Genomic DNA, 70,875 nt, shown 5'->3' with positions numbered 1-70,875 from the left:
TTGACATGGAAAGTGACATTGCCTTTGTTGCAATCTATAACAGCCGCTGCAGTGTTTAAAAAGGGTCTTCCGAGGATGATAGCCATGGCATCGTCCTCGGGAATATCCAAGATAACAAAGTCTGTTAAGATAGTGGTATTAGCAACCACAACAGGCACATCCTCGCAAATGCCGACAGGGAAAGCAGTTGATTTGTCGGCCATTTGCACAGAAATTGCAGTGGGTGTAAACTTATCCAACTCAAGTCTACGATAAAGGGAAAGCGGCATAACACTAACACCGGCTCCAAGGTCACATAAGGCAGTTCTTACGTGGTTTCCTTTAATGGAGCAAGGTATAGTGGGCACTCCGGGATCACCAAGTTTCTTAGGAGTTCCACCTTTGAAAGTGTAATTGGCAAGCATGGTGGAGATCCCAAGATCTGGTATCTTCCGATTATTAGTCACGATATCTTTCATGTACTTGGCATACGGATACATCTTGAGCATATCAGTTAACCGCATCTGCAGAAAGACGGGTCTTATCATCTCAACGTAGCGCTCAAAATCCTCATCATCCTTTTTCTTGGATGGCTTAGGAGGAAAGGGCATAGGTCTCTGAACCCATGGCTCTCTTTCTTTACCATGCTTCCTAGCAGTGAAGTCGTTCTTGTCGTATCTCTTAGGTTGTGGATTATCAAGATTAACCGTAGGTTCAATCTCCACATCCTCGTCATGGCTCGGTTGAGCAATATTATGAACATCACTGTCCATATTGTCACCAGGTTCATGTTCATCACCTGATTGTGTTTCTGCATCAGACGCAGAGATATCATTAGGTTCTTCAGGTGTGACAGTATTTGGTGAACTGGCGTGCAGGTTTCTATCATCCTTCTTCTTCTCCTTAGGATGACTAGGTGTATCAGCATTGATTCCTTGACAATCTTGATCAATTCTCTTAGGATGACCTTCAGGATACAAAGGTTCCTGAGTCATTTTGCCTCCTCTAGTAATGACTCTGACAGAGTTGTCATTTAATTCATTGAGCAGGTCATTCTGAGCTTTAAGTACTTGTTCTACCTGAGTAGTAATCATAGAGGCATGTTTACTCATAAGCTTCAGAGCATTGACATTTCTGTCTACACAAGCACTTAAATGGCTAAGCATACGAGCACTTTGTTCCAAATGTCTGCTAACATAATCATGGAAACTCTGTTGTTTGGCAACAAAGTTGTCAAATTCATCAAAGCATAGGCTAGCAGGTTTATCAAAAGGAATATCACTCTCATCAAACCTACGCAGAGAATTCACTTCTACTACCTGTATCGGGTTATCGAGACCGTGGATCTGTTCGATAGGTGGTAGATTTTTGACATCTTCAGATCTAATGCCTTTCTCTTGCATAGATTTCTTGGCTTCTTGCATATCTTTGGGACCGAGGAATAGAATACCTCTTTTCTTAGGAGTTGGCTTAGGAGGTGGTTCGGGAATAGTCCAAGCATTATCGTTGATCAAGAGGTTATTCAGTAGAGTCTCAGCTTGTTTTACAGTTCGTTCCCTAAAAACACAACCGGCACAACTATCTAGGTAGTCTCTAAAGGCATCGATAAGTCCGTTATAGAGGATATCAAGTATCTCGTTCTTCTTAAGAGGGTGATCAGGCAAAGCATTCTGTAGCTGGACGATCCTCCGCCAAGCTTGTGGAAGACTCTCCTCTTGGAGTTGAGCAAAGTTGTATATTTCCTGCAAGGCAGCTTGCTTCTTATGGGCAGGGAAATATTTCTCATAGAAGTAATAGACCATCTCCCAGGGACTACGCACACATCTAGGAGCAAGAGAGGTGAACTAGGCTTTAGCATCATCCTTTAGAGAGAAAGGAAACAACTTAAGGATATAGTAGTGGCGGATCTTCTCCTCATTAGTGAAGAGGTTGGCTATTTCGGATAGTTTGGCAAGATGGGCTATGACCGTCTCAGACTCATAACCGTGAAAAGGATGAGATTCGACTAGACAGATTATCTCAGGGTCGACAGAGAATTCATAATCCTTATCGGTGACAAAGATAGGTGAAGGGGCAAACTTCGGGTCATTTTTCATCCTAGCTTCACGAGATTTTTCCTTCCACTTGAGAATTAATTTCTCAGCGGTATAGGCATCCTTACACATAAGAAAATCCTCAGCTATCTCTCCCTCCATAACGTAACACTCAGGTATATTAGGCAATTCATATCTAGGAGAGCTAGATCTAGCAGGAGAAAAAGCAGGTTCTATCTCAATAGTATCGATAGTTTCAGAAGCATCACGAGCATTGACAGTAACTCTAGCAATATGAGCATCAAGGAACACTCCTGGTGGAACATCAGGCAAAGGAGTATCTCTAGCAGTATCAAGCATAGCATCATCAGGCATAGTAAGCATAGCATCATCATGCATAGTATCAAGCATAGCATCTCTAGCAGAAGTATCAGGCATAACATCTCTAGCAGTATCAGGCATAGTATCAAGCATAGTATCAACCATAACATCTCTAGCAGTATCAGGCATAGTATCAAGCATAGCATCTCTAGTAGTAGTATCACAAGCATCATCAAGCACACGCGACATATCAAGATTTCTAGCAGGAGGTGAAGTCGCAAACTTACTCATAACTGAAGGTGAATCAAGTGCACAGCTAGATGGCAATTCCTTACCTCCCCTCGTAGTTGAGGGCAAGACTTTGGTATTTGGATCTTTCAGATTCTTCATAGTGATCAGCAGATATAAATCCCAAGTGACTCACAGAATATAGCAATACCTCCCCGGCAACAGCGCCAGAAAAATGCTGACGTCAGTTGTGCTTCCCCAGCAATAGTGCCAGAAAAGTGCTGATCGTGCAATCTCTAGTGTTAGCTAGAGGAATGCTTATAACAACAAACCTTCTCCTGCGACGGCACCAGAAGAATGCTGATAGCACTCCCCGGTAATGAAACTAGAAGAATGTTGTTGAATGCCCACCAGCGCGTGGGTTCGCGGCAGTTTTCGAGGGTAGAGTATTCGACCCAAATTTGTAGATCGCCTGAAGGAGGTGAGAGGATACTCTCGAGTATTAGCAGCTAATTTGTCGGATTCAACCACACTTGAAAGATTAGTATCTGCAAGCACAATAGTAACAACAAAGTAATATGATAACAACGGTGTCAGAAATGATCTGTTGACAACAGACTATTCCTAACAATTGTATCAATGGCGCCTCTGTTGCCGCGTTGACGGAAGTTGTCAATTCCCATCAACGGTAGGTGAACCAACAGTGTAGCAGGTAGTAGCAGTGTAACGAGCAATAGCAGTGCCAAGGAACAGCAGTAGTGACAGCAGTAGCAAGTAGCAATAGTAGCAAGCGACAGTAGTAGCAACAGTAGTAGCAGCAGCAGCAGAGCAAAACAAGTGACAGCAGTAGCAACAGTAGTAGCAGCAGCAGAGCAAGACAAGTAACAGCAGTAGCAACAGTAGTAGCAGCAGCAGAGCAAGACAAGTAACAACAGTAGCAACCATAGTAGCAGCAGTAGAGCAAGACAAGTAACATCAGTAGTAGGACAAACTCGTAGGCAATGGGTCGGTGATTTGTTTGGATGATATTCATCATGCAACAGCTATAACACGGACAGATATGTGGCTAGCTCCCGTTCGTCAATGTGATGTAGGCATGCATTTCGTGTGTCGTCATACGTGCTTAGGGAAAAGAACTTGCATGACATCTATTGTCCATCTCTCCCGTGGCAGCGGGATCCAAAAGGAAACTACGGGATATTAAGGTTCTCCTTTTAATAAAGAACCGGACCAACGCATTAGCACTTGGTGAACACATGAACTCCTCAAACTATGGTCATCACCGGGAGTGGTTCCAGTTATTGTCACTCCGGGGTTGCCGGATCATAACACATAGTAGGTAACTACAACTTGCAAGATCGGATCTAAAACACACATATATTGGTGACAACATAATAATTTCAGATCTGAAATCATGGTACTCGGGACCTAGTGACAAGCATTAAGCATGGCAAAGTAGTTGCAACATCAATCTCAGAACATAGTGGATACTAGGGATCAATCCCCATCAAAACTAACTCGGTTACATGATAGAAACTAACTCGATTACATGATAGATCTCATCGAAAACGCGACGAAAACTTCTCTTTTTATTTTTTCTGGGACGAAAGACAACTTATAGAGCTGGAGTTGGGGGCGGCAGGTGCCTGTGGGCCCCACAAGCCTGCCCACCGCCACCAGGGGGTGGTGGCGGAGCAGGGGCTTGTGGCCCACTGGCCCACTCCCTGAGGTGGAACTTGGCGCATATATTTTTTATATTTTCCAAAACTGCTCCCCGTAAATTTTCAAGACGTTTGGAGAACTTTGATTTCTGCACAAAAATAACACCAAGGCAATTTTGCTGAAAACAGCGTTAGTCCACGTTAGTTTCATTCAAATCATGCAAATTATAGGCCAAAACAAGGGCAAAAGAGTTTGGAAAAGTAGATACGTTGGAGACGTATCATGCTTCACTTATATCTTTTGAGCTAGACACTTTTGCTCATAGTGCTTCACTTATATCTTTTGAGCTAGACACTTTTGCTCTATGTGCTTCACTTATATCTTTTAGAGCACGGCGGTGCGTGATTTGGTAGTTGGCTTATGCTATGAAAGTAGTCCCAAATGTGATAGGTACCCAAAGAGGATGCAAAAACCTCCATCTTCATGTGCATTGAATAGAAAGAGAAGTTTTGATTCCTCTCAAATAGTTTTGAGATGTGGATTTGGTAATATTAAGAGCTATGTTAGTAGGGTGTTGTGAATCTAGAAATACTTGTGTCGAAGTTAGTGATTCCCGTAGCATGCACGTATGGTGAACCGCTGTGTTAGGAAGTCGGAGCATAATTGATCTATTGATTGTCATCCTTTGTGTTGAGGTCGGGATCGCACGATGGTTAACACCTACCAACCCTTCCCCTAGGAGTATGCGTTTAGCACTTTGTTTCGATTACTAACAAAAACTTTCGCAACAAGTATGTGAGTTCTTCACGACTAATGTGAGTCCATGGTATAGATGCACTTTCACCTTCCACCATTGCTAGCTTCTCTAGTGCCGCGCAATTCTCGCCGGTGCACAAACCCACCAAATTCCTTCCTCACAACAGCCACCATACCTACCTACTATGGCATTTTCATAGTCATTCCGAGATATATTGCCATGCAACTCCCACTGTTCCGTCTCATGACTTGTGCCATCACTCTCATACTGCCATTGCATGATCGTAAGATAGCTAGCGAGATGTTTCAACGTCATACGCCATGCTAGATCGTTGCACATCCCGGTACACTGCCGGAGGCATTTCCTATGGAGTCATCATCATTGTGATCTTTGAGCTGTGAGTAAATAAAAGTGTGATGATCATCATTATTAGAGCTTTGTCCCATGTGAGGGAAAAAAGAGGCCAAAGAGCCCAAAAACAAAAAAAGGAGAAAAGAAAGAAAAAAAGAGGCCTAAGAGCCCAAATGAAAAAAAGAGAAAAGAGAGAAAAAGAGAGAAGGGACAATGTCACTATCTTTTTCCACACTTGTGCTTCATAATAGCACCATGTTCTTCATGATTGAGAGCTTCTTGCTTTGTCACTACCATATGCTAGTGGGAATCTTCATTATTTTACTTGGCTTATATATTCCAATGATGGGCTTCCTCAAAATTGCCCTAGGTCTTCGTGAGCAAGCAAGTTGGATGCACACCCACTAGTTTTCCTTTTGAGCTTTCACATACTTATAGCTCTAGTGGATCTCTTGTATGGCAACCCCTACTAATTCACATTGATATGTATTAATGGGCATCTCCATAGCCTATTGATACGCCGAGTCAATGTGACCATCTCCTCCCTTTTTGTCTCACAACCACCACCACACTCTATTCCACCTACAGTGTTATATCCATGGCTCACGCTCATGTATTGCGTGATAGTTATAAAAAGTTTGAGAAAGTAAGAGTGCGAAAACAATTACTTGGCCAATACCGGGGTTGTGCATGATTCAAATTAGTCGTGTGAGGATGATGGAGCATAGCCAGACTATATGATTTTGTAGGGATAACTTTCCTTGGCCTTGTTATTTTGAAAGTTCATGATTACCTTGCTAGTTTGCTTGAAGTATTATTGTTTTCATGTCAATAGAAAACTATTGTTTTGAATCTTACGGATCTGAACATTCATGTCACATGAAAGAAGTTACAAAGGACATCTATGCTAGGTAGCATTCCACATCAAAAATTCAGTCTTTATCACTTCCCTACTCGAGGACGAGCAGGAGTTAAGCTTGGGGATGCTTGATACGTCTCCAACGTATCTATAATTTTTGATGGCTTCATGCTATTATCTTGTCAAACTTTGGATGTTTTCTATGCCTTTTATATCTTTTTTGGGACTAACTTATTAACTCAGTGCCAAGTGCCAGTTCCTGTTTTTTCCGTGTTTTTGACCCTTTTCAGAGGAGATTTTGAAACGGAGTCCAAACGGAAGAAAATCCCCGAAAATATTTTTTCTGTAACGGAAGAAGATCGGGAAGCTTGAGACCCAAGGCAGGGGAGCCTGAGGGACCCCACAAGCCCCCACTCCGTGGCTAGGGGGAGGTCATGGCCCACAGGCTTGTGGCCCCCCTGGGCACCCTCTGCCCTAGGGGCTGCGCCTATATATTCCCTAAAAATCCCAAAAAATCAGGAGATCATCGAAAGTACTTTTCCGCCGCCGCAAGCTTCTGTCTCCGCAAGATCCCATCTGGGGAACGTTCTAGTGCCCTGCCGGAGGGGGATTCAGATACGGAGGGCTTCTTCATCAACACCATGACCTCTCCGATGATGCGTGAGTAGTTCACCATAGACCTACGGGTCCATAGCTAGTAGCTAGATGGCTTCTTCTCTCTCTTGGATCTTCAATACAAAGTTCTCCATGATCTTCAAGGAGATCTATCCGATGTAATCTTCTTTTGCGGTGTGTTTGTCGAGATCCGTTGAATTGTGGATTTATGATCAGATTTTCTATGAATCTTATTTGAGTTTCTTCTGATCTCTCTTATGCATGATTTCATATCCTTGTAATTCTCTTCGAGTTGTGGGTTTTGTTTGGCCAACTAGATCTATGATTCTTGCAATGGGAGAAGTGCTTGGTTTTGGGTTCATACCGTGCGGTGACCTCACCCAGTGACAGAAGGGGTAGCGAGGCACGCATCGTGTTGTTGCCATCAAGGGTAAAAAGATGGGGTTTTCATCATTGGTTTGAGTTTATCCCTCTACATCATGTCATCTTGCTTAAGGCGTTACTCTATTCGTCATGAAGTCAATATACTAGATGCATGCTGGATAGCGGTCGATGTGTGGAGTAATAGTAGTAGATGCAGAAAGTATCGGTCTACTTGTCTCGGACGTGATGCCTATATGTATGATCATTGCCATAGATATCGTCATGACTTTGTGCGGTTATATCAATTGCTCGACAGTAATTTGTTCACCCACCGTAATATTTGCTATTTTGAGAGAAGCCTCTAGTGAACACTATGGCCCCCGGGTCTACTCCACACCATATTTTCAGCCTTATACTTTTTCTTCGTTGCACTTTCCGCCTTCAGATCTCACTTTACAATCAATCTTGAAGGGATGACAACCCCTTTATAGCGTTGGGTGCAAGCTCTTTGTGTTTGTGCACATACTCTGGACTTGACGAGATTCTCCTACTGGATTGATACCTTGGTTCTCAAACTGAGGGAAATACTTACTGCTCCTGTGCTGCATCACCCTTTCCTCTTCAAGGGAAAACCAACGCAAGCTCAAGAGACGACAGAAGGTTTCTGTAGACGTAGCAGAATGATTTCTTGCGTCGTTGCCGGGGAGGATCAAGTCAAGAACTCATCCAAGTAAGTGTCGCAAACTCATCTCTTGCATTTACTTTTTTTGCCTCTCGTTTTCCTCTTCCCCACTTCTGAAAAACAAAAATTTACAAAAATATTTGCCCTTTTCTTCGTTTGTCTTTTTCGTTCGCCCTTTCTTTCTCTTGCTTTATGTTTGCTTGTGTTGCCATGTGCCTTCAATATGCTTGCATCTTTGCTTGCTGAAAATCTAGTGATATGGATCCTCACCCACTTGGTAATCTTTTTAAGAGATCCAATTGCTAGTGAGTTGATTGCACTTGACTATCTTTATGGAGTTTTGCTTGAGATGCGTGAATCTGAAAATCGTGATGAAGAAATTTATGAAGTGATTCACGAGGGCTCCTTGAATGAAAAGCATGATTGCAATGGTTTCACTATAAATCCTATTAGTGTCAATCATGCTAAAAATATGCAAAACCCTAAGCTTGGGGACGCTAGTTTTGCTATGTCCACTACTTGTTGGAATGATCATGATTGGGGTAATGATTTTTCTTATGATCTTGAAAATTTGTTTAAGCCTCATGATGAATATGATATTTGCAATAATATTGAAAGTGGGTTTGGAAAAGTCATGACTTTAGTTGATGATAATCTCACTATTTTTGAAGAGCGTCAACTTTGCATGCATGTGGATCATGAAAAGAATATCCTTTGTGATAGCTATATTGTTGAATTTGATTATGATTCCACATGTAATTGCTATGAGAGAGGAAAATATTGTGGTAGAAACTTTCATGTTACCAAATTACCTCTCGTTATGTTGAGATTGCTATTGTCTCTTTCTTCTTCCTTGCATTTGGTAACTTTTGGTTGTCTTGCCAATTTGTTCTCCTATAAAATGCCTATCCATAGGAAGTATGTTAGACTTAGATGTGATTTTCACATGCTTTATGATGCTCTCGTTGTACTTCAATTCTTGTTTTTTATGTGAGCATCATTGAATTATCAATGCCTAGCTAAGGGCGTTAAATGATAGCGCTTGTTGGGAGGCAACCCAATGAATTTATCTTTGCTTTTTTGCTTTCTGTTTTGTTGCGTCCACACTATCATAATTCTGTTATGATTGTGTTTTTTGTGTTTGAGCCAAGCAAAACCTTTATGACTAGTTTTGGTCATGGCTGTTTGATCCTGGTGGAAAAAGACAGAAACTTTTTGATCACGAGATTATTTTTCATTTTTATTCAGAAAGAGATTTTGAGTTGATTCGTTTTGCTTCTGGTTGACATGCCTTTTGCCCACGCAGTCGTAATTTTTCAGAATTTTTGAAGTACCACAAGTATACGAAGTATACAGATTGCTACAGAGTGGTCTGTTTTTGACAGGTTCTGTTTTTGTTGAGTTGGTTGCTTGTTTTGATGAAACTATGGATAGTATCGGGGGGTAATAGCCATGGAAAAGTGAGAATACAGTAATCTAACACCAATATAAATAGAAATCAAGATTGCTACAGTACCTAAAGAGGTGGTAGTTTGTTTTCTTGTGCTAATGTTATCACAAGTTTCTGTTTAAGTTTTGTGTTGTGAAGTTTTCTAGTTTTGGGTGATGTTCTCATGGACAAAGAAATAAGGAGTGGAAAGAGCTCAAGCTTGGGTCCATAGTTCACCATAGACGTTCGGGTGCCCTGCTGGAGGGGAGATTCGGATACGGAGGGCTTCTTCATCAACACCATGACCTCTCCGATGATGCGTAAGTAGTTCACCATAGACCTACGGGTCCATAGTTAGTATCTAGATGGCTTCTTCTCTTGCTTGGATCTTCAATACAAAGTTCTCCATGATCTTCATGGAGATCTATCCGATGTAATCTTGTTTTGCGGTGTGTTTGTCGAGATCCGATGAATTGTGGATTTATGATCAGATTATCTATGAATCTTATTTGAGTTTCTTCTGATCTCTCTTATGCATGATTTCATATCCTTGTAATTCTCTTCGAGTTGTGGGTTTTGTCTGGCCAACTAGATCTATGATTCTTGCAATGGGAGAAGTGCTTGGTTTTGGGTTCATACCGTGCGGTGACCTCACCCAGTGATAGAAGGGGTAGCGAGGCACGCATCGTGTTGTTGCCATCAAGGGTAAAAAGATGCGGTTTTCATCATTGGTTTGAGATTATCCCTCTACATCATGTCATTTTGCTTAAGGCGTTACTCTGTTCGTCATGAACTCAATACACTATATGCATGCTCGATAGCGGTCGATGTGTGGAGTAATAGTAGTAGATGCAGAAAGTATCGGTCTACTTGTCTCGGACGTGATGCCTATATGTATGATCATTGCCTTAGATATCGTCATGACTTTGCACGGTTCTATCAATTGCTCGACAGTAATTTGTTCACCCACCGTGATATTTGCTATTTTGAGAGAAGCCTCTAGTGAACACTATGGCCCCCGGGTCTACTCCACACCATATTTGCAGCCTTACACTTCTTACTTCGTTGCACTTTCCGCCTTCAGATCTCACTTTGCAAACAATCTTGAAGGGATTGACAACCCCTTTGAAGCGTTGGGTGCAAGCTTGTTTGTGTTTGCGCAGGTACTCTGGACTTGACGAGACCCTCCTTCTGGATCGATACCTTGGTTCTCAAACTGAGGGAAATACTTACTGCCCCTGTGCTGCATCACCCTTTCCTCTTCAAGGGAAAAACCAACGCAATCCCAGTCTCCGTCAACGTGTCAATTTCTGGCGCTGTAATTTGAGAAGTAGCAGTATTCCTCCGGTGTTAGTGAGTTACATGCTCTCATGGTCATAGGAATGAACACTTGACACACAGAAAAGGATAGCAACAAAATGACACGATCACATGCTACGTTCTTAGTTCGGGTCTAGTCCATCACATGATTCTCCTAATGATGTGATCCAGTTATCAAGTGACAACACTTGCATATGGTCATAAAACCTTAACCATCCTTGATCAACTGGCTAGCCAACTAGAGGCTTGCTAGGGACATTGTTTTGTCTATATATCCACACATGTATCTATGCTTTCTTTCAATACAATTATAGCATGGATAATAAACGATTATCTTGAAACAGGAAATATAATAATAACTATTTTATCATTGCCTCAAGGGCATATTTCCAACATCATGAACATATGATGCTACCTAAATTAGATATTTTTGTTTTGCTTATGTATGAAGGACCTAGCATGGATAAGGAGGATGGCCATTGGAGCGGGATCAAGCATGGAGGGGAATGTGCACACGTGGGAAAGAACAAAAAAGCTTGCAGTGGTGATTTTCGGACTTTGAAGCCACCATAAGAAAAGCATGAAGGCTTGGACGAAATATACAAGATGTCACTTCATAAATTTCGTCCATAGGCTATTATAGGTGTTGTGTCACCTTATTTTTGGGCCATTCCCATGTAATTTCGAAATACTATCACATAGGTTGTTTTTAGAGTTCGTATGTGTGGGGAAACCGAGTTTAGGGTCGTTTTCGGACCCCCTCCTCCAAGGGTCACGAAAATCCCTCTCTATTCACTCATATATACAGCCCTTAGGGCACCATTTAGACTTGGGTTTTGTTTAGATTACAAGTTCGCTATTGCTGCAACTTCGCGTTCTTTGTTTGTGTTCTACGACCAGACAAGACGTCACAAAACCCCACTTTCATCAATAAAGCTTTCCTCTTATATTCGCAATATCCAGATTGCAATTTCAGTTTATTGCTTGTTCTTCATTTGTGTGCAGGAAACAGACCCTCGTGGTCAGGTTGATCGTGCTCCAGCGTGGTCAATAACCTCATGGAGTTGGTTTAGCGATTGCTAAGGTGCGAAAGCTTCGCATCTTTGTAGTTGGATCGTCAAAGTCTACTCCACCAAAAATGATAGCCACCATCTCATCGAAAGATACGGACAACTTCGCCTTCTATCAAATATGATCCTCGAACCCATTTGCATGCCTAAACTCATTGAGTTCATCAATAGATAGAACACACATGACACATGTAGAAGTAGTAAAAGCTTGCGACATGGTCAATCGCACATCAATGGTCTGACCGTTAGGTAGGGGGCATTTGTAACGATGCTCCCCCTGCATGGGTCCAAGGAAATGATAGTTAGTTATAACCCTAAAATTAAGTTTCTTTGACCCGGGAATGCGCTGAACATCCTCCATGTTGAGGCCAAAGTGCTTGGCAAGCCGAGTCACTAGACCTCCCATAAAGTTACTCCTCCTTGGATGCTTATGTTGCCTAACAAAGTGGAATGTCAAAAAAGCTTCCATGTTAGGCTTGGGTGCTAAGTTGGGGTGGATTGCTGCATGGAGCACACACATATCATAGCTTGATATTCCCTAAGGTTCTCCCTACCAAAGAGAGTGTTCCCGGTAAAAATCATGAAAATTTGAATGAAGGGGTTTTGTATGCTTGATACCTTCCCGCGGGAGAGGTCATTATCATCCTTGACTGAGATGAGGTTCTGACAGCCCGAGACCGACGTTTCAGAAGATTCCCCCTTTATTCCGTTTTCGTCGTGTGTCTATTTTCTGTTGTCACATCATCATCGCATCATGTGCATCATCTGCATTGCATCGGCATCTTCGTTGCTGCCAGTTTTCAAAACTTGCATCCGTTGTTAGTTGCCGGTTCACGTCGTTGTCTGTTCTAAGCCCGACCACACACGCACGCGCCGCGACAACGTTTAAATCTTGTTTTCAAAAGTGTAAGTAGAACTTTCTCTGATTGGGTTGAGATTTAACGTGCGGGGTTATTTTAATATAGCTAGGCTCCCTGTCGAATTTCGTCGCAATTGGAGTCCGTCTAGTACCCGAACGGTCGACCGTAACGGCACCGTATTCGGTCTATCGTCGGACGTGTTTCGGTGTTTTAAATCTTGTTGCCGCGCCATGCTATTTCCCTCTCACCCCTACATAGCCCATATACACAGGTTAGTAGTGCCACCTAGCCACTTCCTCCATTCGTGGTCGTCGGATCACGATCGGACGGACGAGGTCCACCCCACCATAGACCAACCCTATATAAGCTCCACCCCATGGAGAGACCTCTCTCACTCCACTAGGGTTCCCCCTAGTCATTTTTGCAGCCACCCCCCTAGAAAGACCCCATCTGCTAGCTCCACCTCCTCTCTCCCCGAAATCCAATCTCAGGTCAGATCTGGACCATTGGATATCCATCCAAAGGCCCATATTTGCCCAAAAACCCCACCTACCGGACATGTCCGTGGCCAACTCGGACATGTCCGGGTGACCGCAGTGCAACGAGCCATCCCCGCCGGCTCCCTCCTCCTCCTGAGCTCCTCCCATGGCAGCCCCGTGCTCCACCTCCTCGTCTTCCCAGGGGCAGTCGGGCGAAGCTCTCGTCGGCGCCAGCCAGAGCTCGCCGGATCGAACAGCTCGGCCGTCGGAGCCTCGGACCCCCTCGCAGCCGCGGCTCCCGCCGGTGCCCGCCGCGTGCGTCGCGAGGTCTCGTCGCCAGCGTCTCGAGTGCCTGTCGCCGACCGCCGCCGCCAGGAACGGTTGTCGCAGCCCCGGATCAATCCACCGCCGCAGCTCCTCGACCTCCTCGCCAGCGCCTCGTCCTGCCTCCGAGCTCGCCGTCCGCTGCAAGCACCGAGCCGCCGCCAGGTCCCGTGCCTCGGGCACGGGAGAAGCACGACGAGCCATCCCCGCTCGAGGCCGCGTGCCCCAGCTGGGCCTCACCCGAGGCCCACCTCGCTCCCCGCAGCCCAGGTGGACGACCCCCCAGCGACATGCCTCTCCAGCGCCGAGCTGGGCCGGCCTCCCTTCGAGGCCCAGCACCGCTCCCCTCCCAACCGGCCCGAAGGCCTCTTGTGAGACCCCTCCCCCTAGCCTATTTTTCGCATGCGTGCCTTTTAATTATGTAGCGCCCATGCCACTGTAGGCCCAATTAGGTAGATTCGGCCCGTTGGATAATATAGATGATTTTCGGAATTATTTAAATTCCAGAGAATAGGCGTATAATAAAACCCCCGTAACTTTTAAACCGTAAGTCGGTTTGAGGCGTATTGTATATGGTTTTGGTGTAGTTTTGCGCGTAGAATCCGATTATAAAACTTGCATATTTGTTTGAAGTGGTTTGCCGTGTCAAATGCATAGATTAACGTGTTGTTCCAATAGGATAGACACCCGTATTTATTTTTCGCGCAAGACCGGATTGCTCGTATGCCGTAGTAGAAATGCCCATGTTTTAGGAACCCCTTTGCCATGTATTTTAGAGTAGTCACTGTTATTTTTGTGCGTAGGGATTTGCCGCTAGTTTATTTTCCGTATTTAGGACATTATCTCGCATTTACGTGTGGCATTATTTTTGTTGTGCAAGCCGACATATTTTATCTATGCAATTAGTTTTAGCTTTTGAGCAAGTTAGTTCGCGCGATATTTTGCTATGTTGCCCTCTTGTCTTTATCGTAGGATTTATCCCGTGCTTCGTTTGAAGGAGGTGTCAACTAGAGTTTTGCCCTTTGATGTTTAGTTTAGCCCCTGGTATTTTTGTTTGCAACAGAAATGCATGTTTAGGCGTGGTTTGCTTGCTCTCAAGTTGCTAGAAATAGTGCTGTTTTAGAGATGCTAAAATATTTCTCTAAGTCTAGAATCTGTTATATTATGTTGTTGTCTTGTCTTGCTTGTATCTTGTGATCTGTAGCTCTTTTGAGGTTGGTGCAATGGAGTAAGTTGTAGACCTTGTGATTCTCTAGCACGTTGTGAATTTTCATGTCATTTGGAGTCCTGTAGCTTATGGTTTTGCTGTTGTCAATATGGCTTTCATGAAGTGTTATTTTCACTAAGTCTGGAATAGTGTGTGAGATGCCATTTTGTGACTTCTTTCCCTAGTGATCCATGATGCCATGCTAGCTGTTGTTAGTTGTTTGTTGTAGTGCTTCTTGCCCTCTTTTGTGTCATGCCTGGGTTGATTATATTTGAGTTTTGTAGCTCGTAGTTGTGGGGTGTAGAAAATGCTATGTGGCTGATTTTGGCAGATTGTAGTGATTTCTTGTTTTGCTCGTAGTTGTTGAACCGTAGCTCCGATTTGATCGTATCCTATATGAAACTTGCTTAGAATCTCGTGTAGTTTAGTTTTCTCTTGCTGGTTGTATGTTTTGAAGTGCTCGTGATTGTCGCTGCACACATATTGCATTCATGCGATCAAATCTTGCGGTGTCCGTATCTTTTGATCCGTAGCTCCGTTGGAGATGTTTTCTATGTATAAATTGCTTGTAATGACGCGTAGTATCACGTGAACCTATTTGTTTTGCTATTTAACAACTAATTAAATGTGTTAGTTCAGATCTGGACAGAATTGTAAATTAACATGTGAGGTCGTTTCGGAGGTGCTATATGACATTTCCGACCTAATTTAAAATGCCTAGATAGATAGTTTAATTACGCTTCACCTCTTGCCATGTTTAACCATATTTAATATTGCCGTGTATTTAATCGGGATAGAACTAAATAAATAAACATGCAGTTTCGTCAATATGCAACTCGTTGCATATTGAACTTCACTTAATTTGTAGTGTTTGATTGTGTGAATTGTCATGCCGTGACTTGCATGTATTCAACTGCTCATGCATCATATGTGTTGTGCATCGTGTGGTGAATTCCGTGTGTTGATTTGTGTTTCCGGTTTGCTTCGTCTCGATAGAGTTCCGCAGCGTGCAGGATTGTGAGGACCCGTTCGATTACGTCGGTTCGTCTGCTTCACGGAGGCATTCTTCTTCCAAGCGGGATCTCAGACAAGATGACCATTTCCCCATATACCAGTACTATCATTGCCATGCTAGTTTTATCGCTTCTATCGATTATGTCTCGTTGCCTACCACATGTTAAATATCAGCCTCTCAACAATGCCATGAAAACCTTCAACCTGTTCAATCTAGCAAACCACTGATTGGCTATGTTACCGCTTGCTTAACCATGTGTTAGCGTTGCTAGTTGCAGGTGCAGTTGCTTCCATGTGATAACATGGGTTCCTTGTTATATCATCATATTAATGTTATTTAATTTAATGCACCTATATACTTGGTAAAAGGTGGAAGGCTCGGCCTTTCTAGCCTCGTGTTGTGTTCCACCTTTGCCCCCTTAGTTTCGGCTACCGGTGTTATGTTCCATATTTGAGCAAATCTAACACGATCGATGTGACGCCCTCGGCTTAATCGTACGCTAATCATACACGCAAATGCGTACGATCAAACCCAAGGACTCACGGGAAGATATCACAACACAACTCTAGACACAAATAAAATAACATCAGCTTCATATTACAAGCCAGGGGCCTCGAGGGCTAGAATACGAAAGCTCGATAATCACACGAGTCAGCGGAAGCAACAAATATCTGAGTACAGACATAAAACAACATGGGTGCCTTAGAGAAGGCTAGCACAAAAGATACAACGATCGAACGAGGCGAGGCCTCCTGCCTGGGAACCTCCTAACTACTCCTGATCATCAGCGGCCTCCACGTAGTAGTAGGCACCGTCGGGGTAGCAGACGTCGGCGGCGGGGACCTCCATCTCCTGGGCTCCATCATCTGGTCGCAGCAAACGGATCAAGGGGACAAGGGGGAGCAAAGCAGCGGTGAGTACTCATCCAAAATACTCGCAAGTCTTACATCAGAACTATTCTAATTATGCTTCAGTATCAAAGAAGGGGGGGTTATATGTGGACTGACTGCAGCAATGCGAGAATAGAGAGAGAAGGCCTAGTCCTATCGAAGACTAGCATCTTCAGGGTCTTGCAGCAATAGACGAGAGTAGAACAGGGGTAACACATTAATAGTCATATTGTTGCAGCAATATTAAAGTGAGGTCACGCCTAAAGATCCTCCCTCGACTCCCTGCGAGGAAGCAATCCCGAGGCAAACTAATTCCAGTTAAGTAAAAATTGTAGTTGTAAAAGATCGGGGCACAACTCCAAGTCGTCCTGTAACCGTGGACACGGCTATCCGAATAGTTAATTTTCATCCCTGCAGGGGTGCACCACATGTCCCGTCACGCTCGATAACACTCTGGCCGGACATACTTTTCTGGGTCCTGCCCGGCCTCGGAATATCGACACGCCGCAGCCCCACCTAAGACTAATCAGAGAGGCCAGCCCGCCGGTCTAAATCCTAAGCACAAAGGGTTCGTGGGCCCAGTTCCCCTTCACGCTCCTGCACGTGGCGTGGGCGGCCGACGTCAGTCCTAGCATCCCTTAATCACAAGCGCGATGCATCTCGGGACCACTCGGGCGCGCGCCGCTACATTGCTGGCATCTGAAAAAGCTTCGGCTGATACCGCGACGCCGAGTACCCATAATTCTTCCCGCGTAGCCGGTTAGTGCGAAAAGGTCTCCGACCAACCCAAATCAAATACCCAAATCCATTAGCATTTTAATTAGGCCATCAACATAGTCTCACGGGAATCCACCCGGCTTACAACTAATCACCAATGATCCCAGTAACATGGTCGAGTAACTGTGTGGTTGTAACATCGGGGGGGGGGGTCCGAGGTATCACCCTCGTTGGACACCGAACGATGTACCCGTCAAGGTGGGCTTATAGGAATCACCCTCGGGGGTCCCACACTTGAGGGGTTGCACGACAGGGGCGTCATCGGGAATGGTGAAAGAGGAATCACCCTCGATAACCACGACCGACTAGCTATACTACAGAGATATCATCAGGAGTACTTAGCGAGGTGTCACCCTCGGTACCCGATAGTATCTCTGTAGCATCGTACAACGAAGGGGGTGAATGTGCTGTGTCGGGTCTGGCTCGTCGATCAGAGATTGAGATTGAAAAACAAGCGGGGCAACTGAACTACGGGGTCAGAGGGGATGACTGCTCCACCTATACTAAGCATATTTAAAGTACAGGACTGAAAGTAGCAGTTCATCAAAAATAGGCTATGCATCAGATATAGGAGCTAACTACAACAGTAGCAAAATACTAATGCAAGCAGTAGGAAGTAAGATATAGGCGATATAGGAATGATCAAGGGGAGTTTGCTTGCCTTGCTGCTCTGCGGCAAAGGACTGATCGGCAGGGTCGTAGATGTACCCGGCAGCAGCGTCAGTCTCGGGGTCTACCGGTAAGAAGAGGGGGAAGAAACAATAAATAATAGCACCCATGCAACACAAAGCATGACATGGCAAGATGCAGGCTAGACATGAGCTAACGCAGCAACATCCGTCATAGATGGGTCGGAAGAATATCTGACGATATTTTCCGGGTCTCGGGCTACTACCGGTTATACTGGAAACGAAGGAAAAGTTCCAAGTTTGCTATGCTAGAGACGCGTGACAAACGAACGGGGCGTGTATCCGGGTTCGTCTCGATCTGCTGATCAACTTTCATGTTGAATTTTTTTTGATCTGACTTACGGATTATTTAATATTAATCTTCAAAGTTTTATTAATTATTTAGGAATTAAAAACAGATTTAGCTATTTTAATAAAATCCCATTATGACATCATCGCGATGTCATGCTGACATCAACATTTGACTGGTCAACTGACCAGCGGGTCCCGAACGTCATAGGCACAAGTTTTTATTAAGATTAATTATTAATTAATCAGATTAATTTAATGAGGGACCCACGTGTCATACTCTAATTATTCTAATTAATTAATTTAACTAATATATCTATTTATTTATTTATTTAATAAAAACATTATTTTTATTTTTATTTTAACTATCGCGTGGGGCCTCCCTGTCATAGACAGCAGGTGCGTTGGCCCCACCGGTAAGTGGCCTAAGGCCATTTACTCATTTCATTAATCACAAATACATAACCATACACATGTCGTATTCCTCTAAATATCCTTATACGCAAATACATACATCGCATCTCATACATACATACATACATACGCATCTAATACATCATTTATTTTTTTATTTTCTCTCAAAACTCTCATCTCCCTCTCTGTCAACACACAACAGAGAACTCTCTGTGCTCCAACTCAACATAGAAGAACATAAACTTCAATCCCTCCTACCGGTGTCTACCGTCGACGGATCGAGGCCTCGTTTGCCGGAACGGAACCGGGACGGCGGGGAGAACGACATGGTGGGAGGAGCCCGAGGAGGGGCTCACCGACGGTGACGAGACGGCCCGATGAAGCCGGAGTTCGCACGAAGGTGAAGGTGACAACGGTGACGCGGTTCCGGTGAAGACGGGCGTGCCGGCGAGGAGGAGCCGGCCGGAGGTTCGCCGAGAGGGGCCCCGGTGAGGAGGGGCCCCCGGAGATGGAGCCGGCCGGAGTGGATGAGGCCGGTAAGAGGGACCTCGAGGAGGCCGGGGCCCCTGCCGGCGGGGTGGAGGCCGAGGGGGGGGGGCTCGCCGGCGGGAAGGAGGAGGGGCTCGCCGGCCGGGAGGATGAGGCCGTGGGGGGGCGACGGGGGAGCTCGCCGGCGGGAGGAGAGGAGCCGACGGGGGGAGAGGCCGCCGGCGGGAGGACCGAGGAGGGAGGAGGAGGAGGGATCGGGCGGTGGAGTGGGCTCGCCAGTTGGGCCTATTGGCCCAGCTCGGCCACGGGGGTGGGGGTTGCTTTTTTTTTCCTTTTTTGTTGTTGTTTTATTTTGTTTTGTTTTATTTTGCCCTTTTTTTATTATTTATTTCTTTCTAATTTCTTTTCACTAACTGATTTTTCTTTTTAAATACTTTCTTTTATTATACTTTCTTTTTCAATTTATTATACATACTTCTAAATCTCTCTTTCATATACATATTCTTTTAATATTTGTAATGAACTTATAAAGTACTTTTTCTTTTGTTTTCAAATTATTGGATCCGGACAGACTCGAATCAACGCGGGTGTGAGATGGGAATTCGATGACGTGGCATCATTAGCGGTTGATCACTGTAGCTTAATTACAATAATTACTGTTGCAAAAGTCGAGGATGTCACAATTCTCCCCTACTAACAAGAATTCTCGTCCCGAGAATTAGGAGGTAGAGGGAAAGAGCCCGGGGTATTCATCACGAAGAAGATCCTCGCGTTCCCAAGTGGCTTCACCTTCAGAGTGATTTGACCACTGTACCTTAAGGAACTTGGTGACCTTGCGACGAGTCTTACGTTCAATTTGGTCGAGAATGCAGACTGGATGCTCTTTATAAGAGAGGTCTTGTTGCAACTCAAGCATACCATGATCCGCTGCTCGGATAGGATCCTTGAAGCAGCGACGGAGTTGAGAAGCATGGAAGACATCGTGAACCTGAGAAAGGTTCGCCGGCAGTTCCAAATTGATAAGCCACTTTTTCTCGCCTTTCGAAAACAATGAAAGGACCAATATAGCGAGAAGCTAACTTGCTCTTGATCTTAAAACAATGTGCACCTCTCATTGGTGTGACGTGAAGATCAGCCTTTACGCCAGGTTGATATACCATATCTTGATGATGACGGTCATACCGACTCATCTGACGAGACTGAGCAACCTTCAGATTGTCATGAATACTGTGGACTTGATCTTTAGTATGTTGGATAATATCCGGACCGAAGAGTGATCGGTACATTGAACGGTGGCTCGAGAATTTCATACTAAACCAAGTGTAAAGGATGACTAGAAGTCAAAGATGTACAGGAGAGCCAGGTTTCAATCCTGTGGAACTTTGGGTTATGGGTCCACCATGTGGGCCGAGAGTAGACAGAGGGGTGACATATTACATGGTCTTGGTAACAAGACATGTCAGAGGATAATCTGTCAGTTATGTTGACAACATCGTCGATACCAAGGGCGGGGAACGCATAGAACCATTTTCCTGCTCGTTGAAACGAGGCGGGCCAATAGGCAAGGTTCTGTCCACCGGCGGCTACCGGAATGTTATCCACAATAGTAACACGGTCTTACTGACAGAGTTGTACACCAAGAATTTTACCTAAGCAGGGAATTAACACTGCTTAGATAAGTTATGCCACAATAAAAATCAAACAGACCAATGGGAGGGAAAATGTGTTCACACACACACAAGTATTAGAGTATACCATTCCCGAGGAAATCATAGAGTATGGTATACATGATAGGTCATCCAGCACATAACCATATTGGTAAAGAGACAAGAAGAATCAACATGTTTATCCATACCATGCGGTTTGGATAATTGATCAGGAACAATTTAGCATCGCGCTTCCAATGTTCCTGTTGAAATTTGAAGTACCACATCCGTGTTTCGGGGTAGTATCGACATGGTCATCAGATAATGGTTGGACTTTGGGTACACAAAGAATTCATCAAAAACAACTTAGAAAATAAGCCATATAGTTTCCGCATGGAAGATGGCGAATCTAACATATGGGAGGATTTATAACAATAGATCATGCGGCCTGGTGCGCCAAACAAGACATCATCGTACCGGGTTACATAAGACCAAAGTTATAATTATTGGGAAAATGTTCCAACCATCATATCTGTCCAAAATTCAGATCTGATTGGTGACGGGAAGCCTCGGACTCAAGATGTGTGAGAAGAAAAGATGATGATGCAGGAATCTCAGGATATGAACTACACAAGTAATCCTTGGATCACGAGTTGGCTTGTAAGACATATGAACACAAGGTCAAGGCATTCGTGCCCACATAGAAATCTTACGTCAAAATGCAACTGAGTTCACATTTGGAAACCATCATCGAGGATAATAAGGCTGCACGTGTAAGTCTGGTTTAGCTCTTATGAAGGAACTTCTTTTCCCTTGATCAAAGCAGTCAGTGGCTTGGCATGCTAAGAGAAGTTATATGAAGTGAAGATAACAAATCTTCAAAACATATAAAACTTCGCACATGCGTGAATGATCTGGTATTTCACGATAGGAAGCGAAACAAAACTTTCACATATTCACGGTGGAAAGAGTGCACGTGAACTTTGGGAAATACACTTCTACTATCCACATATTCTCCATGAACTAGGCACAAGGATAATGATTCCAAGAGCTTCATCGTGAACCATGAATGTTGAGGGTGTGGTCGATGTGCTCAGCATCAATCCCTCAAGATTTTTTTTACAGAGATGAATTTCCAAAGTTATAATATCAAGGAGATAGCATTTGTCAAATCAAATGGTATAATGTCGTATGCTCGAGGGAACATCAATAATTAAACATTGGCCGAAGGGTGCACTCAAAAATACAGAATGAGTAGCACGACGAATGCTGGAATGGCGAGTCAACAACCAATACTCCAAGAATGAATTAATTAGTCGTTAACCTCAAGGCAATAGGGTTGCCAGAAGTATGGGGATCACACATCAGAGTTCACCTATTGGTATTCCGGTTTGAAACAACACAGGACCAATAGATGAACGATGATGGTGAGAAGTATTATTATATCAAGAATTCTAAAGACGTGTGCGATCCTCACGACATTCTTGACATACCAGATAGTAATACTCCAAGGTAGAAGATAACATAAGCTGGATAGTGAGTAACACAAAGGACAACAAAAAACATGAACACGTTTGTGTTGAAGGGAAAGCAACACGGGTGTCGATGATAATACAAATCATCGAGGGAAAGGGATGGTATTTCTCAACATGCATTCAATTGATACCCTCCAAGAGCTCCGAATGCTGATGGTGATCACGACACATTTGTCGAGAAATTTCATGAAGATGTAATCGTTTAGCGACGACATCAAGCAAGGGAATGATGAAGCAAGAGGTTGTCGGAAACACAGATAAGACTGCTCGCTTAGAATTGAGATTGCCTTTCAAGACAACCAACATGAGGTGGAAAGCCCGATGCAAGCTTAACGCACGGTCGGTATTGTGTTCCAGGGATGAAGGGTATAGATAGTAAGGTCGAGCTACAACATGACGATGATGATGTAGCTTAACAGCTTGGAATGACATGATCAAGTACAAACTCGTAAACAAGGAAGATTACTAAAAATTGTTGAATCGTAATGCGTACTCGATTCAGTTATCGATGTACTCACGTGTCCAACAACTCAAACACGAGGCAACTGGAATTAAGAAAGATATCATAGTTGATGAGGAGCTCACAAGAAGTTCCATAGCTCCGCGATATCCTCGAGCTACACAGAATAATACTCGGAGGTAGATCAACTTTACGGTTTGGACCGGCGTGTCGATCTGAAGAAGACAAGTACTTTAACTCGTCCGAGAATGAAATCAAGGTACGACAACATGGTCGGAACCACGACTGCGAAGGATAAGATCACAGATCCCATATTTAAACCACAGAATGAATTGATTATTTATACGAGAAGTTTCTATGATAGGATCAGCGTCGTTTCCATGGGTATGAACACAAGTTCAAGGTCGACTCCCACTTCATCAATGCATCACCTGCCATTTATTCCCCGCCTTTGATCGGTTGTAGCTTGAAAGAACATTTGGCAAAACACCAGAAGAGCAAGACTTGTGAAAACTCTTCAGGTCATATTGATTAAGGAAGGCACATGTTCAACCCATCGGGGCATCTTAGGAACATATACCACAAACTTCAAGAGTAATTAACACATGCTTGAAGGGCATGGCTGACAAATCGTATGGTACAACTTATCAAAGGGAGAAGACACAATTTACTAATGGCATCATGTGTCAGGGGAAGCAATCACAAGAATTTTCTAAAGCAAAGGATGCCGTCGGATAATAACTCGGAATGAGTCTGACAATCCCCAAATGATCTGATGTGAGTAACGATACTCAATCACAGGGATATAGGATGCAATGCATCGTGTTAATAGACATCTGAAAAATATCGATACTTAATTACCAAAGGAATTATGATTTCCAGGTTGGCGTATCATAATCAGATGCTCCAATCAAATACAAGTAGGTTGAATGGACTTAGATGGACAACCCACCAAAATTTGATTTGTCGAGAACCAACTCGGTCTGGGAGGACGTCTGAGCCAGTAGATAATATATGAGCCACAACAGATGATCGTGTGCATTCACAAAAAGGTAGAATCAATAAAATCACAGGAAAATCACAAAGGATTTTAATGAATGCTGCTAGACATATGGATTTAACCATAATGCAAGCAGGTGAGAAAGGTCATGAACATGTGGCTACGGAGGATTTCGGAAGACCGAATAGCAATTCAGAGAGCTATCGGAACCCATGACAACTGATGACGGACAAATCCCCGATAAGGTAATTCGTTGCATCTCGTAATAACAAGAACAACTGGGGAAGAAAGTATGAACGACATATGTATGTAGTCATCCATAGTGGTAGTCGGAGGAAAGGAAATCGCAAGAGCGATAGGCACTAGTTCTCGAGATAACATCAGAGAGTAACTTCGGAGTCTTCTGATAGATCAAGCCATCGTCTGAAATACGAGACTCCCTGGGAGGAAATATTTACGCGAACCTAATGTTAGAGTTAGTAAAATCTTTGACCCGAAAGAGAAGAGAAAGTAGAGCCCGGAGTATAGGAAAGGAGTAAAAGATACTAATACCACCCAATTGAGATGTGGGCCCGTAAGCCACAACATCAGTGTTAGTAAAGTTTTTCAAACACTAGACTCAACTTCGGCCAAGGAGTTGGAAAGGGGGCTACCTACAGGCAGTTGGCTCTGATACCAACTTGTGACGCCCTCGGCTTAATCGTACGCTAATCATACACGCAAATGCGTACGATCAAACCCAAGGACTCACAGGAAGATATCACAACACAACTCTAGACACAAATAAAATAACATCAGCTTCATATTACAAGCCAGGGGCCTCGAGGGCTAGAATACGAAAGCTCGATAATCACACGAGTCAGCGGAAGCAACAAATATCTGAGTACAGACATAAAACAACATGGGGTGCCTTAGAGAAGGCTAGCACAAAAGATACAACGATCGAACGAGGCGAGGCCTCCTGCCTGGGAACCTCCTAACTACTCCTGATCATCAGCGGCCTCCACGTAGTAGTAGGCACCGTCGGGGTAGCAGACGTCGGCGGCGGGGACCTCCATCTCCTGGGCTCCATCATCTGGTCGCAGCAAACGGATCAAGGGGACAAGGGGGAGCAAAGCAGCGGTGAGTACTCATCCAAAGTACTCGCAAGTCTTACATCAGAACTATTCTAATTATGCTTCAGTATCAAAGAAGGGGGGGTTATATGTGGACTGACTGCAGCAATGCGAGAATAGAGAGAGAAGGCCTAGTCCTATCGAAGACTAGCATCTTCAGGGTCTTGCAGCAATAGACGAGAGTAGAACAGGGGTAACACATTAATAGTCATATTGTTGCAGCAATATTAAAGTGAGGTCACGCCTAAAGATCCTCCCTCGACTCCCTGCGAGGAAGCAATCCCGAGGCAAACTAATTCCAGTTAAGTAAAAATTGTAGTTGTAAAAGATCGGGGCACAACTCCAAGTCGTCCTGTAACCGTGGACACGGCTATCCGAATAGTTAATTTTCATCCCTGCAGGGGTGCACCACATGTCCCGTCACGCTCGATAACACTCTGGCCGGACATACTTTTCTGGGTCCTGCCCGGCCTCGGAATATCGACACGCCGCAGCCCCACCTAAGACTAATCAGAGAGGCCAGCCCGCCGGTCTAAATCCTAAGCACAAAGGGTTCGTGGGCCCAGTTCCCCTTCACGCTCCTGCACGTGGCGTGGGTGGCCGACGTCAGTCCTAGCATCCCTTAATCACAAGCGCGATGCATCTCGGGACCACTCGGGCGCGCGCCGCTACATTGCTGGCATCTGAAAAAGCTTCGGCTGATACCGCGACGCCGAGTACCCATAATTCTTCCCGCGTAGCCGGTTAGTGCGAAAAGGTCTCCGACCAACCCAAATCAAATACCCAAATCCATTAGCATTTTAATTAGGCCATCAACATAGTCTCACGGGAATCCACCCGGCTTACAACTAATCACCAATGATCCCAGTAACATGGTCGAGTAACTGTGTGGTTGTAACATCGGGGGGGGGGGGGTCCGAGGTATCACCCTCGTTGGACACCGAACGATGTACCCGTCAAGGTGGGCTTATAGGAATCACCCTCGGGGGTCCCACACTTGAGGGGTTGCACGACAGGGGCGTCATCGGGAATGGTGAAAGAGGAATCACCCTCGATAACCACGACCGACTAGCTATACTACAGAGATATCATCAGGAGTACTTAGCGAGGTGTCACCCTCGGTACCCGATAGTATCTCTGTAGCGTCGTACAACGAAGGGGGTGAATGTGCTGTGTCGGGTCTGGCTCGTCGATCAGAGATCGAGATTGAAAAACAAGCGGGCAACTGAACTACGGGGTCAGAGGGGATGACTGCTCCACCTATACTAAGCATATTTAAAGTACAGGACTGAAAGTAGCAGTTCATCAAAAATAGGCTATGCATCAGATATAGGAGCTAACTACAACAGTAGCAAAATACTAATGCAAGCAGTAGGAAGTAAGATATAGGCGATATAGGAATGATCAAGGAGAGTTTGCTTGCCTTGCTGCTCTGCGGCAAAGGACTGATCGGCAGGGTCGTAGATGTACCCGGCAGCAGCGTCAGTCTCGGGGTCTACCGGTAAGAAGAGGGGGAAGAAACAATAAATAATAGCACCCATGCAACACAAAGCATGACATGGCAAGATGCAGGCTAGACATGAGCTAACGCAGCAACATCCGTCATAGACGGGTCGGAAGAATATCTGACGATATTTTCCGGGTCTCGGGCTACTACCGGTTATACTAGAAACGAAGGAAAAGTTCCAAGTTTGCTATGCTAGGGACGCGTGACAGACGAACGGGGCGTGTATCCGGGTTCGTCTCGATCTGCTGATCAACTTTCATGTTGAATTTTTTTTATCTGACTTACGGATTATTTAATATTAATCTTCAAAGTTTTATTAATTATTTAGGAATTAAAAACAGATTTAGCTATTTTAATAAAATCCCATTATGACATCATCGCGATGTCATGCTGACATCAACATTTGACTGGTCAACTGACCAGCGGGTCCCGAACGTCATAGGCACAAGTTTTTATTAAGATTAATTATTAATTAATCAGATTAATTTAATGAGGGACCCACGTGTCATACTCTAATTATTCTAATTAATTAATTTAACTAATATATCTATTTATTTATTTATTTAATAAAAACATTATTTTTATTTTTATTTTAACTATCGCGTGGGGCCTCCCTGTCATAGACAGCAGGTGCGTTGGCCCCACCGGTAAGTGGCCTAAGGCCATTTACTCATTTCATTAATCTCAAATACATAACCATACACATGTCGTATTCCTCTAAATATCCTTATACGCAAATACATACATCGCATCTCATACATACATACATACATACGCATCTAATACATCATTTATTTTTTTATTTTCTCTCAAAACTCTCATCTCCCTCTCTGTCAACACACAACAGAGAACTCTCTGTGCTCCAACTCAACATAGAAGAACATAAACTTCAATCCCTCCTACCGGTGTCTACCGTCGACGGATCGAGGCCTCGTTTGCCGGAACGGAACCGGGACGGCGGGGAGAACGACATGGTGGGAGGAGCCCGAGGAGGGGCTCACCGACGGTGACGAGACGGCCCGATGAAGCCGGAGTTCGCACGAAGGTGAAGGTGACAACGGTGACGCGGTTCCGGTGAAGACGGGCGTGCCGGCGAGGAGGAGCCGGCCGGAGGTTCGCCGAGAGGGGCCCCGGTGAGGAGGGGCCCCCGGAGATGGAGCCGGCCGGAGTGGATGAGGCCGGTAAGAGGGACCTCGAGGAGGCCGGGGCCCCTGCCGGCGGGGTGGAGGCCGAGGGGGGGGGGGCTCGCCGGCGGGAAGGAGGAGGGGCTCGCCGGCCGGGAGGATGAGGCCGTGGGGGGGCGACGGGGGAGCTCGCCGGCGGGAGGAGAGGAGCCGACGGGGGGAGAGGCCGCCGGCGGGAGGACCGAGGAGGGAGGAGGAGGAGGGATCGGGCGGTGGAGTGGGCTCGCCAGTTGGGCCTATTGGCCCAGCTCGGCCAGGGGGGTGGGGGTTGCTTTTTTTTTCCTTTTTTGTTGTTGTTTTATTTTGTTTTGTTTTATTTTGCCCTTTTTTTATTATTTATTTCTTTCTAATTTCTTTTCACTAACTGATTTTTCTTTTTAAATACTTTCTTTTATTATACTTTCTTTTTCAATTTATTATACATACTTCTAAATCTCTCTTTCATATACATATTCTTTTAATATTTGTAATGAACTTATAAAGTACTTTTTCTTTTGTTTTCAAATTATTGGATCCGGACAGACTCGAATCAACGTGGGTGTGAGATGGGAATTCGATGACGTGGCATCATTAGCGGTTGATCACTGTAGCTTAATTACAATAATTACTGTTGCAAAAGTCGAGGATGTCACAATTCTCCCCTACTAACAAGAATTCTCGTCCCGAGAATTAGGAGGTAGAGGGAAAGAGCCCGGGGTATTCATCACGAAGAAGATCCTCGCGTTCCCAAGTGGCTTCACCTTCAGAGTGATTTGACCACTGTACCTTAAGGAACTTGGTGACCTTGCGACGAGTCTTACGTTCAATTTGGTCGAGAATGCAGACTGGATGCTCTTTATAAGAGAGGTCTTGTTGCAACTCAAGCATACCATGATCCGCTGCTCGGATAGGATCCTTGAAGCAGCGACGGAGTTGAGAAGCATGGAAGACATCGTGAACCTGAGAAAGGTTCGCCGGCAGTTCCAAATTGATAAGCCACTTTTTCTCGCCTTTCGAAAACAATGAAAGGACCAATATAGCGAGAAGCTAACTTGCTCTTGATCTTAAAACAATGTGCACCTCTCATTGGTGTGACGTGAAGATCAGCCTTTACGCCAGGTTGATATACCATATCTTGATGATGACGGTCATACCGACTCATCTGACGAGACTGAGCAACCTTCAGATTGTCATGAATACTGTGGACTTGATCTTTAGTATGTTGGATAATATCCGGACCGAAGAGTGATCGGTACATTGAACGGTGGCTCGAGAATTTCATACTAAACCAAGTGTAAAGGATGACTAGAAGTCAAAGATGTACAGGAGAGCCAGGTTTCAATCCTGTGGAACTTTGGGTTATGGGTCCACCATGTGGGCCGAGAGTAGACAGAGGGGTGACATATTACATGGTCTTGGTAACAAGACATGTCAGAGGATAATCTGTCAGTTATGTTGACAACATCGTCGATACCAAGGGCGGGGAACGCATAGAACCATTTTCCTGCTCCTTGAAACGAGGCGGGCCAATAGGCAAGGTTCTGTCCACCGGCGGCTACCGGAATGTTATCCACAATAGTAACACGGTCTTACTGACAGAGTTGTACACCAAGAATTTTACCTAAGCAGGGAATTAACACTGCTTAGATAAGTTATGCCACAATAAAAATCAAACAGACCAATGGGAGGGAAAATGTGTTCACACACACACAAGTATTAGAGTATACCATTCCCGAGGAAATCATAGAGTATGGTATACATGATAGGTCATCCAGCACATAACCATATTGGTAAAGAGACAAGAAGAATCAACATGTTTATCCATACCATGCGGTTTGGATAATTGATCAGGAACAATTTAGCATCGCGCTTCCAATGTTCCTGTTGAAATTTGAAGTACCACATCCGTGTTTCGGGGTAGTATTGACATGGTCATCAGATAATGGTTGGACTTTGGGTACACAAAGAATTCATTAAAAAAAACTTAGAAAATAAGCCATATAGTTTCCGCATAGAAGATGGCGAATCTAACATATGGGAGGATTTATAACAATAGATCATGCGGCCTGGTGTGCCAAACAAGACATCATCATACCAGGTTACATAAGACCAAAGTTATAATTATTGGGAAAATGTTCCAACCATCATATCTGTCCAAAATTCAGATCTGATTGGTGACGGGAAGCCTCGGACTCAAGATGCGTGAGAAGAAAAGATGATGATGCAGGAATCTCAGGATATGAACTACACAAGTAATCCTTGGATCACGAGTTGGCTTGTAAGACATATGCGCGAGTTCCTTCTCCGATCGAGGACACGGTGGGGTTATGTCTGACGCAGGTAGGTGTTTAGGATCATTCATTTGATCATCAGTAGCTCATGTCAGTTATGCGTAGATCATCCCCCTCTTATTTCTTGTACTCGTAAGATTAGCCACCAAATATATGCTTAGTCGATGCTGCAACCTCACCACTTAACCATACCTCACCTATTAAGCTTTGCTAGTCTTGATACCTTTGGAAATGAGATTGCTGATTCCCTGTGGCTCACAGATTACTACAACGCTAGTTGCAGGTACAGGTAAAGGTTACTTGACGCGAGCGCGTTGATTGTTCATTTGGAGCGGCTTCTTCTTCTTCTTCTTCTTCTTCATCGATCTAGGATGGGTTCCACGCCGGCAGCCTGGGATAGCAAGGATGGACGTCGTTCTTCTTTTCTCGTTTGTTTTCGTCCGTAGACGGACCCTGCTCTTATTCTTGATGATTATGTATTGTACTGCTCTGACTCTGATGTAGCTTGTGGCGAGAGTAAGCCAATTATATATATATATATATCATCTTTTCAGTACATGTACTTGTAACGATATCCATTCTAGCGACACGATGAGATGCGCTTCTATCCCTGACGAGGCCTTCGTGCCAAATTGAGGATAGGGTCACATCTTGGGCGTGACAGAGGTCCTAAGTCCCCAATGCTTCAGCAATGGGTATGCCCCTAGGGTCGAGAAACCCATGGTTCTCGAACTCGAAAACGCTGCACCACTACTCGAGTGTCATCGAATGTGGCACTCCTTCGAGTGTGAAGGAGCAACTCGCCGGCATCCTCGAATCATCGAGAATGTGCTCGAAGGTGGAGAGGAACTCAATGATGATGCGGCGATAGTTGAAGTAATGGAAGTTGTTGAAAACTCCCATCCCGGTGTTGTCCCCCAGCCATGCAAAGTCATTGTGGAGTCCTTGGGACTCTAATAACGTATGACACTTCCACCTCATGGTCGTGATCCCACAAATGTTGATTCGTGCAAAGTCCTTGTTTACGAAAGCACGAAGGTCACCCCCTTGTTCCGGGCACGCTTTGAATGTGAGGCCAATGCCTTCTTCTCGGTGGCAATTGTCGACCTCATCATTTCCTACAAAAACCCCTCTCTTTACAAATAGCTGGCTTCGAACAATACCTCTTCCTATCGCCAGAAAAAACAATGTCCAAGATGTCACCATTTGAGTAGTATTTTGCTTTAGGAGACACACATGTATTTAGTTGGGGCATGTTTGGTAGGTCGCATAGAGCCCAACCAGGCCCGCGCGGAAGAATTTGGCATGTTTACTCGCCCACATACACCGTGTGGCCCGCATAGCACCAAGTTTAAAGCACCTCCGAGCCAGATCCGCTAGGAACGTCCCAATTTGTAGTTTCTAGCGAGCTAGGCTCGGCCGAAGCAGTGGAGGGGAACATGGAGTTGAGCTCGTGCGACCACGAAGATGGCACAAGCTCGCACGTGTCTTCGAAAATTTGACGGGACGATTTCGGCTTGCCTCCTACCGATTCGGTCGCCCTATATACCCCCTTCACCTCACCTCCAAAACTCTCGCCACCCTTCTTCCCCCCTTTCAAGCTTTCCCTCTGACGTGTATCAGCACCGACGAGTAGGTAAGCGGTACTCCTTCTCCGGCCGGCAGTCCACGGCAACGGTGACTCGCATGTTCATCTTCTCTGACTTTTTGTGTCTAGATTTGAGAGCATGTGGTAGGGTTTGATGTTCGATCATGTGATAGAGTTTGATCTGTGAGCATCTTGTAGCATGCTACGGTGGTATCATGTGTCGATATGTGAGATTGTGATGCTATGATAGCTATTCGTGGTGGATTTCTAGCATGCTAGGGTGGTATGATAATGTCGAACACAATGGATTGATAGCTAGTTGTGATGTATGTTGCTCATATCGTGCTTTGTTGAGGTGGATTGTCCGGTAATGCGTGTTACACTTATTATCAATGTGTGCTACGATTGTAGGACATGACCACACAAATGCAAGATCTTAATCAGGTCATTGTCCCGTCCGCGAGCTAGTTCCCTCCGTCCTATGTCGAGGAATCCCAGCCTCCCTCGAGGACCGAATGTGTGCTGATTCAGATGTGTTCGAGGTTTCGGGCATGGGTCCTCCTTTTGTGCCATTGGTGCTCGTTAAGCCAATTGTTGTTGTTGCCGCCGCTTCACAATCGGTAGTCATGAAGGCAAAGATGGATGGTAGCGGGAACACCATGATGTGCCAACCGTTCATGTCCACGTTCGTTCTTTAAAAGATGTGTGAGCTCATATCTATTGGGGTTAGGACTCATAAGGGCTTCAAGGAGGTGCACTTGAACACCGCTGCGAAGCTGGTGTTCGAGTTCCGTGGCTAAGAGATGACCTCCACACGGGGTCTACAACCACCTCATGAAGTGGAGAGCTAGGTGGATCCAAGTGTCCAGGCTCAGAGACCTTAGCGACGCCTCATCGGATCAAACCATTTGCTCGATCATTCTGGAGGCGCTACACTATACCGGTCACGTCGTGGTTAGCTCATATACGCCTTGTTTTAAGCCTGTCAATCATTGCCTTCTCTCAACTAACAATGTTGTGTCTCTTTCTTAGTACCATCCCAAAGACTCGAAGTTTCTCAACACACCCATCCAGATGCAGAAGATCTTCTCCTTTGGGCCTGCAACCGACAAGCATGCCATGGGCTCCGATGAGCCTCTCGGTTCGCCCATGCCGGAGTTCCTACACACCTAGGACCCAGAAACAGTCCTTGATGGCCCTGACAAGCCCTTTGAGCACGTCCCCGTGCTTGATAGGAAGAGGAAGAGGACGGCTTGATGGAGGAAGGGATCAATGTCTTCACCCACATGATTGAGGCCATGAAGGAGGTGACAACCACCACAAGGGAGCAAGTCCATCGATGTCCACCCAGACCTATACACCGTCGTCATGGACCCGGGTGGCTTTAATGATGAGGATCTCATGGTTGATGTGAGCCACCCGCTGGACAACAAGGCTCATAGGGTGCTCTGGCTCATTTGCTAGTTGGACAAGCACTACTAGTAGTGTTGTATCTGTTGATGGTGACCGTGTGCATGATCCTCGACGGCGATGACAACGACGATGATGACAACATATATATTGTGTAGCTAGGCTTGAAAACTATTTGATTGTCTGTATATTTTGATGAGGTGGTATATACTAACCCCTCACGTTGATGACGGACTTGCGGTGGTAGGATTACATCCTTTTTTGGATGATGGGAGGATGACAACATAGTAATGCTAGGTTAAACTTGTTATGCCGTATGATCATGCATGGTCACTATTGCTCTTCTCCTCCATTGCTTCATCTTTCTGTGCTCCATTGCGTGCTGCTTCAAATGTTGCTTTCCCGCCATGCCACGAGAAGGGGTATGGGGTGTTTCACAGGAGAGTACCACGGGTTTATAGTTCATGAAACATGCAATGTAGGAGGAGACAATGCAAGACATTGAACAACGTGTCAAAACCGATCCCTAACGAAGACTATCTCGATGCGGGCAACCGAATGAGATATAAATATTTGTTTTTACCCTATTATTCCTCGTTCCGACCCAACTCAGCAATACGCATGCAATGCAGACAACTTCATAGATGACAACTAAACCGTCCTTACTATATGCTCCTTCCATCCGGAATTATTTGTCATAGAAATAAATAAAAGTAAATGTATCTAAAACTGAAATACTTTTAAATGAGTCCATTTCTTTGATAAATATTTTCGGACGAAAGGAAGTATACTTGATATAAAATCAGATTGTTTGCTAGCAAAGCTTATGCTTGGGCCCGGTGGGCGGGGGAGCCGAGACCCGAGAGGCTGCGTGTGCGTGGATCAATCACGGCAACGAAGACGTGACCCTTGTTGGGAGCCGAGAGGTCCATCCCACGGGATCTTGCCGACAGATTTCCCATTTAAAAAATGTGCCAAACAGCAGTATTATACCATCAGTACAGTACAACTTTGTGGAAACACGCGAAAATCGGACGAATCAGCAGAAAACTCAGCATTTCCTTTCCTTTCTGCTGCTATACATGCAAACGTAGGCCGTACTCCACTCAGACGCTTTCCCATTTCCTTTCCTTTCCTTTCCTTTCTGCGAGAGGATTTCCGTCAAATTCGCCGCAGCAGATTCGTAAAACAAAACGAACTTTGTAAATAAATACCGTAACCTCCCCAGATCAAATAAATTTATTTAAAACCACCGCAAAATCAAAAAACAAAGCGATTAGCACTATTAGTAAGTAACTAATCGTGTTTCCCCCATTACCATTTACCACCAGACCAGTTCCCTCTGCATCCATCCATCCATCCATCCGTCGTCTTCCTCCCCCCTCCGCTCCGCTCCCCTCCCCTCCCCTCCCCTCCCGTCTCCGCTCCGCCTTGTCCCTTTCCCCCCTCCGCTTTCCTCACCTCCCATCGCAGGCGCAGGCGCAGGCGACCCGATCCTCTCCCCCCACACCCTCCTCGTCTTATCCCCAACAGTGCACGCCACGTTCTTGATTGTCGGTCCCGCCCCGGGCCGGGATGTCTTCTCCGAGCAAGCGCCGGGAGATGGACCTCATGAAGCTGTGAGCACGCGCAATGGAGCCCCGCAGATAGACAGACAGATTCCTTGTGGGGGCAGGGGGATTTCCTGATCTGGATTTTACTGTCCTCGCAGGATGATGAGCGACTACAAGGTCGAGACGGTGAACGACGGGATGCAGGAGTTCCTCGTCGAATTCCGCGGGCCGGAAGAAAGTTCGTTCCTGCTCTTCTTCTTCTTCAACGCACGCACAGAGCCGATTTGATTCGCTTTTTTTTCTCGCCTATCCTTCAGTAGCTTCTGCTTTCCGAATCTAGATATAGATATGCTAGCACAAGTTCCAAGATTTCCTTTTTTCTGTTCATGCCATTGCCGCGCCGCCCGCTGCCTCTGCCGATTTAGCTGAAGAGCAACGGCGGGTAGATCTCAAAGTTTGATGCCACAGTTATGTTTTCCTTACTTATAGATGATGCCTGTAGTTGCTGTTGAGCTTCGGTTATGCTTTCTTACCATCAGAATAAGATGAGCTTTGCTGCTGCACCGGTTGATTGGTGCACTCATTGATGAATTTTAACAGGTCTCTACCAAGGAGGTGTATGGAAGGTTCGAGTAGAACTGCCCGACGCGTATCCTTACAGGTCCCCATCGATTGGTTTCGTTAATAAGATATATCACCCAAATGTCGATGAACTGTGAGTATTCTCGAATTCAGTATTTGTGCTCATTTGCTCAGACCCACGATAACAATTTTCTATCTCCTAAATGCCTGTGGATGAATGCAAATTGTAGGTCTGGCTCCGTCTGCTTGGACGTCATTAACCAGACGTGGAGCCCAATGTTTGGTAACAATAATCTCTCTATTTCATTGTTTCTTTAGATGGCCTGGCTGATTAGCTTCCTTACATTCTCTGTATAATCAGACAGCCCTGCGGTTGTTGTTATGACAATCTTCTAACCTTACAACTATATAATATGTTTTTACAGATCTTGTCAATGTGTTTGAAGTCTTCCTCCCGCAACTTTTATTATATCCAAATCCTTCTGATCCATTGAACGGAGAAGCTGCTGCACTCTTGATGCGTGATCGTCCTGCTTATGAGCAAAAAGTGAAAGGTGATTATATTTATTTAACACACATCTATAGTCAAATTTTTATCCATTGGAGTATCTTTACGCTCCTTTGCAAACTAGTATAAAGAGGGCATTCATCTATTTCGTAGACATGGTGGCCTTGCACCCTCACTTGTCTTTTTATTAATATACAATGCCAAGTTCATCTAGACAATAACCAATCTTAATTCATAACTAATAAATGTGTGTGTTGCACTCGGAATTGTTGTATGGACATGGCGGTTTGCTTTATATATAAAGCGGCGCGAAAGCCTGCATTTATAACTAATAAATGCATGCTAGAGGCCACTTTTGGATAGGTTTTAGGTAAGAAGCCTCCAAAGAATGTTGGTTTGTTACACGTGTTCTTTTGGGCGTTCAGTTATATGTTCTATATAGGAAGAATCTAAATTACCTGATAGGTTGTAATACATAGTTATGTGTGTAGTCTTAGTAGGCTTCAGACCCATTAGGCTAACTCTAGCCAACCACCTATAAAATAGAGTTGGATCCGACCGAGTAAAGTTTAGTGGAATATATTTACTCCACTAAGTTTTGCCCGGACCTAGCCGATCCCCTAAATATAACATAGTATAATGTTGTTTTTTCTAACTTACGCAATTCTAGTTTACATTGCAAGTACATATATTAGCACACATATAGAAACTAAAAAAAAAATGAAGGTTCAAGCAAATCATGAATATAGTTTACAAACCGAATTATTCAAATTTAAACACACCGAATGGTTCAAATGTAGCAAATAACATGAGAAAGCACAGCTAGGAAGTGATATGAAGTTGCCAGTGATGCTCAATAAGATCTTCTTGGAGCTGAGTATGAACTTTTCGGTTCTCTATCCTGCGATGCCCTTCAAGGAATCTCTGGATCCTATTTGGATCATACTCTGGCTCAACAGGAGTCCTATTGGTGATGTATTGAAAGTTCTTAGGCATATCCCTCTCATCTTCAATGATCATGTTATGCAATATGATGCAACAAGTCATGATTTTCCATAGAATTTTGGAGCTCCAGTACGCGCCAAGGCCACAAACAATTCCAAAGTGCTTCTGAAACACACCGAAGGCTCGCTCCACATCTTTCGTAGCCACTTCTTGACATTGGGCAAAGTGAATATTTTTGTTACCTTTTGGACGTGGAATTGTTTTGACTAGTGTGGCCCATAGGAGATAGATGCCATCCGCAAGGTAGTAACCCATCGAGTAGTTGTGCCCATTGACCGTATAGTTGCAAGCAGGGGCATCTCCTGTAATAAGCCTAGCAAACAGTGGTGATCTTTACATCACATTCACATCATTGTGTAATAAGCCTAGCAAATAGTGTTGATCTTGACATCACATTCACGTCATTGTGAGAGCCAGGCAAACCAAAGAATGAATGTCATATCCAAAGATGCTTCGTTGCAACTGCCTCAAGAATGATCGTTGGATTGTTGCAGTGGCCTTTGTACTCACCCTTTCCACATTGCAGGACTGTTCTTCCAGGTCCAGTGCATACACTCAAGTGATCCAAGCATCCATCGCCATCCTCTTGCTTCACTCTCTGCCATCAGGCTCTGGGTGTCTTCCTTGTTGGGTGCCCTCAAGTACTCTGGTCCAAAAACATCTATCACTGCTTTGGTGAACCTTCAAACGGCCTCCAAGATTGTGTCTTCACCAATGCGGACGTAGTTGTCAATTGCATTGGTCCAACACCCATATGCCAAGACTTGAACAACCGCAACACACTTCATCAGAGGGCTTGGACTTATCTCTCCACATGCACATTTCTTCAAAGCTTGAACTAGTCATCATACTTCTCAACGGCTTGTGCAATGGCCAGAAAAAGATTTGTGTGCACCTGAAAGCGCCGACGAAAGTACTTCTCCGAATAGGTTGGATTTGGATGAAAGTAGTCTCTCATGATCTTGGCATGGCCCTCCGCTCTACCATGGTTGAGTTCTATGCGGCCAAACTGCGATCCTCTCCTAGGCCGCCGAATATCATCATTGAAAATCATGCCAAGAACGGTTTCAAAGTCTTCGTCGTCTTCTTCCTCTTCGGATGATGAAGAGTCCTCAAAGACCATCTCTCTCAACCTCTTCATCTTCAATTCAAACGGCTTGGTTCAAAACGGAATGGAAGATTTTAAAAAAACTCACCTTGGCAAACCATCGAACACTTGCAAGGCAGCTGTGGTGCACCGGTTGGCCGGCGTTCGGCGACGTGTGGGAATGACCTGCAACGGTGCGCACGCAAGGTCAGATGCGGCGGCCGCCAAAGAGGAAGAAGATTCAAAGCAATCCGACGAATCGGCTATGGCGACTGTGGCGGCCGTTTCACCTTGATTCCGGGACGGTGAACGGGCTCAGAGTTGGGCAGAAGGGCGGCATGGGCCATGGGCAGCAACGAGGTAGCGCGGGGCAGTTCGGACGGTGGTCGGGAGATGCGCTGGCAAAGAGGCAGGGGGGGCGAGAGGCCAAAAAAAATTCTCCAAGCGGTACCGGCCGAGTATATGTATGCATTGGATAGGAGGCGGAGTAAAAATCATCCTCCTCTATTTGGTTTAGGGGATCGGCTAGGTGCCGGTTAGAGGAGTAAAACCAAAACTTTACTCCACTAACACTGGATAGGGGATCGGCTAGAGTTGCCTTAGCGCACAGCGTAAGTTTTGACCTGTTGCTTGCTGCCTGGTTACCATATATATTGGATGCAGTAATGTAAGTAAAATTTATGTGGTACAAGGAAATGTTTGCATCTTTACCTAATAATAAAGAGGCTATCGCTTCCGTCGGAAAACCCACCGAGGTGATTTTACAAAAAAGCCCTTACTGTTTATGACATTAAACTCGTAGTATATATTAAATGTTTTTTAAAATACTCATATCTTTTAAACCGTAACTCCAAATTTAACATATTATATATGGAATTTGATTAGAAAAATATGTAGAATTTAAATATGATATTATTTTATCTGTTAAACGTTTAATAAAAATACTATCTAGGGTGCAATCTTAATAAATAAGTCATTATTCGTCTTTCTTTCATACCGGTACTCATCCGGGTTGGGGATGAACACGTCAACAAAATCAGGATTAGAGATGAAATTGAAGGTCACTTGACTGATTCTTTGTACGTATTAAATCTACATGCAAGCCGTGTTAAAATAGAAGACCTGTGAAATTTTGAACTGTATTTTTGTAGGATAAGACCATCTTTGTTTCTGTCGTAACTACAAATTCTCAGATTATAGACCATTTTTTATAAATTAAGAGCGTGTGGTATTTCTTTCTCCCGTTGCAACGCATGGGCCCTTTTGCTAGTAGTTATAATTTGTGTATGGTTTTAGCCCGTCTTGAAATCGGAATTTAAACTTGTTTATGGGAAATTGCTATTCATACATAAAATTGGACCTGGCTGCTTATTTATCTGGGCCCAAGTCTAATATCCTAACTTCTACTCATACTTTTTGTGCGTGTAAGGTGATGCATATCAGCATATAACTCGCGCAACATCAACTAATTAGACTATTATTTCGGGGAGGGGGTGTTTGGTCAGCATGGGATGGGAAGGTACATTTTCTTTCCTGAGCAACTGGCAGGAGCTCTGCCTATTAGTCAAGTTGAAAAAGTGATGGTCTGTACAGGGACTTGTGGCATGTTTGGTAGTAGAAAACATGCGGAAACCTGAATAAACAATAAAGAATACAGGTTTTAACCTCGATGTGGGATCATGAGATAATGCGATAAGTACTTGTAATTGTAATCATGGAAGGCCTCCAGAGAAAATGAGAAACATTCTGTAGTTGTATTGTGTTAGAGACCTGCCAGTTTGTCCAAATCTTCCAATGCACTTGTGTTTGCTGATACTGCTTGTGCTTCTAGGATGAGTTAGAGACGCTTGCTTTATTTGAATACGGGGTTCTTAGCCATATAGCTAAATGCCTAAATCAAATTTAACAAAGACTTTGTCTGATATACTGAGTGTAGAATTTCTCAGGCGATACTGTTTTCACAACCATATGCATGTTTGTTGGATCGTGCTCTCTTTCCTGGTACTTGAAAGCTGACTTCTATTGCTACTGGTTCTGCAGAATTCTGTGAGAAATATGCCAAGCCGGAGGATGCGGGTATAACTCCAGAGGATAATTCAAGCGACGAAGAGCTGAGCGAAGACGACGATGACTCCGGTGACGATGAGCCCATACTGGGCCATGCAGACCCCTAGTCGATTCAGGACCTGTTTCTCCGGCTCAATTCGCACACAATGTTTTCTTGCAGCAAACTGCAATTAAACAGCATGTAGTCCGTCCACGCCCAAGTCTGAATGCCATGTAAATAAGTGCACTGTCAATGTTTTCTAATGTTACCTCCAGCCTCAGTTTAATATGCAGCAGCACTTAAATTTACCTCTGAGATGGATCTGTGTCGATCGAAAACAAATTGTTTGTTAAAGGTCCCTGTTGAAAAGCAAGAATTCTCATCGATTTCCGAGCTACTTTCGGGTGAAATTCTTGCGCTCCAAACCGTGCCTAGCTGGATGAACACTATAAGTTTGTGCAAATGAATATGTGGTTCCCTCTTCAGTTTGGGGGTTTAAGTAGTTAGTCTGTACTCCATCCGTTTCAAAATATTTGAAATTCTAGATTTGTCCTAGTTCTATAGAAAAATGTACCAACGTGTACAACATCAATCAAGTCTTATTAGATTCACTATAAAATACATGCTCATACTGTACACGGTTGATTGATGTCGTAGATGCTGATATAACTTTCTATAAACTGTGTTAAACTCAAAATGTTCAAACATTTTGAAATGCATGGAGTACATGTATGTAAATGTTGAAGAGAAAATGCTGTATTTGGGGGGGTGGTTTCGGTAGGAAAAAGTCGTTCCTATAGCGGTTGGTTGGTTGGTTGGTTGGTTAGCCACACGCGAGTCGTTTGGAGACTGGCCGAAACCGCATCATCACGGGCGTCTTCCACGCGCGCGCCGGCGAGAATGGCGCGGCAGGGCAGGCTGGTCCTCCTCGCCGGCGTCCTGCTCCTCCTGTGCGGCGGGACGGCGCTGGGGGCGAAGCGGGCGGCGATCCCGGACGACCTCCGCGACGTGGTGGACGACGAGGAGGACGAGGAGTGGCGGCATTGGGGCGCCGGCTCCGGGGCGCGGGACGTCCCCGAGCGGCCGCCGCCGGACCTGTCGCGGATGGACCCCGCGGCGCTCCGGGCCGAGATCCTCCGCGGGCACGGCGGGCCCTCGCTCGGCTTCGTGAAGCTCCGGCCCGGCGTGCGGCGGTCCCGGGAGGAGGTGGCGGGGGTCGCGACGCGGTGGAGCAACGTGCTGCGGACCGGGTCGGTGGCGGCCAAGTTCGTCGCCGTCGACTTCGGCACGCTCATGTTCACCATGGAGAGAGGGCGGGACATGCGCGAGGTAGGAGGATCCACACACCTCCATCACCCATTTTTTTGCTCTGCATTTTCTGTCAGGGTTAACTTCCTCCTGCCACCAGAGACTTATCATGAATCAGAAATCGATCTCGTAACCGGAAAAAGAATAACCAGTGTATCAGCACAACCATTCCCTGAGGATTCTTGCATTTTTTGTCCAGAGCAGGGCATCTGATGTTCGCACCCTGAATCAATTACTGTCAAACAAACATCTTTTTATTTTTTTGATAAAGAGGGCTCCCTCTCCAACTCTATTCTTGGAAACAAATTGTCTTGCAATGAAGGCCCAAGAGAGCTTCAGCTTGTGATGGAGGATTGCCTCTGCCACCCATCTTCATCGCCCTGCGGTGATTCCCGTGAATTTACTGTCGAACGAACATGGGCACGGATGCATTCTCTTGTTGCTTCTGAGGGACGTCCTCTAAGTTGGTGTTTGTGTGTGTTTGTGTAGTTGAAGGAGTTCATCTTGGGGCAGGCAGAGGCATACGAGTTCAAGGTCGGGGACCAGATCTTCCGGAGGCCCGGAGACCCACCCCTGGACCAGGTTATCGACATGCTACGGAAACAGAAGAAGAAGGAAGATGAACTGTAACTAGCTAGACTTATGTCCATACATATATACGTAGTACTTATTTCTCCTGCAGTTTTGCTTTCGTAGATTATTTATTTCCCCTGCAGCAGTTTTAAACTCAGTGAGTAGAAGCTAGCTAGCGGTGAATAAGTAAGTGCCGGATGCTGCCAGTAATATTTTTTCAGAAGTCAACACGATCATCACAAGGACGTGGCCGTCTTGCCGCGGAGATACATGTCAAACTCCTCTGCCTGTAAGGGCATTTCCAATGATCATATGATCATCGTTGATAAAATTGTCACATAGATGATTTTGATGACATGACACATAATAAAAAAAGAGAAAGAATGAAACGAAAGCAACGGTTCATGCACAAGCTCCGAGGTAAACATGGTTATTTCTTCAACATTTAATAGACCCACTTAGTTATTTTACATACGGTTAACATACACTCTATTGAAGAGCTTGTATGATGTGCTGTTGGTTGGTGATGTGGACACTTGTATCAACGATTGAACATACAGACTGTTGGAGATGCTGTTAAGTATGATTGCAAGCGTCCCGAACCCGATCGCTCTGTGGTCTGTGGAACGGGGAACGGTGATTTTTTCTGTGCCTGTTGATTCGTCGGCTTCGTCGGACACGGCGCGGCAAAGCGTTTTGGTGCGCTTAGTCCGGCCGTTTCTCTGCGTATGTATGTGCGTGGCTCTTTTGGAAACATACTTGTTTGTTTCTACGTATATGTATTATTTCTGGCAGGCCGAGAATCAGCTCACCGGTCCTTGAACCACACAAGGGAACAAGGATGTTTCGTGCTGCTACAATGTTGGTCCAACTTACAGGCATGGCTATATGTATAGATTCCATGGCACTTGTATTTGGCACATTGGTTCCGCCCATATTGATCCACCACTCTTTGGTTGATTGCTCCAAATGACAAGCGGTGGTGGCGTCTGCTGGAGAAATAAGAGCATCTACAACCATAAGAGCATCTCCAACAGTCTGTATGTTCAATCGTTGGTATAAATGTCCACGTCAGCAGTCAATAGCACATCATACAAGCTCTTCAATGGAGTGTATGTTAACTATATGTAAAATAACTAAGCGGGTCCACTAAATGTTGAAGAAATGACTATGTTTACCTCGGAGCTTGTGCCTCAACCGTTGCTTCAAGTTCATACGATTTCATTCTCTCTCTTCTTTTATTATGTGTCATGTCATCAAAATCGTCTATGTGGCAATTTTACCGACGATGATCATGCGACTATTGAAGATGCCCTAATTAGCAAATATGACCCCTTAGACGCGTCGGGTCTGTCCGCAGATACCGAGCATGTCTCATATATTTGCTCTCACAACAGCCTCTCTCATATGTGAAATCTTAAACCCATGCAACCCAGGCAATGTTACATACCAGACAATAATTCGTAGGTGGACTGTGCAAACTCATACTACAAGCTACTTAAAATATAGATAAACAGGGAAGGGCGGGGGAAATAACCATTTTCTTGCCGGGCCCTTCCCCTTGTGGTTGCGGTCCCGGCGCGACCGTGCCCCTCCTTCATGTAGGCGTCGATGTACATAGGCACATTGTCCTTAGAGCTGGAGGTGGAGCCGCACATCAGGTCAGAGTCATCGGGGCATGTTTGGCATGAGAGCCTACGAAGCAGGCGGTCCTGCTCCTTCTCATGGTGGACCGCCTCCACCTTGGTCGCGCGCCTCCTTGGTTGCCTCGCGCTCCGACAACTCAAAGGCGAGTCAGAGCGCCTTGGCATTCTTGCGGTGGAGACGCCGCGCACTCGTCTCCGTCGTGATGAGAGAGCTATGAAGGACCAATGCGAGGAGCGCGGCCTTGGGATCCACCAGCGCGCGGCTAGCGCCTTGCTGTCGCCGCCCTCTTCCTCACCCGCTGCCGCTTGTGGTGGGCTATCCGTGCCTCTCGCTCACGCATCCTCATAAGCGTCGGTGTTGGCGCGGGCACGAGAACCCAGCGGTGCCCGCGTACCACTTCCTGTCGGATGAATCCCACATTGGTGGTGGTGGGCAACGTACTTGAAAGATATTGGGAGCGGAGTGGGGAGCTGCGGGACGGGCCGATGACTTCGCCGATACTCCGAAAGAGGAGTCATCGATGTCGTTGTTGCCTAGGACGAAATGCGAACACCTCAACGCGATTCGGAATAGGGATGTAAATGGTAAATAAGTGGCAGCTACAAGTCCCATTCATTAAGCTTTTTCTGGCTTCATAGTTCATTTTTCTTGGAAAAAAATATTTTTTTTGAACTACTAGATAATAAGTCGGTTTAAATGGGACCCACTTCCCATCCCTAATTCGGAGGGCGGCCTCCTCCACATCTCCACATCGCCCGACTACGCTTTGCACAACATGCTCGACCAATCATCGGATCCGCCAGGCCCGCTAGGTTCGCCATCGAAGCCCGCGCGGCTGTCGTCGCTGGCCATCGATTCGAATGGGGGGGGAGGGGTTGAAAGTAGAGTGAACTTAGATGGGAGTGGATCGGATTGTTGATTAGCTTTGGTCTTCGGTGGCCGGGATGGAAATATTTGTTAAGCACAGGTAAGGCGAACTGGGTCAAATCGATGTCGTGGATGCGCCTCGGCCGTTTCATATTTATTTTTGTAGATTTATAAGCTGAATACGAGGGACGACGAACAGTCAAAACATTCAAGACCGATTTGAGAGACCCGCTTGAGTTTTTTTTCGTTTTGTAAATGTTGTAAAGAAGTCCATCATGATACACTAATGAAGGGCAAGTCTTGGTCTCGAGATCTAGCAACTGCCACCTTAAACGAAGATGCGAGCTAAGGTGGTGTTTCTTTACCTAGGGACCAGACTAAAAAGTCTCTTTTAGTCCCTAGATAAAGAAACATGAGGGACTAGAAAAAGTCTCGTGACTGGCGGCTGCGGAGTGGGCAGAGGAGAGGCGAGTGGCGGCTGAGGACAGGGCGGCGGAGAGGGCAGAGGAGAGGCGACTGGCTGATGAGTGGATGCAGCAGGCATTGTGGGCACAAAATACTCAAAACTTTCAGATGTTTACGGTTAGTTCCTTAATAGCCAAGCACAATTTCTTAATAGCCAACACATGTATTCTTTTACTATCGGTGCTTAACCTTCACCACTATTAATGTAATTTGCAGGCTTATGGTACCTAGAATGGTATGCCTGCTTTTGATTTTTCCGCCCTTGCTCCACGTCCTACGGTTAGTTAAGTGAAATATTTGCAAGGATCATTATTGCATTTCTTAGTGTGAGTGTCAATTTTTTTTCTTTAGTCCCTGTAAATAAAGAAAAAAGTCATAGCCCCTTGGAAAGAAACACCACATAAGAGGTCGTGTTCACTAGAGCAACAGTGGCACGCGCTGCGGCCTGTGGATTGATAACAACTCCTATGTTGCCTCTGTCCGTGTCCAACGCGGTTCTGCTATCGACAAGCATCCGCATGCGGCGCGACGCAAGCTGGCCATGGTCACTGGTGCCACCGGTCTGGAGCAGCAGCTAGCAGGATCGGGACGAGGGGAGGCTTATTAATTCGAGCTACTCCAACGTTGTTTTCCTGGCTACGTTAGCGTGTCAGGATATATGCTTCATGATGAAAAGCCGTGTCGATTGGCATTGCATGGTGGGTGGTGCTCTGAGTATGGAATTTCTTCACTCACTAGCCGACTCGGGATTTCCTGAAACAAGAACAATTGTTTGTCTCGGGGGAAATAATAATAAACTTAGACCAGTACGCCATCGCTTGAAGTGATACACTTACTCGGAAAACACGTACGTACGCGGGTGATTTCAGATGTCCGTGGGTCATCTTAGACCAGGGCATTTAAACCTTTTTTAAATGTTCGATCGGTCATTAATCAATTACGAAATCTTAACCTAGTCGGACGTTTCAAACTGGTTTCAAATTTTTGGATTGACCGACATCTCTCTCATATCCAACCTAAATATATGATAGATATGCGAGCGTTCGAACACGTCACGTGGCCTCACGACGAGGCACTATGTGGACTCAGCGTGGAAACCTGATCGTCAGACGGACGCTTTCCTTCGTCGCCGCGGTATGAACATCGTGTGACGCCGCTTCGGCTCGTCGCCCGAGGCCAAATTCGGCTCTTTAAGTCGGGCGGCGTCCCTCAGCCCGACTCTACGTCGCCATTTGAGGCCAAACCCGGCTATTTAAGCCGACCCGCATCTCTGAGCCTAGCATGTCCACCTCCCGCCTCTCCGTGCGGCCACCCGAGCCTGTCACCTCCTCTCCCACGCTCTCCGGCAACACCATGGCCCCTGTTGCTGTCAATTTCTAACGTCGGAGCACCGACTGCAGGTCCTTGAGTAGGTCCAGACAAGGTGTGAAGTCCGAATCGCCGCGGGGTTACCTCCGGATATAGTTGATCCGGAGAGCGGAAGGTGGTGGAGGATGTTGAGGAGGAGTGGCGGAGCCAGAGCCGGAGCCAAAGGAGGACATGGGGACACGGATCTGTGTACGAAGCAACAGGTCATCCTCAACTCCACCCGTTCGGAGTCGGCTGCGGAGGCCAGATGTCGGCAAGGATAGAAGATGGAGGCGGCGGAAGCACAGATGCTCATCGATCAGGATGAGCTCGAGGAGAAAGACGAGGAGCCCAACCCTTCCCATGCGCCCGGCGCCGGTGTGGTGCACATTTTCGACGAAGAAAATTAGGACAGTATGTAATACGCAGGATATTTTTCTTCATGCTTTGTATGGGTTTAACGGATATAATATGAAAGACTCGGATATGAACAAGCAGATCTGAAGATTGCTCAGTGAGTTGAGAGTCCGAATTTACATAGCATGGTTGTAGATGCTCTTAGGAGCGCAAAATCAGGACACGTACGTACAGATCCTTCCGTCCCATGCATGTAACGTACTCCGTCTTCAAATTTCTCATGCATATATATTGCTAAGTCCGTCTTCACCTGCGTACTGTGTAGTATATGCAGTGACTTGCACCGGATTCAATTTTCTCAATTCTCATGCATATGCGGTCCGGTGTTTACAGCGCGCGCAGCCATATCCCTCTCTGCCGATGGACGCCGTCGTCGCTGGTACGCACGTCGCGTCGGCGGCCGAAGCTAGGCGTGCCCGCGCCACCTTTCCCGAACTCGCAAGGACAGACGCAATCCTCCCATGCCAGGTTCCGCGCCGCCACCCACGCTGGACATCCGCATCATGGAACCGACCGGCGGGACCTGCGTCGCGTCCCTGGCTCGCCACGTCCGCCGCCCGACCCACGCGCAGAGATACTGCACCCGTCGGCTGCGGTCCGTCCAGGCCCGATCCGAGGGCCTCCGTACGTAGCCCCTGCCAAACCCAAACCCAAACCAACGATAACGATGGCTTTCTTCTGGATTTGTGCTTGCCTTGGAGTGGTTGCCAACCTCGACTGGCCGGCCGGTCTTGGGCATGCTTCCAAGCTTCGTCGTCGTCCTCCAACTAGCCACCTCCAACCGATGATTGCACTTGATTTGCAAGGAAGGTTCATGACTTGCCTTTCTGCCCAAGCACATACGGCGGTATATATCTTAAACGGCCGGAGGCAGACAGGCTTTATAAGCGTGCCTGTGCTTGCTTGTCCCGTCACACTCACAGGCAGCCTCGTTCTTTCACTTGGACGGGAAGAACGTACGAACCCATTCCATCGATCACAGTACGTAGCTACTAGCTAGCTATAGCCAGCCCTGATCAAACACCAGCTATAAGCCTTGGCAAAACAGTGCGTCCGTTGGTTTCGTGGCAGGTTTTTGATCGATATATAGCGATCCTCGACCGCTGTATCGATCGGGTCCGCGTAGTCGATCGATCGTTCATATGGGCGCCGCACACTACTTGAGGTGCTTTGGGTTTGGAGGGTGCGTGCACCCTCACCCTGCTCCACTTACTGACCGCCAAGGTACGTGCGTATACACACCGCGTATAACTTGTACTCCTACCACGGAGTAATATATTGCTACTTACATATATGTATGTACGTACAGTACAACGAAAATTCCTTGCATCCTTTGTTGATCTATTAGAACTAGCTAGTGTGTGCTGTCTCTGTTTTTCATATGGTTTGGCCAACCAAATTTGAACTTGGACTAGTGGAAAGAGTACTTGCTAGTTTGGTCACAAGCTGCGCGCGGTGCATTTGATCTGGTCGGTGCACGAATGCATGGCATGCATGCCGGCCTATATCTATATGCATGGGGACAGCAAAGCCAATAGTACACACGTAGGAGTACTAGGGAGCTACATCGGGGCCAGCCGGCCGGGCTGGATGTTGTATGTGCCGGTGCATGCGAAAGCCGCGGTAGCGTACGGCGGCGCGTGCGTGCATGCGTGCCGGAGCACGGCAGACATCTCCACAAAGCAACCGAGCCGCCTTTGGCGTCGCCTCGCTTCGACACATGCATGCCCAATCATCATTACCACCACCACTATCCCCGTTCATTAGCTAGCCTGCCGACTTAACCAGCCGGTTAGCCACACGTATATAGGCCGGCCGTTCACATATCTCCAATCACCACGAAAAAAGAATCCAACTTGCTTCTTCGTTCGCCGGCCGGCACCCACAGACACAGAGACGATGGCCGTCGGTAGCATCATGTTCAAGTGTTTCGGACCGTGGCCGTGCATGCGGCGGCGTCACCCCCAAGGTAGCCGGCCGGCCGCACACTTCTCTCGCGTGGTTGCATGCATGCACATCGGTCGATCGTGTCTAGCTAGCATGGTTTCCATCCATCTCGCATGCTTGCTCGCTAATCGTTTCTTGATTTCTTGGTGATGGCATGCAGGAGCTCGCGATCGTGACCCGAAGAAGACGACGAGCCAGCTGCAGAGCGTGCCGTCGTCCTCGCCGGGGCTGGACTTCCGGGAGGAGTACACGAGCGCGTTCCGCACCGAGTCCTACAACGACTTCTGGGCGCGGGTGCTCGACATCACGCTCGCCCACGGCGCCGCCCTCGTGCCCAGGCCCGCCTCCTCCTCCGGCGCCGCGTCCAAGCGCCTCTCCTCCTACCGCCTCTTCGCCGAGCACCTGCTCGACCCCGGCCAGGCCGCCGCCGACGCGGCGCTCGCGTCCGCGCGCAACCGCCCGGACGTCCACGCCCTCCTCTCCGCCTACTACGACGAGACGGCCGGCGCCTCCTTCCTCTGCAGCCACCTCCTCAAGGACATCGAGCAGATCCGCATCCGCTACCGCCCGCTCAAGGCCGCGCTCCGCGGCAGGCTCGTCCCCGGCGGGAGCCTCGCCGACGTCTCCGCCGCGCTCGGGAAGCCCTTCACCGCGCTGGCGGCCACGCAGGGCAGGCTCGGGGACGCGCGGCGCAGCTCCGCGGATCTTCTCAAGGGCCTCGACTCCGGCAGGAAGGCCGCGCGCCGCAGGATCAGGACGCTCGCCCGGCTCAGGCAGGCGCTCTCGGTGTCCTTCGTGACGGTCGTGGCCGTCGTGGCCGTCGTCGGCGCCTGCGTCGGCGTGCACGTCCTGGCGGCGTTCGCGGCGTTCCCGATGATGTCGCCGGCGTGGATGGGGCTCTTCAGCGGCCGGGGGGCGCGCCGGGCGCTGGTGCAGCTGGAGGCCGCGGCCAAGGGCACGTACATCCTCAACCGGGACATGGACACCATCAGCCGGCTGGTGGAGCGGGTGCGCGACGAGGGGGAGTACATGCTGGCGCTGCTGCAGCTCTGCGTGGCCGAGGAGGCCGCCGCCGGCGCCGGCGCCGGGAAGGGGAGGCTGGTGCGGGAGGTGCTCAGGCAGCTGTGCAAGAACGAGGAGAGCTTCAGGCAGCAGCTGGACGAGCTGGAGGAGCACCTCTTCCTCTGCTTCATGACCATCAACAAGGCCAGGAGCATGGTCATCAAGTTCATGGGCACCGCCGCAGGCCAGTGATCACTCATCACAGATCAGCACGGCACACTTCAGACTGTACATAATAGCATTTCTTCATAAAACAGCAAGAAAAAAACCCGAAAAAAGTGAGATAAAAATTAGGATTTCAATTGGTGTTTTTTGATTTTGGTTCTTGTTGTACATACACGCTGCATATTGCAGAATTTGAAGTAATAAATCTAGTTTAGTGATTTTTTTTCATGCATCTGCGGAACAGCAAATCTTTTTTTTCGGGAAAACTACACAAATATTTATTGTGAAGCAAAAATAACTACCGGTAACCCAGTATAACAAGTTGTAACAGTTTTATTTTAGCTATAGTAGGACAATGCCCATGCATTGCAACGGGTATAATAAATGTTTTATAGATTCAATATCACTTGTATCAAACATATACCTTTATCATCCTCGTATTTCCCTTCCTTCATCCATTATCTTCGCCTTTCCAATCAAGTCTTGACCTATGTTTTCAGTTGTTTTCCTGAAGAAAAGCATTATTGTGTATATATGTACTCCCTCAGATCCACATTATTTGTCGCTGAAATGGCTATATCTGGTTTTGAATTACATTTAGATACACCCATCTAAATGACAAGTAATATGGATCGAAGGAAATATCTTTTTCTAGGGTTTCACACAAAAGATATCAAGATGATGAAGCTTTTGTTAACCATGAGCTATCATCAGAAAATGTTTCATAGGAAGCCAAGGACAATGAAAGCCGAGGATCTGCATGGACCCTTCTTTTTGGACCGTTCCGTATAACGACCGGCAAAAATAGTTCGACAGAGTTATATGGGATCTGCTAAAGATGTTTTTACCTTTTTCATTTCTAAATATAAGTTTTGTAGAGTTTTCACTACAGACTATATACGAATATATATCGATACACTTTAAATTATAGATTCACTCATTTTATTTTATATTTAGTCCGTAGTAGAATCGCTAGAAAGACTTATATTTAGAAACTGAGGAAGTTGTATTTATTACTCCGTATACATAAAACATGAATTTCATACCCAAATTAGTGGTACTTTGCCCCAAAATTCAGAAACCTCTTCTATAGGGTTTGTTTGGGATCGCTCCGTTTTCCTAACACACGTGCAACATCATTTGCTGATCGTTAACTTTGTGCTCGTGCCTGGTCCGTAGCAACGCCTTTCCTTCTTTTATAGGGTTTGTTTGGGATCGCTCCGTTCCATCAAAATCAATTTCGTTTCACCAAATCAACTTTAGAGCAGTTTCATACTGTAGTTGTAACTTTTTGAGAGAGAATGTTTGTCTTTCATCTAGCTTCAACTTCAAAAATGAAAATTTGATGAAAGGGTGTATTTGATTGGATGGGAAGGGGAAAACAAAGGAGTATCCACTTACTGGTGGCGGCGTTGGGTAATTTTCTTCAAACTCGAACTTCTAGAATTTTTGAAGCAAAGAGTTGCATCCTAGATTTTAATTTCTTTGTGGGGCGGTATATCATGGAGCTATCCGTTTGACTTGATTTTTTTATAGAGCGGAGCAGGTTTTTCTGAAGCAGAGCAGTCTCAAACAGGCCGATAATGTGTGCGGCAGGTGACATATTCCTTGACCAGTGTTGTCCGTTGGATGTTAAATGGATGGTAGCTAGAGGTGGGTAAGACGCAGCGTGACTTGTGAGAGGCAAGTCAGGGGATCCGGCTCCGTTTGGCTACTACTCCCATGCCCGACCGAACAAACCCGCTCGAATCGGTGCGGCCATCTCTCCTGCGCGACGACAACCCTAGCCGCCTCCCTCCTTCCAGCCGCCGTTTCTCCCCCCGCCCCCGACCACGTCCTCCGCCTCCGGCCATCCTACGCCAGATAATCGACGCCGCCGCCTCCCCCTTCCATCCCGTATCGCCGCAACCAGCTCGACCTCGCCCCACTGTCTCGCCGCTGCCCAGCTCGCCGCCGACTAGCTCCCGAAGCTCAAAACGAGGCCTTGGGCAGGCGCCCTTTTCGCTCTATCCCAGGGCCGGCCCCGATGGCTTGTGCGGCTTACAGCATCAGGGGCCATCTCAAGCTTGCCACGGGGCACGGCCTGGCCAGTAGTCACCTGTGCGGCGGCCGGAAGCCTTCGCTATCTTGCCCTGTTTCTCGGGCATGGAGCAGCAATGTCTCCACTGATGCAGCCCAGCGCGTCGACCCCCGTTCTCATTTGGCTGTCCGGAGTTCAGAAAGATGGCCCCCAATCCCAAAAGCTTCGCCGGCGGACGGGGCCGTCGTTGCTGGTAGGCAAATTACCTTCTGGATCAGTTGGGTGTGATTTCTTCAACGACTCCAATAGTGTTGGAAGAGCGATGTTTTTTTTTAATGTTATATAACCTCAATTTTTAATGTGCTGTGTGACGAAATGCATTGCCCAAAACATTTCTTTTTTACCTAGTAAATATCGGCAGCCAGTTTGATGCAAAGTGCAGCACCGGCGTTCTAATTTTGGTTCTGCTCTGTTCTTCAGAAGAGAGGATAACTGTACTCGTCATTGGCGGTGGAGGAAGGGAGCATGCACTCTGTTATGCTTTGACCCGTTCGCCTTCTTGCGAGACAGTTTTATGCGCCCCTGGCAATGCTGGTATTGCTCAATCCAGGGATGCGTTCTGTATACCGGACTTGGACATTTCCAGCAGTGATTCTGTTATATCGTTCTGCCGCAAGAGGGGAGTGGGAATGGTGGTAGTGGGTCCTGAAGGCCCTCTCGTTGCGGGCCTTGCGAATGACCTTGTCAAAGCTGGGATACCGACATTTGGTCCGTCGTCCGAGGCTGCAGCATTAGAAGGATCAAAGGACTTTATGAAGAGGTTGTGTGATAAGTACAATATCCCCACTGCTCAGGTACTTCAGTTTACATTTGTGTTACGCACTATACCTTCCAGGGGCCACGAGGGGTTTGTTTTCACGAGATGCCTGCATATGAGAAATGTTATATCGTTTTAGGCATAAATATTTCCTTGTCCTGAGGCAATGCTGTTAACCATGTTAATTTTGTGCTGATTTGCTACTACTAAGCATACAGAAGCTATGCAATGAACTGTCACTTTCTGATGGACAATCATTGTGTGGCTGCATTATTTCCAACCATCGTTTTGATATCCCTCTAAAGACATATTGCTTTTTGAAATGAAGTCATCTTATTACTGCAGAAAAGGACTGAAATCACTTTCAACAGAAAACAGCGAAATTGATACTCCTGTTTGTTGACACTTATTGTAGATTCAGATGTTAAGGCATACAATTTGAAGCTAATACGAGTACACTTCTCTCTATCATGTAGTATCACACATTCTCAGATGCTGCAAAAGCTAAAGAGTACATCAAGGATCAAGGGGCCCCTATTGTTGTTAAAGCTGATGGATTGGCAGCTGGAAAGGGTGTCGTTGTTGCTATGACTTTGGATGAGGCCTTCGAAGCAATAAACTCTATGATGGTTGACGAGTCATTTGGTTCTGCTGGTTCGCGGGTCGTCATTGAGGAGTATCTGGAGGGCGAAGAAGCCTCTTTCTTTGCATTAGTAGATGGTGAAAATGCTTTGCCACTTGAATCAGCACAGGATCACAAGAGAGTTGGTGATGGTGATACTGGTCCAAACACGGGTGGTATGGGTGCATACTCCCCTGCGCCAATAGTCACCGAAGAGCTTAAGAGCGTGATAATGGAAACTATAATTATTCCAACTGTTAAAGGTATGGCTGCTGAAGGATGCAAGTTTGTTGGTGTATTATATGCCGGGCTTATGATAGAGAAGAAGTCTGGGCTGCCTAAGCTTATTGAATATAATGTGCGATTCGGGGATCCTGAATGCCAGGTTAGTGATTATCTGTCAGCTGCCTCTTAAGATTTTATATTTTCCCTATTCAAGCATTACAAGTTCGTTTCTTGATGAGGTTGGACAATATCACAACTTCACAATAGAACGCAATGTTTTTGAACTCCTTCCCAATGGTGTTTGTCCTCATACTTTTGTGATGCTCTGATGAAATTCTCTTCATACTTTCTTTAGTGATTCCTTAATAAAGTTCTCCTCATACTTCAGAGCTTGTAGGTCGAGTCTTTTTCTGCTAACATATTGTAATAGTCCATGACATTAGTAATAGGCGTTCAGAGGTACATCTTGTAGAATTTGCTCATGTTCAAAACAATGTACTTCTGTAACAGAGTAAGTGCCTTACAAATGCCATCTGAACTTTTGTGTCTTGTTCTCATGTACATTTACTTGCGATACATAAGCAACACAACCTACTTTTGTTCACTGCTTAGGCTTTCTTCTTTTAGCACGCCATTTATTTCTTCAATCATCTGTGCCACCTATTCATGCTGTTCTATTTTTCCACGTAATTCCAGAAGCACAGTCAATTTTGTTGACATTTGTGGGTTCTTCAATTTTTAGCTGTCTGCTCAAAGGCTTATATGAACTTTTGAATCAATGATGCAACTTTATACTAACAGTTCAGTCCAATATGGCCTTGTTTAGTTTGCTAGGCATTTTATAAAATATTTGATATAAAATATTTGATAGCCGATGTGATTGTAGGTTATCATGCTTTTGAAGTACACAACATAGTATCCTACCACATTTCTCGTATGTTCCTTATTAATTTTCCTAGCTGACCTGTCACATTTTGTTTTCCATCAGATTCTGACTCTGCATTGCTGTATTAATTCCTTTCCTTTGACACAGGTTCTGATGATGAGATTGGAGTCTGATCTTGCACAGGTCCTGCTATCCGCATGCAGAGGGGAACTGGGCAAGGTTTCGCTGACCTGGTCACCTGAAATCGCGATGGTGGTTGTGATGGCGAGCGAAGGATACCCTGGCTCTTATAAGAAGGGAACCGTAATAAAAAACATTGACAAGGCCGAGCAGGTTTCTCCAGCTGTCAAGATATTCCATGCTGGAACAGCTTTGGATGGAGATGGCAATCTTGTAGCTGTTGGAGGCCGGGTTCTTGGCGTCACTGCAAAGGGTAAGGACATCGAAGAAGCGAGGTCAAGAGCGTACGATGCGGTAGATGTCGTCGACTGGCCAGAAGGATTCTTCAGGCGAGATATCGGCTGGAGGGCACTGAAACAGGAGCAGACGGCTAACTACTGATTAGTCCGGTTTTCCTGAATCTGGGGTGAGCTTCCAGCGTCAAGTGAAATGAAGACAGTAGAATCTTCATTGTTGTGGTTGCGGAATTGACAGGAGCATTGCTCCTCCTGTCGAACATGAGCATCCCTTGACCATGGTTTGGCTCCGAACCATTTGTAGCAGTCTTGTGTTTTCCTCAAGGCGGGCAACGTGTCAAGTTCAATTGTCTCTTGAGGTGCAATAATCTCACCGACTAACTATTTTCTAGTGAACATAACCATGTAGGCTCTTCATAAGCATTTGCTTATAGGACAATCCTTCATAAGTAGTACTACTCCCTCCATCACAGTTTGTAGGGCGCCTCTTTAAAACCAGAGCGACGCGAGAGACGCCCTACAAACTGTGATGGAGGGAGTACTAGAAATTATGTGGTGAGCTCATGACACATCAGAGGAGGGACAATGCCCGGAATTCAGTAGTCTATTTGGGAACAGCCATAGCCTCCTCCTCATTTGCTATTCGGGTATCGTGGTTCATTGCCGTCACTATTTTTATTCCAAAAGGAGAAACTATATATCGACTTGGGCATACTAAATATGTGAAGTGCTGTGCGAGGAGCACCTCCTCCTTTCTCTTGCTCCATGACCATCAACAGGGCCAGGAGCATGGCAGTCTAAGCCCATGGCCATCGCTGCAAGAATTTGTTGTCGTAGAACACATACTTTAGGCCCTGTTTGGAACCACCCAGATTATATAATCTGGTTTTTATAATCTATTGTAATTCCCAACATGACAATTTATATTGTAGATTTTATAAACTAGATGACCAGATTATTATAATCTCATAATCTGCTCTACCCCAGCTAAAATGAGATTATGAATTACAGATGACGTGTTACCCTTGTAAATTTCAAGAGAATTATGCAGTGCCACCGTCACTTTCCTATTTTATCTTGTAAACAAAGGACAATCATGTCATTGTACAATTTAAAAGCTGGTTTACAGTTTATATAACCTGGCCTCCAAACATGGCCACCTGGATTATTTTTGTAAACCAGATTATATAATCTATGTCCATAATCTAGATTATCATAATCTATTATGGTTCCAAACAGGGCCTTAGTCCACGTACGTAATACAAGAACATTCTTCTCAAAATAGTAGTATTATTTTTTCAGCTGGCCATTTTGTTTTTTGTTGCATAGTTCATGTATAAAGCATTTGAAGACGTCGTCCATCATCAGCTAGCGGCAACGTCTGGGAATAAATCTTGCATCTATCATCATGTATTGATAATGTTTGTTTAGACGATTTGCTTCATTCAAACATTCTCCCAAAAATAGTTGCATTTCCGCATATGGTAAACAGTTGCATGCATTTTTCTCTATAACCACATATACATTCTCGGACAGGCGGACAGCCCTGCTGTTTCCGGTGTTTCATGTGCCCTTCACCGTACAACCTGTCCATCTTTCCACTACAGAAATGCATGATGCATGCAAGTGCAAGCGTGGACCTACATGGAGTCTTTCGAATTTCTCAGCTGATGGTGGTGATTGGCGAATGGGCTGTCAGATGATCGCCACGGGTTCTGTTCTTGTTGGGGGTATAAAAAGAGATCTACATCATCGATTCATGGAGCAGCTACATTATTATTTGTTTTCCCAACCACGGTATACCGCTAGTACTCCCTCCGTTTCTAAATATAAGTGTTTTAAGCGATTTCATTAAAAGTTTACATACAGAACAAAACGATTGAATCTATACTCTAAAGTATGTCTATATACATCCGTATGTAGTCCACTAGTGAAATCTCTACAAAGACGGGTGGATCTCGAAAGATAGAAAAGATCTCCCTCCAAGCCGTACATACGACTTTCATCGAATACGGCTTTCCACAGAATTCTATAGGGATCTATGAGATTGAGTATGGAATTCTGTTTACTCACTTTAAATTGAGTATCCGTTTCCCTCCTTTTCCCGCTAGGATCGGAAATCCTGTATTTTCCATATCCATACGATCGAGTCCTTAGGTTTTCGAAATAGTGTAATGGAAAAAGAAGTGCTTCGAATCATTGCTATTTGACTCGGACCTGTTCTGAAAAAGTCGAGGTATTTCGAATTGTTTGTTGACACGGACAAAGTAAGGGAAAACCTCTGTATATTTAGGAACGGAGTAGCTAGGATTGCCGTGGAAAGACGGAGCTAACACGTCGCGGATCAACTCGTCGAAGTTGCGGCGAGAAGAGCCGCCGGGTTCGGTCGCCTTGACCGCTTTCTCCCTCCACTCCCGCGCCTTCTTCTTCATCACCTTCCCGCTCTCCCCTTCCATGACCTCCGTGATATGGTCCGCGATGGCGTCGCGCCGGACGTTGCCGTCGATCTCCACGCCGACGCCCCATTCGGTGCACTGGTATCGGCAGTTGGTCTGCTGGTCCGCGAAGAAGGGCCAGCTGATGACGGGCACGCCGCCGCACATGCTCTCCAGCGTCGAGTTCCAGCCGCTGTGCGTCAGGAACGCGCCCACGGCCGGGTGGCGCAGCACCTCCTGCTGCGGGCACCAGGAGGCCACGAGCCCGCGCCCCGCCGTCCCGGCCGAGAACTCCGGGGGGAGCACCGCGGTGTCGCCCTTGACGAGGTCCGGGCGGATGATCCAGAGGAAGTGCCTGCCGCTCTTGGCCAGCCCCCACGCGAACTCCACCAGCTGCTCGTTGGTCATGACGGTGATGCTGCCGAAGTTGACGTACACGACGGAGCCGGCGTCCTTGCCGTCGAGCCACGGCAGGCACCCCTCCTGCGGCTTCCACAGGCTCATGCTGATGGTGGAACTCGGTCCCTTAAGCGGCGCCAGCAACGGGAGCGGGCCGACGGTGTAGACCTTGGGCAGGCCGAGTGCCTCCATGGCCGCCACCGCCTCCCCCTCGAGGTCGTCGAAGGTGTTGACGATCACGGCCGCCGCGCCGGCCGCGCGCTCCGTTACCCCGAGCGCGAAATGCAGCATGTAGTCGTCCGGGGCCGGGCTGCGGATGAAGCTCGGGAAGTCCCTGAACCGCATGCCCCTCAGGCCTGGCACGTCCCCTACCGGCGTGTCAAGGTGCTCGTCCGTCAGCTGTTGGGCGTCTTTGATCGGCGCGAGGCCGCGGGCGAAGAGCAGCCGGTAGTGGCGGTAACCGAGGAAGCCGATGGCGCTGGCCGTCCACAGCTGGACGTAGGGGAGGCCGAGCTCCCTGGCCGCCTCCATGGAGAAGTCCATGACGACGTCGGAGACGACGCAGGTCACGCGCGGGCCGCCTGCGTCGAGGTCCGCGAGGAGGCGGCGGAAGGGCCCCAGGCAGGTCTCCGTGGTGGACCTGCACAGCGCCGCGATGTCCTGCGTGACGTCGTCGCCGGACGGCGGCAGGCCGTCCGGGATGGTGGCGAAGCGGAAGCCCGGGACGCCGGCCACCGCGGCGGGGCCGCGGGAGCGGACGAGGCGGGCGTGGTTGTAGTCGGTGTTGACGAAGGTGACGTGGAAGCCGCGGGCGTGGAGCATCTTGGCGACGTCGAGCATGGGGATGATGTGCCCCTGCGCGGCCGCCGGCAGGCACACGGCGTGCGCTTTCTCGCCCGGCGCCGGTGCTGAGGAAGCCATCCCCCCGTGCTTTTGGAGACGAGACGGCACGGCAATGGCTTTTGTCGAGGCGACACGACACTGCTTGTTGCTGCAGAGGATATGAATTGGCTTGGCACGGAGCTACCTCAGCATTTTGTTTTATTTATATGGGCAGTGAGATAGCAGTCACAATATGGGCAGTGAGATGGCAGCCACAATCACGTCTTTGAATTGGGATCCTGGTATGTGGTACTAGGACGCAAGTGATTACGTCAGTACATTCGGCTTGACTCCATATATTGCCTTGTTTATTATTATATTATCGTGCCGTATCCTATCTGATCATTGGATATAAAATTTCAGTAATGAATGCGAGTATAAGATGGTATCATGCATATAATATTAATGTATGATACTACAGTCGTATTGTATTATATATGAGTATTATATAATAATTTATTTATTGTCATGTAAAACATATAGTAACACATTATTTAATATGATACAGTATTATGATATGATATTCAGTTGTTTTTTTATTTAATTCTATATCATTTTATTAAAATTGTCTAGTAGGCATGCATGATATTACTTATGATACCCTCAATACGAGCAGTCTAAAATGATGAAAAACTTTGAGCAGCATAAGAGCATCTCCAACAACCACATAACCACCCCGCGCTAAAAATAGTTTGACGCGTCGAAATAGCGATCTCTAGTCCATGGAGTAATGGATATGGTTTTTGGAACCCTTCTCGAGTCATCAACATTCAGATCATCCTTAAGAATGAGGGGCTTTCCTTTTTTCAAGCCACACAAAACAGAGAGCTCTTACTCTCTGACAGTCCAACCTCACTAAATTATGTTGTGCCTGCATCAAACAATGAATTCTCCGACCTCATGTGACAACCCGAGACCGATGCTCGAGAAGATTCCCTCTTATTCTGTTCTCGTCGTGTGATTCGTTTGGTAGTTGCATTCATCATCGCATCATGCGCATCATCTGCATTGCATCGGCACTCCGTTGCCGCCAGTTTTCTAAACCTACATCCGTTATTAGTTGCCGGTTCTCTCCGTGTTCGTCGCTGACCGTGTTGAGACCAACCACACACGCACGCGCGAGCGACATCGTTTAAATCTTGTTTTTAAAAGTTTGTTTAAAATATTCTCGGATTGAGTCGAAACTTGGCGTGCGGTCTTATTTTAATATAGGTAGGGCGTCTACCAATTTTTATCGCAATCGGAGTTCGTCTCGTACCCGAAGGGTCGACCGTAGCGGCACCGTCTTCGGTTATCGTTGGACGTTTTTCGATTTTAAAATATATCGTTGCCGGGTCGCACCATTTCCCTCTCATCTGAGCCTAAGCCACTCTACACGGCCTAACCTAACCCTAGGGCATTTTCGGAGCATTCGAAAATGCCCCATTTGGCAAACCCTAGCTACCCCGACGATAAAAGGAAGGCCCCCCTTCCATTTTTGTCTCTCCCTCCCTGCCTCAAAATTCGTGCCGCCCCACCAAACCCTAGCCGCCACCTGGTCGCCCGATACGTCTCCAACGTATCTATAAATTTTGATGGTTTCATGCTATTATCTTATCAAACTTTGAATGATTTGTATGCCTTTTATATCTTTTTTGGGACTAACTTATTAACTCAGTGCCAAGTGCGAGTGACTGTTTTTCCGTGTTTTTGACCCTTTTCAGAGAAGGATTTTAAATGGAGTCCAAACGGAACGAAACTTTCAAAAAGTTTTTTTCCGAAACAGAAGACGATCGGGGAACTTGAGAACCAAGGCAGGGGGCCACCAGGGACCCCACAAGCCCCCTAGCCGCGGCCGGGGGGGGGGGGGGCTCCCAGGCTTGTGGGCTCCCTGGGCCTCCTCTGCCCTAGGTCTTTTGCCTATAAATTCCCTAAAATCCCAGAAAAAGTCAGGAGATCATCGAAAGTACTTTTCCGCCGCCGCAAGCTTCTATCTCCGCAAGATCCCATCTCGGGCACGTTCTGATGCCCTGCCGGAGGGGGATTCGGATACGGAGGGCTTCTTCATCAACACCATGACCTCTCCGATGATGCGTGAGTAGTTCACCATAGACCTACGGGTCCATAGCTAGTAGCTAGATGACTTCTTCTCTCTCTTGGATCTTCAATACAAAGTTCTCCATGATCTTCAAGGAGATCTATCCGATGTAATCTTCTTTTGCGGTGTGTTTGTCGAGATCCTTTGAATTGTGGATTTATGATCAGATTATCTATGAATCTTATTTGAGTTTCTTCTGATCTCTCTTATGCATGATTTCATATCCTTGTAATTCTCTTCGAGTTGTGAGTTTTGTTTGGCCAACTAGATCTATGATCCTTGCAATGGGAGAAGTGCTTGGTTTTGGGTTCATACCGTGCGGTGACCTCACCCAGTGACAGAAGGGGTAGCGAGGCACGCATTGTGTTGTTGCCATCAAGGGTAAAAAGATGGGGTTTTCATCATTGGTTTGAGTTTATCCCTCTACATCATGTCATCTTGCTTAAGGCGTTACTCTGTTCGTCATGAACTCAATATACTAGATGCATGCTGGATAGCGGTCGGTGTGTGGAGTAATAGTAGTAGATGCAGAAAGTATCGGTCTACTTGTCTCGGACGTGATGCCTATATGTGTGATCATTGCCTTAGATATCGTCATATGACTTTGTGCGGTTCTATTAATTGCTCGAAAGCAATTTGTTCACCCATTGTAGTATTCGCTATTTTGAGAGAAGCCTCTAGTGAACACTATGGCCCTCGGGTCTACTCCACACCATATTTTCAGCCTTACACTTTTTCTACGTTGCACTTTCCGCCTTCAGATCACACTTTGCAATCAATCTTGAAGGGGTTGACAACCCCTTTATAGTGTTGGATGCAAGCTCTTTGTGTTTGTGCACGTACTCTGGACTTGACGAGATTCTCCTACTGGATTGATACCTTGGTTCTCAAACTGAGGGAAATACTTACTGCTCCTGTGTTGCATCACCCTTTCCTCTTCAAGGGAAAACAAACGCAAGCTCAAGAGACGACAGAAGGTTTCTGTCGATGTAGCAGAAGGATTTCTGGCGCCGTTGCCGGGGAGGATCAAGTCAAGAACTCATCCAAGTAAGTGTCGCAAACTCATCTCTTGCATTTACTTTTTTTGCCTCTCGTTTTCCTCTTCCCCACTCCTGAAAAACAAAAAATTACAAAAATATTTGCCCTTTTCTTCGTTTGCCTTTTTCGTTCGCCCTTTCTTTCTCTTGCTTTCTGTTTGCTTGTGTTGCCATGTGCCTTCAATATGCTTGCATCTTCGCTTGCTGAAAATCTAGTGATATGGATCCTCACCCACTTGCTAATCTTTTTAAGAGATCCAATTATGTTGATCCAATTGCTAGTGAGTTGATTGCACTTGACTATCTTTATGGAGTTTTGCTTGAGATGCGTGAATCTGAAAAGCGTGATGAAGAAATTTATGAAGTGATTCACTAGGGCTCCTTGAATGAAAAGCATGATTGCAATGGTTTCACTATAAATCCTATTAGTGTCAATCATGCTAAAAATATGCAAAACCCTAAGCTTGGGGACGCTAGTTTTGCTATGTCCACTACTTGTTGGAATGATCATGATTGGGGTAATGATTTTTCTTATGATCTTGAAAATTTGTTTAAGCCTCATGATGAATATGATATTTGCAATAACATTGAAAGTGGGTTTGGAAAAGTCATGACTTTAGTTGATGATAATCTCACTATTTTTGAAGAGCGTCAACTTTGCATGCATGCAGATCATGAAAAGAATATCCTTTGTGATAGCTATATTGTTGAATTTGATTATGATCCCACATGTAATTGCTATGAGAGAGGAAAATATTGTGGTAGAAATTTTCATGTTACCAAATTACCTCTCGTTATGTTGAGATTGCTATTGTCTCTTTCTTCTTCCTTGCATTTGGTTGTCTTGCCAATTTTTTCTCCTATAAAATGCCTATCCATAGGAAGTATGTTAGACTTAGATGTGATTTTCACATGCTTTATGATGCTCTAGTTGTACTTCAATTCTTGTCTTTTATGTGAGCATCATTGAATTATCAATGCCTAGCTAAGGGCGTTAAACAATAGCGCTTGTTGGGAGGCAACCCAACGAATTTATCTTTGCTTTTTTTGCTTTCTGTTTTGTTGCGTCCACACCATCATAATTACGTTATGATTGTGCTTTTTGTGTTTGAGCCAAGCAAAACCTTTATGACTAGTTTTGGTGATGGCTGTTTGATCCTGCTGGAAAAAGACAGAAACTTTTTTCTCACGAGATTATTTTTCATTTTTATTCAGAAAGAGATTTTGAGTTGATTATTTTTTATTCTGGTTGATATTCCTTTTGCCCAGGCAGTCGTAATTGTTCAGAATTTTGAGGTACCATAAGTATACGAAGCATACAGATTGCTACAGAATAGTCTGTTTTTGACAGATTCTGTTTTTGTTGAGTTGGTTGCTTGTTTTGATGAAACTATGGATATTATCGGGGGGGGGGGGGAATAGCCATGGAAAAGTGAGAATACAGTAATCTAACACCAATATAAATAGAAATAAAGATTGCTACAGTACCTAAAGAGGTGGTAGTTTGTTTTCTTGTGCTAATGTTATCACGAGTTTCTGTTTAAGTTTTGTGTTGTGAAGTTTTCTAGTTTTGGGTGATGTTCTCATGGACAAAGAGATAAAGAGTGGAAAGAGCTCAAGATTGGGGATGCCCAAGGCATCCCAAGACAAATTCAAGGACACCAAAAATCCTAAGCTTGGGGATGCCCCGGGAAGGCATCCCCTCTTTCGTCTTCAATCCATCGGTAACATTACTTGGAGCTATATTTTTATTCACTACATGATATGTGTTTTGCTTGGAGCGTCTTGTATCGTAGGAGTGTTATATCTTTGTTGTGTCACAATCATCCTTGCTGCACACCTTTTGAGAGAGACATGCACTCATCATGATTTTGCTAGAATGCTCATCGTGCTTCACTTATATATTTTGAGCTAGATAATTTTGCTCTATGTGCTTCACTTAGATCTTTTAGAGCACGGCGGTGCGTGACTTGGTAGTGGGCTTGTGCTATGAAAGTAGTCCCAAAGGTGATAGGTACCCAAAGAGGATACAAAAACCTCCATCTTCATGTGCATTGAGTAGAAAGAGAAGTTTTGATTCCTCTCAATTAGTTTTGAGACGTGGATTTGGTAATATTAAGAGTTATGTTAGTAGGGTGTTGTGAACCTAGAAATACTTGTGTTGAAGTTAGTGATTCCCGTAGCATGCACGTATGGTGAACCGCTATGTTAGGAAGTCGGAGCATAATTGATCTATTGATTGTCATCCTTTGTGTTGAGGTCGGGATCGCGTGATGGTTAACACCTACCAACCCTTCCCCTAGGAGTATGCGTTTAGCACTTTATTTTGATTACTAATAAAAACTTTCGCAACAAGTATGTGGGTTCTTCATGACTAATGTGAGTCCATGATATAGATGCACTTTCACCTTCCACCATTGCTAGCCTCTTGAGTACCGCGCAACTTTCGCCGGTACACAAACACACCATACCTACCTACTATGGCATTTTCATAGCCATTCCGAGATATATTGCCATGCAACTCCCACCGTTCCGTCTGATGACTTGTGCCATCACTCTCATATTTCCATTGCATGATCGTAAGGTAGCTAGCGAGATGTTTCAACGTCATACGCCAAGCTAGATCGTTGCATCCCGGTACACTGTCGGAGGCATTTCTTATAGAGTCATCATCGTTCTGAGCTTTGAGCTGTGAGTAAATAAAAGTGTGATGATCATCATTATTAGAGCATTGTCCCATGTGAGGAAAAAAAGGCCAAAGAGCCCAAATAAAAAAAAAGATAAAAAAGAGGCCCAAGAGCCCAAATAAAAAAAAGAGAAAAAGAGAGAAGGGACAATGGTACTATCTTTTTCCACACTTGTGCTTCATAATAGCACCATGTTCTTCATGATTGAGAGCCTCTCGTTTCGTCACCACCATATGCTAGTGGAAATCTTTATTATATAACTTGGTTTGTATATTCCAATGATGGGCTTCCTCAAATTGCCCTAGGTCTTCGTGAGCAAGCAAGTTGGATGCATACCCACTAGTTCTTCTTTTGAGCTTTCACATACTTATAGCTCTAGTGCATCCTTGTATGGCAATCCCTACTCATTCACATTGATATCTATTAATGGGCATCTCCATAGCCCTTTGATACGCCGAGTCAATGTGACCACCTCCTCCTTTTTTGTCTCACAACCACCACCACACTCTATTCCACCTACAGTGCTATATCCATGGCTCACGCTCATGTATTGCGTGATAGTTATAAAAAGTTTGAGAAAGTAAGAGTGCGAAAACAATTACTTGGCCAATACCGGGGTTGTGCATGATTTAAATTAGTCGTGTGAGGATGATGGAGCATAGCCAGACTATATGATTTTGTAGGGATAACTTTCCTTGGCCTTGTTATTTTGAAAGTTCATGATTACCTTGCTAGTTTGCTTGAAGTATTATTGTTTTCATGTCAATAGAAAACTATTGTTTTGAATCTTACGGATCTGAACATTCATGTCACATGAAAGAAGTTACAAAGGACATCTATGCTAGGTAGCATTCCACATCAAAAATTCAGTCTTTATCACTTCCCTACTCGAGGACGAGCAGGAGTTAAGCTTGGGGATGCTTGATACGTCTCCAACGTATCTATAATTTTTGATGGCTTCATGCTATTATCTTGTCAAACTTTGGATGTTTTCTATGCCTTTTATATCTTTTTTGGGACTAACTTATTAACTCAGTGCCAAGTGCCAGTTCCTGTTTTTTCCGTGTTTTTGACCCTTTTCAGAGAAGGATTTTAAACGGAGTCCAAACGGAATGAAACTTCCAAAAAGATTTTTTTCGAAACAGAAGACGATCGGGGAACTTGAGAACCAAGGCAGGGGGCCACCAGGGACCCTACAAGCCCCCTAGCCGCGGTCGGGGGGGGGGGGGGGCGCCTCCCAGGCTTGTGGTCTCCCTGGGCCTCCTCTGCCCTAGGTCTTTCGCCTATAAATTCCCTGAAATCCCAGAAAAAATCAGGAGATCATCGAAAGTACTTTTCCGCCGCCGCAAGCTTCTGTCTCCGCAAGATCCCATCTGGGGCACGTTCAGGTGCCCTGCCGGAGGGGGGATTCGGATACGGAGGGCTTTTTCATCAACACCATGACCTCTCCGATGATGCGTGAGTAGTTCACCATAGACCTACGGGTCCATAGCTAGTAGCTAGATGGCTTCTTCTCTCTCTTGGATCTTCAATACAAAGTTCTCCATGATCTTCATGGAGATCTATCCGATGTAATCTTATTTTGCGGTGTGTTTGTCGAGATCCGATGAATTGTGGATTTATGATCAAATTATCTATGAATCTTATTTGAGTTTCTTCTGATCTCTCTTATGCATGATTTCATATCCTTGTAATTCTCTTCGAGTTGTGGGTTTTGTTTGGCCAACTAGATCTATGATTCTTGCAATGGGAGAAGTGCTTGGTTTTGGGTTCATACCGTGCGGTGACCTCATCCAGTGACAGAAGGGGTAGCGAGGCACGCATCGTGTTGTTGCCATCAAAGGTAAAAAGATGGGGTTTTCATCATTGGTTTGAGTTTATCCCTCTACATCATGTCATCTTGCTTAAGGCGTTACTCTGTTCGTCATGAACTCAATACACTAGATGCATGCTGGATAGGGGTCGATGTGTGGAGTAATAGTAGTAGATGCAGAAAGTATCGGTCTACTTGTCTCGGACGTGATACCTATATGTATGATCATTGCCTTAGATATCATCATGACTTTGCGCGGTTCTATCAATTACTCGACAATAATTTGTTCACCCACCGTAATATTTGCTATTTTGAGAGAAGCCTCTAGTGAACACTATGGCCCCCCGGTCTACTCCACACCATATTTTCAGCCTTACACCTTTTCTTTGTTGCACTTTTCACCTTCAGATCTCACTTTGCAATCAATCTTGAAGGGATTGACAACCCCTTTATAGCGTTGGGTGCAAGCTCTTTGTGTTTGTGCACGTACTCTGGACTTGACGAGATTCTCCTACTGGATTGATACCTTGGTTCTCAAACTGAGGGAAATACTTATTGTTCCTGTGCTGCATCACCCTTTCCTCTTCAAGGGAAAACCAACGCAAGCTCAAGAGACGAGGGAAGGTTTCTGTCGATGTAGCATCGCCCTCTGTTGGAACCCCCAATCCTTTGATTAGAAGTCAAATGCCCTCAAGGACTGGACGGACGGTTGGACGGAGTTACAGGCTCTGGAAGACCGGCCTGATCTCACTTACTAGACTATTTATTTTGATGGGTCTAGGCAGCTGGAAGGCTCGGGGGCTGGTGTGGTGTTGGTATCCCCTCAAGGAGATAAGTTCTGTTACGTTCTCCGACTCATGTTTCCATGCACCAAAAATACAGCGGAATACGAAGCTTTGCTTCACGGCTTGCGACTCGCCAAGGAGATGAATCTAACACGGGTCAGATGTTTTGGCGACTCTGATTTGGTGGCACAACAAGTTTCGGGTACCTGGGATTCTCGGGACCCTATGATGGCGGCCTACAGACGGGCTGTGTCTGATGTGGCGGGTCATTTTCATGGCTATCAGGTGGACCATATTGATCGGCGCCTCAACGAGGCAGCTGACGCCCTTTCACGACTTGGCTCCCAGAGAAAGCCGGTTCCTCCTAATGTTTTTCTGGATATCTTACATAAACCATCCGTGATTTTACCATCAGAGGAGGAATTGGTGATACCAGATCCCGAGTCTCAGCTCGTGGCGGCTCTCCATGTCACTCCGGATTGGGTTCTCCCTTATCTGGCTTATCTCACTCGGGGCGAGTTACCGGCCGACGAAGTTTTGGCTCGCCAAATCGTTCGGCGCAGCAAATCCATGGTCATCATCAATGGCGAGTTATATAAACGGAGCGCCTCTGGAGTTTTTCAGCGCTGTGTTTCCTCCGAAGAAGGATGCATAATCTTAAATGACATTCATTCCGGAGACTGTGGGCATCACGCCGGGTCACGTTCTTTGGTATCAAAGGCTTTCTGTCATGGTTTCTTTTGGCTGACGGCTCATGCAGATGCAGAAGATATAGTTCGTCGGTGCGAAGGGTGCCAGCGTTATGGGAGGCAGGCTCATGTGCCGGCTCAAGAATTAAGAATGATTCCCATTACTTGGCCTTTTGCAGTCTGGGGGCTGGACATGGTTGGCCCCTTTAAAATGTCCTCTAACAAGAAAACCCACCTGTTGGTGGCGGTTGATAAGTTCACCAAGTGGGTTGAGGCGGAACCTGTTGGAGCTTGCGATGCGGAAACAACGGTCAAATTTTTGAAAAAGCTGATTTTCCGGTTTGGATATCCGCATAGTATCATTACTGATAATGGTACTAACTTGTCCCAAGGCGCGATGCAGGAGTTTTGTCGTCGAGAACATATCCGACTTGATCTTTCTGCAGTCGCTCACCCACAATCTAATGGGCAGGCAGAGCGGGCGAATCAGGAGGTTCTGCGAGGGATTAAGCCCCGACTCATGGTTCCCCTGGAAAAAACCCCAGGGTGTTGGGTTGAAGAATTACCTTCAGTGCCGTGGAGTATTCGGACCACCCCGAACCGATCCACGGGTTTCACCCCTTTCTTTTTGGTCTATGGAGCAGAGGCTGTTCTCCCTACTGACATAAGGCATGACTCGCTTAGAGTCGCCGCATATGTGGAACAAGACAATGAGCTGGCGCGTCAAGACTCTTTGGACGCCTTAGAGGAGGCGCGTGACCTGGCTGCGGCCCGTTCGGCTATCTACCAGCAGGATCTGCGGCGTTATCATAGTCGCCGGGTTAAGAGTCGGACCTTTCAGGAAGGCGACTTGGTTCTTCGGTTGATACAAGATCGAGCAGGCATGCACAAGCTGTCACCACCTTGGGAAGGGCCGTTCGTCGTCAGCAAGAACCTCCGCAATGGCTCTTATTATTTGGTGGATCTCCGGCCTAATCGGCCAACCACGGAGGCTGAATCAACTCGCCCCTGGAATATTGCCCATCTGCGGCCTTATTACACTTGAGCTCTTAAGCTCTACACTTTGTAAGTTTTTCAGTTTCAGTATGAAGTAATAAAGTTACAAATACTCCCTGGCTTGGGGGCTTCTTCATTAAAAAGCAATTGTGTCATCCTTTTGCGACCTTATGAGCCGACAGAATCATGCATTTAGGGTGTGTGCTCGAGCTTTCTGACTCGCCTCATCCTGTCGCGACCTTATGAGCCGACGAAACCTGCATTTAGGGTGTGTGCACAAGATTTCTGACTCGCCTCATCCTGTCGCGACCTTATGAGCCGACGAAACCTGCATTTAGGGTGTGTGCACGAGCTTTCTGACTCGCCTCATCCTGTCGTGACCTTATGAGCCGACGAAACCTGCATTTAGCATGTGTGCTCGAGCTTTCTGACTCGCCTCATCCTGTCGCGACCTTATGAGCCGACGAAACCTGCATTTAGGGTGTGTGCATGAGCTTTCTGACTCGCCTCATCCTATCGCGACCTTATGAGCCGACGAAACCTGCATTTAGGGTGTGTGTACGAGCTTTCTGACTCGTCTCATCCTGTCGCGACCTTATGAGCCGACGAAACCTGCATTTATGGGTGCGTGCTTGAGTTTTCTGACTCGCCTCATCCTGTCGCGACCTTATGAGCCGACGAAATTGCTGCTTTTATTTAAAGGCATAGCCTTGAGGTTTTTTTTTTACCTTTCTTTCTGGTCCCTCTGGGAAATATTTGTTATCACTTATTTGGTTTCATATATGCTGTTCTCAAAGCCTAAGTCAGGTTAATGATCAGAACTACTTCATCCATGGCGAGTTGAGCATCTTAAAGGAGTCTCAAATATTTCAAAATCGCCTTACGGGCGACATAAAGATTCTTGCAAAGGGTATCACCAAAACAGTACCGACTCATGAAAAAAGACCTATTACATGGCTCTCAGGCCAAAATCAATAAACTTCATTCTGTTGGCGCCTTAGGATCATTCTGCTGTGAGCTTTGGCCGACTTCGATTTGCAAGTCGCCCAGTACCCAGTTGCACTTAGCCAAAGCTGCGAAGTCATCTTCATCAGTCAGGATTGATGCTAGGTCTGCTTCCAAGTCAAAAGGGTTCTTGGGTCCCCGAGGAGTTAGACTGGTCGTCACAAAAGCTGGCGGGTTGATCTTCTTGTTTTTGCTATCATAAGCCGCCTGATACTTTGATAAATCAAGACTTGCTGCAAGTTGGGTTGCTGCCAGCCGGGAGTCCTTGACGACACGTTGATAGTCCTTTTCGACGAATTCTGACCCATCGTCTTTAAGCTGAGGAAAGCCTGCTGCTACCTCTTCCGGGTTGATCTCTAGAGCATACGCCAAGCAGCGACTCAGGGCAGTCAGAACACCCTTTCGGGCGGCTGACCGAGTTAGCTCGCCAATCTGATGGGGAAGTGTGGATAAGCAGCCAAGCACCTTCTTTATGGAAGTGATAGGTTCTTTTGCACCCATCACAGCTTTAACGGTCAAGACACTGTCGGTGTACAGTTGCTCTGTCAGCGTGTAAATCGCCTTCAGCATCAGCATGCAGTCTTCTTGAAGGTTGGCGGCTCTCAGACCTGAGCAAGGAGTCATGCTGATCAGCGACTTATGATAAGAATTATTTATAAAAAAAGAGGAGATCAAAAGTTTAAGGAAGCTTACCGAAGACGGCTTGCGTCATGCTGGAGATATGACGCTTCAAGCCGGACAATTCCTGTTGTACAGTGGCCAGCCTGGTTTCAGCCTTCTCTGCTCTTTTTATGGCGGCATCTTGGTCAGCTTGAGTTCTTTTCAACTCGGTTTTGAGTTTCTCCAGCTCAGCCAAGGCCAACTGATATTTCTCCTCCGACTTAGCTCGGGCGTCTTGTTGACCAGATAAGTTTTTCTTTAAATCGCCAAGCGCCGATTCGGTCTGAGCAAGAGTTTCCTGTTGAAAGTACAAAACAAGGGCAAGTCTCAGAACTATTGCAAGCAATATCCCTGACACTTGGGGGCTAATGTATAATTTTTTCTTTTCAGATGAAATTATACAATATCAAGACCCGACTCATCTTTTTACTGATGACCCGACCCTTGGGGGTTACTGGTCGCAAAGTTTTTTCTAATTTTTTTTCAAAGACCCGGCTCATCTTTTTACTTATGACCCGACCCTTGGGCGTTACTGGTCGCAAAGTTTTTTCTAAATTTTCTTAAGACCCGGCTCATCTTTTTTGATGACCCGGCCCTTGGGGGTTAATGGGAGTAATACAATATAACAAATTTACCTCATGTTTGTTTTTTAACATCCGCAGCAGGTTTTTTTCCATCTCATAGCTCACCACCAGGCGACTTGAAAACCCAGAGGAGAGTTCCTTGAACTCCAGATTTTCATACTCAGAAAGCTTGGCCTTGGAGAGTCCCGATTCAGGAATGGCTTGGGAGGAGGATGACACATGTTTTGACAAAACCGTTGCCGCCGGCTTAGAAAAGCCAGTACCGGTAATAATCACAGCATCTGGGTCTTCCGTTGTCATCAATGGACTTGGCGGCTTAGGGGTATCCGTTGTTTCCTTCGGTGACTCAGGAAGATCCATCTGATTTTCAGGCTCGGCTTGATCCGGGTTGTCATGAATCGGTATCCATTTGATTCTTTGATGGGTTCTGAAGTTGGGACATGA

At 46.0% G+C, this 70,875-nt stretch overlaps 5 protein-coding genes across 6 annotated transcripts; 4 read left to right on the top strand and 1 right to left on the bottom strand.

Annotated features, from left to right (window-relative positions):
• Window positions 1-34,150: 34,150 nt before the first annotated feature.
• Window positions 34,151-39,906, top strand: LOC123449717 (ubiquitin-conjugating enzyme E2 4-like). The gene is made up of 6 exons (XM_045127031.1): window positions 34,151-34,435; window positions 34,528-34,607; window positions 34,970-35,084; window positions 35,182-35,234; window positions 35,377-35,505; window positions 39,592-39,906. Exons 1-6 carry the CDS (start codon window positions 34,392-34,394, stop codon window positions 39,723-39,725), a joined length of 555 nt encoding a protein of 184 aa, XP_044982966.1. The 5' UTR covers window positions 34,151-34,391; the 3' UTR covers window positions 39,726-39,906.
• A 101-nt stretch (window positions 39,907-40,007) lies between these two features.
• Window positions 40,008-41,748, top strand: LOC123449716. Its single transcript, XM_045127030.1, has 2 exons — window positions 40,008-40,927; window positions 41,396-41,748. The coding sequence occupies exons 1-2, from the start codon at window positions 40,499-40,501 to the stop codon at window positions 41,534-41,536; spliced, it is 570 nt and encodes a 189-aa protein (XP_044982965.1). The 5' UTR covers window positions 40,008-40,498; the 3' UTR covers window positions 41,537-41,748.
• Window positions 41,749-47,123: 5,375 nt separating this feature from the next.
• LOC123447231 (UPF0496 protein 3-like) lies at window positions 47,124-49,624 on the top strand. 2 transcript variants are annotated; one of them, XM_045123815.1, is made up of 2 exons: window positions 47,124-47,446; window positions 48,330-49,624. In XM_045123815.1, exons 1-2 carry the CDS (start codon window positions 47,365-47,367, stop codon window positions 49,421-49,423), a joined length of 1,176 nt encoding a protein of 391 aa, XP_044979750.1. In that variant the 5' UTR covers window positions 47,124-47,364; the 3' UTR covers window positions 49,424-49,624. The 2 variants fall into 2 exon arrangements, with proteins under 2 accessions (XP_044979750.1, XP_044979751.1); XM_045123816.1 differs by lacking the exon at window positions 47,124-47,446 and adding an exon at window positions 47,507-48,191.
• Window positions 49,625-51,132: 1,508 nt separating this feature from the next.
• Window positions 51,133-54,813, top strand: LOC123449715 (phosphoribosylamine--glycine ligase). The gene is made up of 4 exons (XM_045127029.1): window positions 51,133-51,669; window positions 51,897-52,270; window positions 52,710-53,240; window positions 54,114-54,813. Exons 1-4 carry the CDS (start codon window positions 51,423-51,425, stop codon window positions 54,525-54,527), a joined length of 1,566 nt encoding a protein of 521 aa, XP_044982964.1. The 5' UTR covers window positions 51,133-51,422; the 3' UTR covers window positions 54,528-54,813.
• A 1,520-nt stretch (window positions 54,814-56,333) lies between these two features.
• On the bottom strand, window positions 56,334-58,200 carry LOC123447230 (7-deoxyloganetin glucosyltransferase-like). Its single transcript, XM_045123814.1, has one exon. The coding sequence runs from the start codon at window positions 58,135-58,137 to the stop codon at window positions 56,536-56,538; it is 1,602 nt and encodes a 533-aa protein (XP_044979749.1). The 5' UTR covers window positions 58,138-58,200; the 3' UTR covers window positions 56,334-56,535.
• Window positions 58,201-70,875: the final 12,675 nt, after the last annotated feature.

This window comes from Hordeum vulgare, chromosome 4H, assembly GCF_904849725.1.
Source record: "Hordeum vulgare subsp. vulgare chromosome 4H, MorexV3_pseudomolecules_assembly, whole genome shotgun sequence".
NCBI lineage: Eukaryota > Viridiplantae > Streptophyta > Magnoliopsida > Poales > Poaceae > Hordeum > Hordeum vulgare.
The sequence above is the reverse complement of the archived record's forward strand: the minus strand, read 5'-3'. Positions and strand labels throughout refer to the sequence as shown.

Excerpts from the sequence above, each read along its gene's own strand:
- LOC123447230 (XM_045123814.1), bottom strand. The coding sequence starts at position 58,137 with ATGGCTTCCTCAGCACCGGCGCCGGGCGAGAAAGCGCACGCCGTGTGC.
- LOC123449716 (XM_045127030.1), top strand. The coding sequence starts at position 40,499 with ATGGCGCGGCAGGGCAGGCTGGTCCTCCTCGCCGGCGTCCTGCTCCTC. Across the intron at positions 40,928-41,395 it reads GAGGGCGGGACATGCGCGAG|TTGAAGGAGTTCATCTTGGG; the intron begins GTAGGAGGATCC and ends GTGTTTGTGTAG.
- LOC123449715 (XM_045127029.1), top strand. The coding sequence starts at position 51,423 with ATGGCTTGTGCGGCTTACAGCATCAGGGGCCATCTCAAGCTTGCCACG. Across the intron at positions 52,271-52,709 it reads ACAATATCCCCACTGCTCAG|TATCACACATTCTCAGATGC; the intron begins GTACTTCAGTTT and ends TCTATCATGTAG. Across the intron at positions 53,241-54,113 it reads TCGGGGATCCTGAATGCCAG|GTTCTGATGATGAGATTGGA; the intron begins GTTAGTGATTAT and ends CCTTTGACACAG.
- LOC123449717 (XM_045127031.1), top strand. The coding sequence starts at position 34,392 with ATGTCTTCTCCGAGCAAGCGCCGGGAGATGGACCTCATGAAGCT. Across the intron at positions 34,436-34,527 it reads GAGATGGACCTCATGAAGCT|GATGATGAGCGACTACAAGG; the intron begins GTGAGCACGCGC and ends CTGTCCTCGCAG. Across the intron at positions 35,085-35,181 it reads CACCCAAATGTCGATGAACT|GTCTGGCTCCGTCTGCTTGG; the intron begins GTGAGTATTCTC and ends TGCAAATTGTAG.
- LOC123447231 (XM_045123815.1), top strand. The coding sequence starts at position 47,365 with ATGGGCGCCGCACACTACTTGAGGTGCTTTGGGTTTGGAGGGTGCGTG. Across the intron at positions 47,447-48,329 it reads TCCACTTACTGACCGCCAAG|GAGCTCGCGATCGTGACCCG; the intron begins GTACGTGCGTAT and ends GATGGCATGCAG.